Source organism: Vombatus ursinus, unplaced genomic scaffold (genome assembly GCF_900497805.2).
Source record: "Vombatus ursinus unplaced genomic scaffold, bare-nosed wombat genome assembly UNPS02010320.1, whole genome shotgun sequence".
In the NCBI taxonomy this organism is placed as follows: Eukaryota; Metazoa; Chordata; class Mammalia; order Diprotodontia; family Vombatidae; genus Vombatus; species Vombatus ursinus.
This window is the reverse complement of record NW_020950098.1, coordinates 6,151,244-6,223,332: the sequence shown is the minus strand read 5'-3', so window position 1 is coordinate 6,223,332 and position 72,089 is coordinate 6,151,244.

Below are 72,089 nucleotides of genomic sequence, written 5' to 3'. Positions count from 1 at the left end.
CAACTAAGGCAGTCAGGTTAAGTGACTGGTCCAGAGTCACACAGTTGATAAGTGTCTAAGGCTATATTTGAACACAGGTCTTCCCGACTGCAGGTCCAACACTCTATCCTCTTCATCACGTAGTAGCCTCTAAATTATTTGAATATAGAATTCTTTAAATTACCACTACACTAGGGACTCTATAAGGACAGGCTGTTTACCTTTTATGCATTTAAAATGTAAAAGTTCATAAGAAAGATTGGGGTAAACCTGAGCTGAGCATGATATGACTGCAAAAAGTAAAACCATTCAGTAACAGCTAAAAAGAGTAATTATCTTATACAAATGAGGTATGAGAAGAAGAACCAATACGGAGGGATTAGATAAGAGAGGAGGGCTGTTAGTTCTGGAAACCTACTTTCATTGGGAATGGGTTCAAGAAGTAATAATACATGTGCGTGTGTGTGTGTATACACATATGTATGTATGTGTGTGTATATATATATTTCACATATATATGTCTTCTAAATTAGGAAGAAATAAAATGCTAAGGGGATAGGGACAGAGGAGTTAAGGGAGAGATCTTTAGAAGGGAGGGTGAGGGAATAGGTTAAAGGGGAATATAGAAGAGTGTTTAGATTAATGGGAATGGGAAAGTAAGGGAATGATCCTTGGGAGGATAAAGAAAGGAATCTTTAGAGGAGATGGTGAAAGAATAGGTCAAAGGGGTGTATAAAAGGGTATTTATTTATATGGGAATGGGAGGATGAGGGAGAGATTGTTGCGGGGGGGGGGGGGGGGGGGGGGGGGAGGGTAGGTCAAGCAATAGCAGGGCCAGGTCACAGGTCGAAGTGATGAATCTTTTGTGTCTTTTAGCATTTCTTCTGTGTGTACAAAATAAATACCTGTCCTTTACTTGATTCATATTGTACATGGAGTACCTTTCTATTTCCCCACTTTGGGGAGACCCCAGACATAAACCAAAACCTAAGCCTGGAGCCATTTTCCTCAGAGCACTGATGTGTGGATTTAATGAGCTACTGTTAGAGAAAAGGGAGCTTAAGTCCTCTCAAGAGAGACTAGGCTCCCCTAGGAAGTCAGTCCTGGGGGCTAAGAAGGGAAAGTGCTAAATACCCTTCATCTCAGCAACAGTTTCTTATACAGACAAGAAATGCTTAAAGACATAAAAGAATATCGAAGAAATTCCTCCTTACTAGCAGTTAGCTCCTGGAAAAGGCACCTCCAAACCAACACGTGCCAGAATGATGAAAGAGCACTTTGCACATACCCTGTTCTACTCTTGGTTATACTTGGAAAGTGGGAAAATAGTTTGTTTTGGAAAAACCCAGTCTGGAAGGTAGGGTGAGGAAAAATGGGATGGGCAGGTTGAAGTCAAATGGTGGAGGGCTCTGGAAAAAAAAAATTACCACTACATGATTTTTATAAGTTTTTCTAGATTGCATTAGAATAAGACAGTAGGCAAGAATTTAAGCTAGAAGGGCCAGGAAAATGACATATGCAGTATAATTCACTCTGTTCATGTTGAAATGACAATTCTCTCTTCGAAGCTATTATTCAAAGAAAGTGAATTGCATTGGTGCAAAAAAATCTTGAGATAACATCTTCATTACAATTGTTTAAAAGTTGGGTTTTTTTTAATTCTGAAGAGGAAGTGGATATTTTTCTTTTTTTTTTTTAAATTGACACATTTTAACCCAAACTCATATACAAACCATCTCCAAAAGTTACATATGCAGAATTATATTACTTTTTACTTGGTCAACACATGGAGCATGTATTGGTTGACTATGCATGTTTGTATAGAGTCTTCTTTTTCTTTCTTTTTTTTTTAATAGCAGAGAAAATGTGAAAGGAAAAAAATAAATGCTTGTTAATTGAAAAAAAATTAGCTAATTTCTTAAAAAACATTTAAGGGAAAAAATAGAATGATTACAACTGATAGTGCCTGTCATCTTACACTTTTTAATGTACAAAGTTTGTTAAAAGGGAGGAAGAGTATGTGCTTTTGCTTTAATTATTAAATAGCTATGTTGTCCATGATTATTTTATCTCTTTGGTTTTTGTTTTTTTTCTTTTTGCAATTTAAATCTTTCTTCATTCATAATTGTAATGAAGGTGGGGTGATAAATACTTCTTGAGGGCGGAGGCTGCCTTTTGCTCTTATTTGTTATCTCTAACACTTAGGGCAGTGCCTGCCACATAGCAGGTATTTAATAAATGTATATTGACTGACTTACTGACTGCTAAAAGTAAATCAGAGAGGATTAGGCACTAAGCCAGTAGGAGTGGTCCAATCAGCAGATCTTTCTCTGTCTCTATCTCTCTGTCTCTGTCTCTGTCTCTCTCTTTCTCATAAACACACACACACACACACACACACACACACACACAAATCTGTTGATCATGTAGAATGCTTCAAGCTTTGACTTAGAGAGCAAGTAACTAAACAGCGATCCTAAAATAGATGTTAACAGGTTTGGAGCCAAACCAGAGCCTTTTAGTTGGTACTGGCTGAAGAGGACATATTTAGTGAGCTGATCAAGACTTCCCCCAAATATATTTGAAGATTTCAGGTTCTAATACTTTGGAGCAAAAATTCCTAATATTTTCCAGGAGCAGTTGCTGTTTCCAGAATTCACACTCAGTTTTGTCCTTTAAAATCATGATTTGTCAATTAAACTGAAGAAGCATTTGTTAAGTGCCTACTATGCTCAAAGCACTGTCCAGGGTTCTAGGAACAAAAACAAGATGGATCCTGCCAATGGAGGCAGTTCTGGGAAGATGGTAGAATAAGGGAGGAAATTCCTTAGCTCTTCAAAATTCCACAAATAATTTAAAATAATACCTCAAAGTGAATTGTACAGTGGCAGAAATAATTAAAAGTTGAGTAAAGTAGTTGTCCAGCCTAAGACATCTTGGGAGGATATTAGCAAAGACTTGACCTCCCAGGGTAGTGGTCTGGCCTGATTGAAGTGCAGATATCTTGCAATCAACAAACAACAAACCATGGAGGCAGCTGCCAGCAGTCTTAGCTTCAGGAACTTTCACCCCATAGACGGTGTGGGGTCAGAGAGCTGATTAGGGATCTCTGCTGTCACTGGTTGGGCTTCCCAACTGCTCTGATCATATATAGTCCCAGACTGTGGTTGTGGCTGTGGATGAGAAGGGGTGAGCTGAAGCTTGTAATTACTGGAGGGACCACAGGGAGTAAGAGTGTTTGCAGTGACAGCATTGCTGGTAGCCCTGGATATAGCTCAGGGGAGATGAGTACCTGAGATTAGGCCTACAGATAGAGCTCAGAAAACAACAGCATGAAAAACCTGAAGCCTGAGACATTATCCCCCATGGCTTGGGGCTAGAGCCTGACTCTAACATAAAGTTAACAGTCAAGAAATAAGTCATTAAAACAAACAAGCAAACAAAAAACCAGTTCCTGAAATTTAGGAGTTTCCATTCTATCTAGAGGGATACAACATGTATATGAGAAACTAAATCAACTTAATATAAAGTAATTTCTAGAAGAATAGAGTCCTAACAATTATGTGTGGGGATAGGGTGAGTCTTGTTGATTAGGCAAAATGGCAGTCCTATTTAAAAAAAGATACTTACTAATCACCTTACGAAAGAGATCCCAAAATTAAAACTCCCAGGAATATTGTAACCGAATTGAAGAGCTCTTAGGTAAAGCAAAAAATACTGCAAGCAGCCAGAAAGAAACAATTCAAATATCATGGAGCCACAGTAAGGATCACACAAGATTTAGCCACTTCCACATTGAAGAAGCAAAGGGATTGGAATATGATATCCCAGAAGTCAAAGGAGCTGGGATTACAACCAAAAATAACCTACCCAGAAAAACCAAACAAAATTCTTTAGGGGGAAAACAGATACTTAATGAAATACAGGGCTTTCAAACAATCCTGATAAAATGATCAAAGACAAATGGAAAATCAGACATTTAAACACAAGACTCAAGAAAAGCATAAAAAGGTAAAAATGAAAGAAAAATCATAAGGAATAAACATCTATATTCCAATATGAGAAGATAATGTAACTTCTAAAAACTTTATAAATTATTAGGGCAGTTGTTATTTGTCCTTCATTCTCAAAGAGGGCCATGATATAAGGGAAGTGATACCATGACATGCAAGTGAGTTGCCCAGCATCACTTTCCCCTCTGGAGTCATTTGGGTCCAGTGGTGAGATATAGATCAGAACAACCAGAAATGACCCAGGATGCAGTGGGAGACCTTTCCTTTTTAAGCTAAGGTCTTTAATAGGGCTCAGTTTGACTGAGGCAGTGTCAATTCAATGATTAAAGCTAAATAAGAAATGAGGCAGAGAATGGCTTCTTTACATAGTCAAAAAAAAAATCAGTCTGGGAGGAGAAGACCTTCAGGGTTTCCGGCCAAAACGGAAACAATTGCTATTTACACTCACTCTGAGACATCTGAATACGAACAATGATCAGGTGAGACTTGGGCTGGGCCCTATTGTTAGCCAATCAATGGTAGCCAGAGTGATTTGTGTTTAAGGCATGGTCCTTAAGAAAGAAATCTAGGCTGTAAACCCCAAGATATCTTGTGAGGTTTCAGCTATCCAAATTTATATTCCTTTGGGCAGAGTACCCACAGGTAAGGTTATGATATCTTATGTGGACAGAGGGAGAAGAGAGAGGGAGAGGATGGAGAGAGAAGATGGAAGGAAGGAAAGAAGGAAAGAAGGAAGGAAAGAAGGAAGGAGGGAAGGAAGCAAGGAGGGAAGGAAGACAAGAGCTGTGTTGTGCAACTGGAACTGTCCATTTGGGTCCCCAGTGGGACAGCTACTACTATTCACAGATTGTTGTTTGTCCTTCATTCTCAAAGAGGACCATGGCATCAGGAAGGTGTGGCATGACTTGCAAGTGAATTGGATTTAAATGAGGGAGGGCATGCAAAGTCACCAGTCTCACTCTGTCCTCTGGAGCCATCTGGGTTCAGTGGCGAGATATAGATCAGGATGACTGGAGATGACACTGAGTGCAGGGGAGAGCTTGGCCCTTTTTCATTTTAAAAATACTCTTTGGTTGTATTCCCTTACCTACATAGTACACATGGGGAAGGTTCTTTGACACACTTCACAGCACCCCTTCCTGGGCTCATGTACAAAACAATCATTTACTCAACAGCAGTGAGAATTATGTAATGGGGAAAACAAAACAAGATTAAACAAAACACTGGTTTTGTGGTCAGACCCAGGTTCAGACACTGGTATTTACTAATAATATTACCTTTAGCAAATCATTTCTCCTCTCTAGGCCTCAGTTTTATCTGAGGGGTCCAATTATATGATTTCTAATGTCCCTTCTAGACTCTATGATCTATAAAAACTGGAGTAAATGACATGAGCAGTTGTTTCTCAGTTATGCTAATTAAAGTGCTTTAATCTTCATTTTCTCATTTATATGTCACAAAAGCCCTGTGATGTCAGTAATGCAAGTGCTAGTTTAATGCAGTTTATAGAAGAGAAAGTGAACTCAATGACATATAGGTAGGTAAGGAGAGAGAGAGAGAGAAAAAGAGAGAGGGAGATAAGGAGAGAGAGAGAGAGAGGAATGGATAAATGTATAGATAGATAGATTGATGATTGGTAGATAAAAACTTTGATCTCTTCCTGTCTTCCTATCTTGCAATTTTATATACATGAGTGATCCCCACATGGGAACCCCCTTCCGAAGATCTCAAGTAATCTATGACATTGTAGACAGGTCCTAGGGAAACCTGAGATTCATAGAGGTTAGCTGACTGGTCCAGAGTAACAGAGATTCAAGTGTCAAGCAGGTTTGGAATTCAAATCTTCTCAATACATTAATCACCATGCCATGATACTTCTATCTTTTAAATATGTGGTTATAATAAATTTTATTTTCCAAGTCTCCAAGAAGGAAAAAAAATTAGATGTGTAAAACAAGGAAGAAATATACTTTGGGCTACCTTTTTTTCCAAAACCTATGAATTTATTATAACCAAGAAGCAATTGGTATTTGCAATAATGCTATAAACAAAATTAAAATTTTTTAATTTGTTCACTATCTCTCCTTGATGCTGACTTCTTGGGCTCAAACTTTTTTAAAAAGTTGACTGAGTATCAACAGCTTATTTTGTGCCATGTGGACAGATATTCTGTACCTTAAAAGGCTAAGGGGGAGGGGCTTTTTAATGACTAGATCATTGTAAATAAGGTCAAGAAATGGCAAATTGTTTCATTAATCTAGAAGAAAGCATAAAGATGAGTAAAGGTTTTCCAGAAGTTTTGCAAAATCTGATAGAAGAAAATTTGAAAGAAAAGGCAAAGCAATGCAGGAATTTGGTTTGCTTGTAACAGGGGTTTGTCTTTCTTGCCTTCTCAATGGGAGAGAATGGAGAGGAGAGGGAGAGACAATGAATCTTCATTTGAAAAATAAAATAAAACTTAATTAAAAAGGAAAGAAAATGACAAAGATCTTGTGAGACAAATCTTAGGTAGAGATGAATTTGTAAATGAAAAGAAAAATTATTCAAAGAAATTTCCTTCATTCAATGTTTTCCTCTGTCCCTCTTCCGTAGTATTCCTTGTTTTCTAAAAGTTTATCTGTATTCATTTTTATATGTGTCCATAATTTCTCAATTATATTGTACAGAAGGGAGAAATAGAAAGGTGCATGCTAGGTATGAGTGGTCTTCTATACATTACAATCAGGGAACTACTTAAGCAAAGTACAATAAAGGATATCATTCAATAAATTCATGAGCAAAAAATATAGGTTGGTCATATGATGAACACAAGGGATAAGTGATGAACAGCTGCTGTGTTTCATTGGTGTCCTTGTGATTTCCAGAAATAAGAAATGCCTCCAGCAATTTGGGTGGTCCCCTGTGGGAAGACACGGACAAGAGCTGAACAGGATGAACAAGCATGAACAAGTTATGATATGGATCCTAGGAAGGAAGAACTTCATCAATGACAGCACACACCTGTAGGTTCATTGGAGTATATTGTAGTAAGCAGAAGTAAAGATTCCATGTTTCTAAGTCATGACATCATAGAATATTAGAGTTTATGTGAGACATGAAGTACAAAGTGCAAAATGAAAATCAAAAAGGTAAATTAATTAAAATATAAATATACATTCCTATAAAATTATTTATTTAATGTACTGGAGTTTAGGCTCAATTTTTTTTCTCATGGAAATATGATTACCCTCAATAATATTCAATTAACTCTGTATAGTGTGCATCCAAATTTAGATCTCCCCTTCACCCTGCCTCTTACTAGCTGTATGACCTTGAGCAGGTCACAAATTCAAAGGGCCTCAATTTTCTCATCTATAAAATGACAATCATGCAACTTTGCTACTTAAGGAGAATATGGCAGCCAGCTTTGAGAGTACTGATTCCATGACTCTTTGTATACAGTCTTTCACCAACACCATTCATTTAGAAGGCTCATGGGGCTAAATGAACAGAGACCATTTTTGTAAATGTTTTCAAGTTTTAATTTTTCTGGGTATTTTTTCTTGGCTTCTCATGAAGAAATTCACTTTGCCCTGTTGCCTCTAATGGCTTAGAGTGACACAAATTGGTGGATCAGGATGCATGTTCAATTTGGTTAGTGCTGTGTTGTGTCTGGAAGGCTGCTCAGTCCAGGATTTAACTTTCTTGCAAAAGGAGTTTTCCATTAAAGGTAATTGCTTTATATCTCCAAAGGCAAATATGGCACGTAAAATTCTGTTAGTATAATTACTATCTAATTAAATTAAGGTTAATAGTGACTCTTCTGGGGGCATATACATAAAACTCATTAGTGCTGTTAGGAGGGACATGGGCACCAAAAAATGACACACAGTAGAATAATGATACATCCATAAGGATTAATTTCAACAAATCAGAACGTTTAATCTATCTGGATATTTGTGTGTTGATTTCGGAGACATTTGCTAGGAAAGAAGGTTATGAAATGAGGACAGCAGGTTAGAGAGTTCCTCCTACTCATAATGCCACTGTCAGAGAATTAGATTAAGTTAGAAGTAGAATATAGCAAACAGGTTCCCCCACCAGGATGACTGTGAGATTCATCCAGTGTTGTTTATCAAACCAAATGACCAACGGGCCAACTGCAGAGTTTCTATGGATCAGTCACAGTGGGTCTCAAATTTTCCTTCTACTATCTATTTTGGAAATGGCAACAGCAACATTATTGTTCCCAACTTGTCTTTCTAGGTACACAAGTAGACTAGAACAGGCACACATTTGCACACAAGCACAAACCCAGTAACACTGAAGTAGACTCTCCTTGGAAAGTAAATATGTCAGGAGAGGGGCAGGAGGAGACAGCTGAACAAGCAATCTCTCTCCCAATGGATGTGCAATGAATTCAAGACCTTCCTCCCCCAATTTCTACCTGTGTGACAGAGAAGATACCTCATCAGTGAAATGAAGAGGTGAGATCCTTTCATAATAAAATGTACATGCTGTAAAATAAGAGGCCTCATTCATCCCATCAGCTCTAAATCTATGACATGTTTATTTAGATTTGAATAGAGGTCTTCAGTGTCTTAGCACAAAGAATAATAATCATGGTTAACATTTATAATGTGCCTTGATTTTTTTTATCAAGAACTTATCCCACAAATCTGTGCAGTAAACAGTGCAAATATTGTTATTCTAATTTTACAAAAAAAGAAAGTAAGTAAAAGAGGTCCAGGATCATGGATTTTGAGGTGAAAGAGATGTTAGAAGTCATCTCATCTCAACCAACCTCATTTTGTGGAAAACTGAGGCCCACAGTCATGCAAACAGTAAATGGCGGAGTCAGGATTTGAATCCAGGTCCTGTTCCTCCAAATCTGGTACTCTCTCATTGAGTAAGGTGCCTTCCTAAAGTGGAATGACTTGCCCACAGTCACTGTGGAAGAGATACATCATAATAGACTTTCTGCAGGACTCCCAAATTCCATGGTGAGAAGGAGTTCTGTAGCAACAATCTGTGAACAAAGGAATGAAGAGAAGAGATGTGGCTGAAGAGCATCTGTCTCCAGGGGAGCTAGGTGACTCTGTAGAGAGAGTGCTGGGCCTCAAGTCAGAAAGATCTGAGTTCAAATCTAGCTTTAGACACTTCCTAACTGTGTGACTCTGAGCAAGTCAGTTAACCTCTATTTGTCTCAGCTTCTTCAACTGTAAAATGAAGGTAAGAATAGCACCTACCTCCCAGGGTTCAAATGAGAAACTAATTGTTAAAGCTTGTCACAGTGCCCGGAACATAGTAGATGCTATGTAAATGCTATCATCATCATTATCATATTATATAAGCATCTCAGATCCTTCACTCTAGATAAGGAGGCATGTAATATTTATGCTGTTCAACTCATTTGGAATTCTTCCTGAGCTTGTGATCCCCAATATGAAGAGCATCAAGTATTTGTATGACTTTCTTTATTTGAACTTCTTTGTTACCATGGATTGTCACTCATTGGAAAGATGAAGCTGACTTTTATTGAGGTCATTTGGATGACATTTGCAAGGAATGTCTAATAGTCATCTACAGAATATATTCATCTGTTGCTACTCTTCAATTTTAAGAAGATATACTGAAGTGTACAATAAAACTTACTCAGTTGTTATCATTGATGAGAACTTAATATTTTTTAGATTGAACCTAAATAATCATGATTTAAGTTGTGCATTTAAGTCCAATATCACAGTACTAGCAGAAGGTGAATGTCAGAGAACTAGACCCTTTCTTTGTCCAATCTTTCCCTGTATCATCCTGGAAACAGGATATAATGCTAAGAGATGACATTTATTAAGCACTCAGATTAACATGCATTAAACATAAAATGGGTTTATTTAAGGCAGTCATAAATGTAGGAAGAATTTATAATTAAGCTCTTAGTAAAACAACCGGGGAAGACTCTTTCCCTCTTTCTCTCACCCCTAAGCAAGCTCTGTTTTCTTCTCTGAAGAAAGCTTCTAGTCTTCACAAATTTGTAGAACCACTTACTGAAGTCCTTGCCTTGTAAGAGGAGACCCAGGGTTATCGGAAGTACTACTTAAGCTCCTTTCATCAACCTCTAGGGAGTCTGTGTGGCACTAGCCATTCCACAAGGGGTCCTTTTCTTTCAGATATCTAACCAAGCCCTAGCTACTCTGGACAGTGCCCAACCTCCTATTCTCCCTTTGCATGGTTCTTTATCTGCTGCAGAGTTCTGCCAAAGTAGAAGCTCCATTGAACCATCAGGCATTCTATATATTGTAAACATTCACAGAGGAGATGGGGTAGGGGAAGGACTGGCTCAAATCTTGTATGCCTATATGCTGTAATAGTAATAACTCACATTTTTATAGGTTTTATAACTTTGATAACTTTAGGGTTACAAAACCCTTTATACACATATCCAATTTCATCTTTACAACAAATCTCTGAGGTGGGTAAAGCAAGTATTATTATCCTTATTTTAAAGATAAGAAAACTGAGGCTTAGACAGGTAAATTTTTTTCTTGTTGAGTCATTTTTCAGTCTTGTCTAACTCTTTACGAACCCATTTGGGGTTTTCTTAGCAGGGGTACTAGCGTGGTTTACCATTTCTTTCTCCAGCTCATTTTATAGATGAGGAACTGAGGCAAAGAGGGTTAAGTGATTTGCCCAGGATCACACAGCTACTAAGTGTCTGAAGCCAGGTATCAGCTCAGGTCTTCCTGACTCCAGGCCTGATGCTTTATCCACTGTGCCACCTAGCTGCCTCAGAGAAGTAAATTGTGTTGCCCTAAATCATATAACTAGCATAGCTAGGTGGCACAGTGAATAGAATACTAGGCCTAGAGTCAGGAAGACCTAAGTTCAAATCTGCATCAGACACTAGCTGTGTGACCCTGGGTAAGTCTGCTTGCCTCAGTTTCCTCATCTGAACTAGAGAAGGAAATGGCAAAGCACTCCAGTAACTTTGCCAAGAAAACCCCAAATGGGGTCACAAAAGGTCAGATGTGACTGAAACAACTGAACGTGTATGTATGTGTGTGGGTATATATATATATATATATATATGTATATGTGTGTATAAATATATATCTGTGTGCATGTGTGTGGAGAGAGAGAGGGAGGGAGGGAGGAAGGAAAGGGAGTGAGAGAAAGAGAGAGAGATAAAGAGGGAACCAGTGCCAGCTCTGCATGACATGAAATAGCTCTGCATACAGCTTTTCCTTGTCCAAGCCCACATATAGATAAAGATAGCTGTGGGAAGAATAATGAAGTCCATTAAGTTTGTATTTCTGCTTCCATCCTCCCCCTCACATTCCTAAATGATATCCCCTCTCCTGCTCTAGGTGACCAAAGCCTTCTGACACCTTTTCACTAATCAAAATTCCAAGGCAAACCACAGCATGATTCTGTGGAAAGAGTATGGGAGGATAGAATGTGGAATCTGAGTTCAAATCCTGCCTTGGCCACTTATTAGCTGTGTGACCATGGGCAAATCACTTGATCTCTCTGGGTCTCAATTTTTCTCATCCATAAAATGAGGAGATTGTATTAGATAGTTTCTAAGGTCCCCTCTAACACTGAAATTATAGTCCTATGAGGATTTGATATCATCATTTACCTACCAACTAACTCATTCACATCAGTTGGTTTTCATTTTAAAGTCTTATTTCTAATTGTGTAATTAAAGTCTTTATTCCTTCTTAAAATAATGGAGAAAATCAGGGGCTCTTCTCCTAGTCCCTAACATTATATTGTGGGGAGGAAAAAAGGCTAGACTTGAAAATGAATCTGCTTTAGCTGTTATGTGGTGACTGGGGGTGCTGGGTTAGAAAAAAAGGTAATTGGTTTCTCACACCCCTTCTCCAAGCCCCAGAAAAGAATGATCTCCAGCTGGCCACGTTGAAAAAGTTACAGTATTTCTACCTCCATAATATCCTTTGTTTCCAACCTGTTAACAGAATTTTAAGTGTAGCCCAGACTGGACCAGTCTCTAAACTGGGAATGGCCAGAGGCAAAACAGAGTAGGTCAGAGGCAGGTGTGCCAGGAATCAAGTAGTGATTTAATTAATTTCAGAGACAGGAAGGCGGTTTGCAAACCATGAAGTCCTCCTAGGGAGCAAAGCAGTGCTTTACATACACAAAAAATCACAAGTGGGTTGGACCATGACATAATCATTCTTAGCCGTTCCCATGGCAGGCTCATGCAAGGACAATGCAGGTGTTCCTGGGTCCTGTGGGAACAGTTCTTAAATTGATTGTCTCAAGTCTTGGGGGTCGGGATTACTTGGTGGGGGACAGAACCAGAGTTCTGTGATGGGAACAGATTTTACAGTCTTTGATTTGGTTCACTTAACACTCAGGAATGCAGGAATTGTGAGCATGTCAAGGGTTTGATTGATTGTTTTAAGCTACAGTCTGTCTCTGACTCCCAAGTCAGAATTTCCTGGGAGAATGGGAGCTCTAAAATATCCAGATAGTCAGCACAATCACTACATTTTTCATATTGATTAATATGAGAATCATAGATCCCTTTACAAACCTTTCCTCTCCACTCCCTCTGCAATTACTCCAGGTCAGGCCCTTAGCTCTTCTTGCATGGACCATTTAATAGCCTACCAATAGATCCTGCCTCCAGTAGATTGCCTCTTAGATCAATCCTCCAACCTGCTGTTGAAATAATGTTCCAAAGTTCTATCATCATAATCATCTCACCTTCCTACTCCATTTTGGCCATTCTGAGGATTCTTTGGCTTACTTCCTAGTCCTTGGCCACATTATGAATAGCTGAGATTGGCAGCTTTTGAATATGTGAGGTGCTGCTCCAGGTTCTTTATCAATATAAATCTTTAGAATTATGACTTTTAAAGAAGTTTATGTGAACCTTCTTTGGTCCTTGGGAACTTTAGAGAATAAAATGCTCCCTGTATCTATCAAAGAAAATAAAATAGGAAAATTGTATTTCCAGCCCAGTTTGTCATAGCCCTACTGAAATCACAGGCAAGTGTCCCAGTTTGGATACCAAAAAAGCAGAGATAAGTCATGGCAGTGAGTCACACTAGAAAGCATGGAGGAACTCTCCAAAGCCCAATACTGATTAGAAGCCACTGTGCTACTTTCACATAAGTTAGAAGATTTTGTGGTGAGTAAAAAGCACTATTTGATATTCTTTATTAAAGAAAAAGTTCCCGTGGATGATTTCCATCACTTTCAGATACTCATCATTCTAGATATGGTCTCTTTCTAGGGGAGAACAAAAGAATTTTTTTTGTGTTTTTAAAAATTTTTATTCATTTTTAACTTAAATACAAAAAAAAGAATATTGCCACGTACACAACACAGCATAAAATGAAGATTAATATAAAACCATGAATTTCCAATTCACACTGTTTACTGTTTTCAAAAACTATGTAATAAATACTATATATCATTTTTAAAGCTACCCCGCTATTTTGTTTCCCACTAAATTTTCTTTTGCTCTCTGCTGTGCAATTTTTAATTTTTTTCTCCCTACTTCCCCATCCTCCCTAGAGAATACTAATATTAGAAACAAATATATATGAATATAAATGTGTGTGTACGTAAAACCATTCTATGCATACCTCTATTTATCTGGACATAGACAGCCCCTTACTTTGTAAGTTGGTCCACTGTAGTTGATTTGATATTTCTAATATTCAAAATTACTTAGTCATTCAAAATTGTTCTTAGAACAATATTACTGTTACTGTAAACATCATTTTCTTAGTTCTGCTCATTTCTTTATATATATGTACATATATATGTAATTAATTTATTTTTAGTTTTCAACATTCACTTCTGTAAGATTTTGAGTTTTAAATTTTCTCCCTCTCCCTCTCCTCCCCCCTCCCCAAGACAGCATGCAATCTGATATAGGCTCCACTTACACATTCATATTAAGCATATTTTCACATTAGTCATGATGTAAAGAAGAATGAGAAATAATGGGAGGAACCACGAGATAGAAGAAACAAAACATAACACCAAAAGAAAAGGGGAGCAAATAGCATGCTTCCATCTGCATCCAGACTCCATAGTTCTTTCTCTGGATGTGGATAGCATTTTCCATTGTGTGCCTTTTGGAGTTCTTAGATCCTTGCATTGCTAAGAAGAGCTAAGTCTATCAAAGTCAGTCATCACACAATGTGGCTGTTACTGTGTACATTGTTCTCCTTGTTCTGCCCATTTCACTCAGCATCAGTTCATGTAAGTCTTTCCAGGTTTTTCTGAAGTCTACCTGCTCATCATTTCTTAAAGCACAATACTATTCCATTAAATTCATATACCACAACTTGTTCAGCCATTCCCCAATTGATGGGCATCCCCTCAATTTCCAATTCTTTACCACCACAAAAAAAGGCTGCTATAAATATTTTTGTACATGTGGGTCCTTTTTCCTTTTTTATGATCTCTTTGGGATACAACTGGGTCAAAGGATATGCACAATTTTATAGCCCTTTGGGCATAGTTCCAAATTGCTCCCCAGAATGGTTAGATCAGTTTATAACTCAACCAGCAATGCATTAGTGTTCCAATTTCCCCACATCTTCTCCAACATTTATCATTTTCCTGGTTTGTCATGTTAGCCAATCTGTTGGGTATAGATAGCTTTAATTTCTTCCTCTGAAAACTGTCTGTTTTATCCTTGGACCATTTATCAATTGGGGAATGACTTGTATTCTTATAAATTCAACTCAGTTCTCTATACATTTTAGAAATGAGGCCTTTATCAGAGACACTGGCTGTAAAAATTGTTTCCCAATTTTTTGCTTCCCTCCTAATCTTGGTTGCATTGGCTTTGTTTGTGCAAAAAAAAAACTTTTCAATTTAATGTAATCAAAATCATCCATTTTGTGTTTCATAATATTCTCTATCTCTTGTTTGGTCATAAATTCTTCCTTTCTCCACAGATCTAAAAGGTATACTATTCCTTGCTCTTTTAGTTTGCTTATAGTTTCAGTCTTTATATCCAAATCATGTACCCATTTTGTCTTTATCTTGGTATAGAATGTAAAATGTTAGTCTATGGCTAGTTTCTGCCATATTCTTTTCCAGTTTTCCCAGCAGTTTTTATTACATAGTGAGTTCTTATCTCAGAAGCTGAAGTTTTTGGATTTGTCAAACAGTCAATTACTCTAGTCCTTGACTGTTGTGTTTTGTCTACCTAATCTATTTCACTGATCCACCACTCTATTTCTTAGCCAAGTAACTTTGATGATTGCTGCTTTATAACACAATTTAAGAGCTGGTATAGCTAAGCAACCTTCCCTTGCATTTTTTTTCATTAGTTCCCTTGATATTCTGGACCTTTTGTTCTTCCAGATGAATTTTGTTATTGTTTTTTCTAGCTCTATAAACTAATTTTTGGGTAGTTTGATTGGAATGGCACTGGATAAGAAAATTAATTTAGTTAGAATTGTTATTTTTATTGTATTAAGTTGGCCTACTCATGAGCAACTGATATTTTTCCAATTATTTAGATCTGACTTTATTTGTGTGAAAAGTGTTTTATAATTGTGTTCATATAGTTCCTGAGTTTGTTTTGGCAAGTAGACTCCCAAATATCTTATAATGACTACAGTAACTTTAAATGGAATTTCTCTTCCTATCCTTTGCTATTGGGCTTTGCTAGTAACATATAGAAAGGCCAATGATTTATGTGGGTTTATTTTGTACCCTGCAACTTTGATAAATTTTTTTATTATTTCAAGTAATTTTTTTATTTGATTCTTTAAGTATACCATCATACCATCTGCAAAGAGTGATAGTTTTGTTTCTTCTTTGACTTTTCTAATTCCTTCAACTTCTTTTTCTTCTCTAATTGCTAAAGCTAATATTTCTAATACAGTATTGAATAAACAGTGGTGATAATGGACATCCTTGTTTCACCCCTGATCTTATTGGAAATGCTTCTAGCTTATCCCCATGACATATAATGCTTGCTGATGATTTTATATAGATGCTACCTATCATTTTAAGGAAGACTTCATTTATTGCTACTCTCTAGTGTTTTTAATAGGAATGGGTGTAGTATTTTGTCAAATGCTTTTTCTGCATCTATTGAGATAATCATATGATTTCTGTTAGTTTTATTATTGATATGGTCAATTATGCTGATAGTTTTCCTAATATTGAACCAGCCCTGCATTCCTGGTATAAATCCTACCTGGTCATAGTGTATTATCCTTGAGAAAAGTTACGGTAATCTCTTTGCTAATATTTTATTTAAAAATTTTTCATCTATATTCATTAGGAAAATTGGTGTATAATTTTCTTTCTCTGTTTTAGCTCTTCCTGATTTTAGGTATCAGCATAATATTTGTATCATAAAAAGAATTTGGTAGGACTCTTTCTTCATCTATTTTCTCAAATAGTTTACATAGTATTGGAATTAGTTGTTCTTTAAATGTTTGATAGAATTCACTTATAAAACTAAATGGCCCTGGAGATTTTTTCTTAGGGAATTCATTGATGGCTAGTTCAATTTCTTTTTCTGAAATGGGGTTCAGTATTTTATTTCCCCTTCCATTAATCTGGGCAATTTATATTTTTGTAAATATTCACCCATTTCACTAAGATTGTCAAATTATTGGCATATAGTTGGGCAAAATAGCTCCAAATTATTATTTTGATTTCCTCTTTATTGGTGGTGAATTCACCCTTTTCGTTTTTGATGCTGGTAATTTGGATTTCTTCTTTCTTTTTTTAAATCAAATTAACTAAAAGTTTATCTATTTTATTGGGTTTTTTCCTCATAAAGCCAGCTCTTAGTTTTATTTATTAGTTCAATAGTTTTCTTAATTTCAATTTTATTAATCTCTCCTTTGGTTTTCAGAGTTCTAATTGGGCATTTAATTGAGGATTTTTAATTTGTTCTTTTTCTAGCTTTTTTAGTTGAATACCCAATTCATTGATCTCTTCTTTCTCTATTTTATTCATGTAAGCATTTAGAGATATAAAACTTCTCCTAAGATTTACTTTAACTGTATCCCATAAGTTTTAGTATGTTGTCTCATTATTGTCATTCTCTTGGATGAAGTTATTGATTGTTTCTAGGATTTGTTATTTGACCCACTCATTCTTTAAGATTAGATTATTTAGTTTCCAACTAGTTTTTAGTCTATATTTCCATGGCCCTTTATTACATGTAATTTTTATTGTTTCATGCTCTGAAAATGATGCATTTAATATTTGTGCCTTTCTGTATTGGATTGTGAGGTTTTTAATGCCCTAGTACATGGTTAATTTTTGTGCAGGTACCATATACTGCAGAGAAAAAGGCATATTCCTTTCTATCCCCATTCAGTTTTCTCCAGAGGTCAACCATACCTAACTTTTCTAAAATTCTATTCATCTCCTTAACTTCTTTCTTGTTTATTCTGTGGTTGGATTTATCTAGTTCTGAGAGAGGGAGATTGAGGTCCACCACTAGTATAATTTTGTTATCTATTTCTTCCTGTATGTCCCTTAACTTCTCTTCTAAGAATTTGGATGCTATGCCACTTGATTCATATGTTTAGTAATGATATTACTTCATTGTCTATGGTACCTTTTAGCAGGATATAGTTTCCTTCCTTATCTCTTTTAATTAGATCTATTTTTGCTTGTGCTTTGTCCATCAGGATTGCTACCCCTGCTTTTTTTTTTTTACTTCAGCTGAAGCATATTATATTCTGCTCCGCTTTTTACCTTTACTCTGTGTATATCCCTCTGCTTCAAATGTGTTTCTTTTAAACAATATATTGTAGGATTATGGTTCTTAATCCACTCTGCTGCCCACTTCCATTTTTATGAGAGTTCATCCCATTCACATTCACAGTTAGGATTACTATCTGTGTCTTCCTTTCCACCCTATTTCCCCCCAGTTTATGTTTTTCTCTCTCCTTTCTCCCTTTCCCTCCTCACTAGAGTTTTGCTTTTGACCACCACCTTCCTCAGTCTGCCCTCCCTTCTATCAGCCCCCTCCATTTTCTGCCCCTTTACCCTCACTACTTCTTCACTCCCTTCTATTCACCTCTTCCCTTTTATTTTCCCTTTCCCTTCCTAACTGATTGTTTTTCCCTCTTTAAACCAAATTTGATGAGAGTAAGGTTCAAACAATGCTCATCTCCCTCCCTTCTTTCCCTCTACTGTATTAGGATTTTGTGCCTTTTCATGTGATGTAATTTACCCATGTCTGCCTCATCCTTTTCTTTTATCCCAGTACAATGCCTTTTCACCACTTAATTAGATTTTTTTGTCATCACATCAAAGTCAACTTACACCCACGCCCTCTGTCTATGTATATCTCTTTTAAAATGTCATAATAACCATATAGTTCTCAAGAGTTATAAGTGTCATTTTCACTTGTAGGGGTGTAAATAGTTTGCCCTTATTAATAACATGTTGTTGTTTTTTTCTTTCCTGTTTACCTTTTATGCCTCTCTTGAGTCTTGTATTTGAAGATCAAATTTTATGTTGATCTCTGGTCTTTTCATCAGGAAAGTTTGGAAGTCCCCTATTTCATTGAATATTCACCTCCTCCCCTGAAAGATTATGCTCAATTTCTCTGGGTAGTTGATCCTTGGTTGTAATCCAAGCTCTTTTGCCTTATAGAATATCATATTCCATGCCCTCTGATCTTTTAATGCAGAAGCTGCAAGGTCCTGCATAATCCTGACTGTGGTTCCATGATATTTAAATTGCTTCTTTCTGGCTGCTTGCAGTATTTTCTCTTTGATCTGGTAATTTTGGAATTTGGCTACAATATTCCTTGGCATTTTCAATTTGGGATCTCTTTCAGGAGGTGATCAGTGGATTCTTTCAATGACTATTTTACCCTTTGGTTCTAGGACTTCAGGGTAGTTTTCATGGATGATTTCCTCAAAGATGCTGTCAAGGCTCTTTTTTTTTTCATTGTGGTTTTCAGGTAGACTAATAATTCTTAAATTGCCTTTCCTGGATCTATATTCCAGGTCAGTTGTTTTATCAATGAGGTATTTTACATTTTCTTTTATTTTCTTCATTCTTTTGTTTCCATTTGACTGATTCTTGCTGTCTTATGAGTCATGAGCTTCCATTTGCCCAACTGTAATTTTTTTAAGGCAATTGGGGTTAAGGCACTTGCCCAGGGTCACAAAGCTAGTAAGTATCTGAGGCCAGATTTGAACTCAGATCCTCCTGACTTCAGGGCTGGTGCTCTATCCACTGTGCCACCTAGCTGCCCCCCCTTCTAATTTTTAACAAATTGTTTTCTTCTATTAGATTTTGTACCTCCTTTTCCATTTGGCCCATTTTATTTTTTAAGGAGTTCTTCTCTTCAGTAGTTTTTGTGCCTCCGTTTGGCCAATTCTACTTTTTAAGGAGTTGTTTTCTTCAGTGTATTTTTTTCCATTGGGCCAATTGTATTTTTAAGGACTTGTTTTCTACAGTTAGTTTTTGTTCTTCCTTTTCCAAGCTATTGACTCTCTCTTGCATACCTCTCATTACTTTTTCCAACTTTTCTTCTATCTCTCTCATTTGACTTTTAAAATCCTTCTTGACCTCTTCCAAGAAGGCTTTTTGGGCATAAGACCAGTTCATGTTCACCTTTGAATCAGATGTGGATATATTGACAATGTCATCCTCTTCTGAATTTGTGCCTTGATCTTCCCTGTCCCCATAATAAGAATCTATGATCACTGTCTGTTTCTGCTCATGGTGCTTGCCTATTTCCTGACTTTCAAAAAAAATTCAGCTCTCTTCCTGGAGTGCAGGGATCACTGATCCAAGCTCCTTGAGCTGGGAACAGGAACCTGGTCAATGACTTTGTATGCTGGAGCACACAAAGTGTGCTGGCAGTTGGAGGCTGTAAGGTTCTGGCAGCTGATTGATGCTGGACTGATCAGCAATGCTGGAGCTCTTGGGGAGGGGGCAGGGAGTCTCGCCCCTGTGAGATGCCTGCTCACCTCGGCCTTGCACTCATATGTTTTGCTGTTTGAGGATGTCTGTCAGTCTGGAGCTTTGCCTCCTGCAATTGTGCTTCCCAGAGTTATGTTGAGGCACTGGGGGATTTGGCTGCTGGAGAAACCATTGCCTATGGTGGTTTTCTGAGCTGGTGTCTACTGGTTCCCCTGCTTGTATTGAGGCCCTTGGGGGTGGGAGGGGGGTGGGTTCTGGAGTTGGCACTTGCCTGTTCCAGCACCACCCTGGGGCTCAGGATCTCCCCCTACATAGTCATCATTTCTCAACTTCTGCCAAGAAGGAAGGCAGGTGGCTTTTCTCAACTGTTTTCTGGGGGCAAGTTTGGACATACAATGTTCAGTGTTTGTTTTTTTGTCCTTTACATTTACATTATTGTCAATGTGTATATTGTTTTCTGATTGTTTTGTTCTGCATCAATTTACATGGGCCTTCCCATGCTTTTCTGTATTCTTCATATTTATGGGATCATAGAATCATAGGTTTAGAGTTGGAAGAGACCTTAGAAGTCCAACCTCCTCATGTTACAGGTGAAGAAACTAAAGACCAGAAAGATTAAATGACTTTCCAGGGTCATATAACTAGGAAGTTTCTGGGGTGAGATTTTTCATTCTATCTTGTTGCCTCTAAAGATCATAGATTTTGAGCTAGAACATAACTGAGAGGCCACCTAATCCAACTTTCTCATTTCATGGTCAAGAAAACTGAAGCTGAGAGAGGATAAGTAATTGCCCAATCTTGATTGCCCAAGATTATACATGTAGAATGGTCAAGATGGGATTTTTTACTCACGATGTTTAAACTCCAAATCCACCACTCTTTCAACAGTACCACACTGCCTCTCAATTTGCCCATTCTTACAGTCCTATAACATTCCATTACCCTCATGCACCACAATTTATTCAACCATTTCCCAGCTGATGGGCACTTATCCTGGGGAGGGGGTGTTCCTATCACAAAAAGTGCTGTTATGAATATCTTGGTGTACCTGGGACCTTCTTTTCCACCTTTGACTTCCCTGAGGTGCTCCTCATAGTAGAATCTCCAGGTCAAAGGGTACAGACATTTTAGTCACTTTTTAAAACATTATTGTTATTGCTGTTCAGTTGTTCAGTCACACCAGGCCCTCCTATTCTCCATTATTTCTCAGTCTGTCCAAGTTCATGATCATTGTTTCCATGACACTATCTCTCCATTTTATCCTCTGCCATTTCCTTTTCCTTTTGCCTTCAATCCTTCCCAACATCAGGGTCTTTTCCAATAAGTCCTGTCTTCTCATTATGTGGCCAAAGTATGTAACATCATTGCAAGGGAGTAAATATGTATTGTGCCTTTTAAAAATAAAGCAACCTGAATCTGTAATGTATGCAAATTTCTATGACATCTGAGTTCACTCACAACATTGCTGTTTCCATCACTAACAATTTCTGTGAACCTTGTCAAGTTTCTTAGAGACAAAGGAGTCACTTTGTGTGCATATGTGTGTCTTGTAGACATCTACTATGCACAGAAACACTATAAATATGTGATGATAACTTGGAAAAAAATATCACTGACTGCACGATATTTGGCCTGAATGATGATAACCATCAAGAACCAAAGGATAAACTGCAGGACTTGCTATTTCAGGTCAGCTTGATGGGACAAGTGCCTTTTAAAAGTACTCTTTGATAACCACATTTCCATGAGGTTTCACAAAGTGACTGGATGGGCTATACTAAGAAGAAAAATAAGGTTTATGAGAACACATCAGCTCTATTAGAACAAAAATGGGATATAAACTAGACCATGGATTTAGTTACTTCTTCTCCCTCCTTGGGTCGCCATCTTACCTGGCTTTTTTTTCCTCTTTCAACCAGTCCCCTTTCAAGGTCAGAGTCAAATAACTCACTCTGGTTAGTTTGGCCTCTGGCAAAGCCTTAAATCCCTTAGAGTTCAGAGAATGTACAAAAGGGAGTTGCCTGCACTTAGGTAGCTCTGTTCCTTTAATGCTTATCCAATAATTTTTGGGGAGTGCTCCAAAAAGTTGTTATATGTACTATGAAATCTTGTGATTTTAGAAAAATACTTATCCCATTAAAAAAAATTCTTCTTTGTTTTTTGTAAGGTTTTTTAATGTATTATATTTTGTAAACAACTTTTGGGGGATCTATGTAATCATGTTTTTTCATGTTTTTTGTTTTTTATATTAATTATTTTCATAATATTGAATCATTCTTGCATTCCTGATATAAGTCCAACTTGCTCATACCGAAGAGTTTTTTTCAATAAATTGCAACAGTATTTTTGCCAAAGTTTAACTATGAATTTCTTGATATTAAGTAGGATCTAAATCAGAGATTTAAAGTTGGAAAGGACCTTAGAAGGGCATCTAGTTAACACCCTTAATTTACTGAAGGGGAAACAAAGGATAAGAAAAGTTAAGAGATTTTCCCAAAGTTGCACAATGGTTGACCTGGGATTTTATATTAGTCTTTCTTTATTAGTATCTCTTTCTTTACCTTGTCCTTCCTTAGTTTGGGTATTAGAATTATGTTTCCTAAAATGAGTTTGGTAGAGGGTTTTCTTTCTCAATATTATAAGTATTAATTGTTCTTTAAAAGTTTGATAGCTTTCTTTTGTTAATCCATCTGGACCAGAGTTCTTTTTCTCCTTGGTAGTTTCTTTGCAACTAGTTAATTTCCTTTTCTGAAATTATATTAGTTAGGATCTCTATTTGATCTTCTGTTACAATATTTTGTATTTATATAAGTAATTGTCTAGTTTCTTTTTACTTCTCAGTTTTGATATAATGTAATTGTGTATAGTTGATTCTAATAATTGTTTTTATTTCTTTTCTATTGTTATTTCAACTAGTTTATTTTTATTTTGTTAATTCCATATTTCTCCTCTTTTTTAAATCAAATTGGTGAAAGGTTTATCAGTTTTTTTTAATTTTTCCAAAGAACTAACTTTTAGCTTTATCAAGTCTATTATCTTTTTGTTTGTCTATCTTTCTCTTAGTGTTTAATGTTGCCTCTTTTGTGCTTATTTTGTACTTTTTTTTAATTTTGGAGGGGTTTTCTGCTTTTTAAATTGAAAATACAGTTCATTATTCTTCTCTTTTTCAATTTTGTACATGTATGTTCTCAGGGATGATTTTATTCCCCCCAAGGAAGCCCAGAAATGAGTATGTTATCTCATCATCATAGCCTCTCACAAATTTATTGTTTCTAAAATTTGTTGTTTGAACCACTAATTGTTCAGAAAGTCATAATGTCTTAAATTGTTCTATGATTTTTTGCTTATGTTCCCTGTAGTAATTATTATTTTTATTATGTTATGATCTACAAGGGATGCCTTTCATGTGTCTGTTTTTTTGCATTTATTTGCAATTTCTTTGTGCCCTAGTACAGTCTATTTTTTACAAAGTTGTGATGTGATATTAAGAAATATGTGTATCATTTAGAATTCAGAAAATGTCATTGAGTCTTTCACCTCTAAGTTATCCAACAGTTTGTTCAGTTCTATATTTTGTCTTTTGTTTATCTTTCTATTAGAAATGTTTAACTCTGAGGCAAGAACATTAAAGTCTCCAATCACTGCTGTATTACTATTTAGGTATTTTGGCAATTAACTTTTCTTTTATGAATTTAGATGCTATGTTGCTTTGGTGCATATTTAGTATTATTATTGATTCATTGTCCATGTTTTTTTTTTAAGAATAATAAAATTTCCTTGCTTATTTCTATTATTGTGAAATTTTTTACTTGTTTTCTCTGATAGCATGATTGTATCTCTGGATTTTTTTCTATTTACTTAATGTTTACCTTTTCCCATTTCTACCATTTTCTAGGGTGTTTTTTTTTTTTTACCTTTTTCTAAGAAGATTTTATATGCTGTGTTCTTTTCATTAACTTTATTCCCTTTCAGTCTATTCAGAAATGTAGTTCTCTGACTCATGGACTATACCCTTATTTGCTCCATCTTTAATGTCTCTATGATCCTCATAGTTTTAAAACCTCTAAAGTATTGGGTTGGAGCTTCCTCTTTTAACCAATTTCAATGTCTCTGCTTTCATAGATCTTTTTATATCATTTTATCACTTATATCATATATAATTTTTCTTCTGTGCCCTATTCTTAGAATTATCAGTTTGCAAGACTGTCAATGTTGGATAGACTGTCAATGTTTGTAATATAAAGTCCTCTGGGTCCCAAATAGTGTATCCCAGTTCTACTTCCCTGATCTCATCATAATCAATCATTCTCCCACAAGTTATGCCATCTCATTGCTATTTCTATGCCCCCTTACATGCATACACACACATCATTCTACGTCTCAGTTGTCCCCAGAAATTCATACATTTCTTTTTCTGGGCCAAGATACTGCTAATGGAGTCATTATCCTCAGAGAAAATAGCTTATCAATGCACCAACTCCTTTGAGATTAAAGCCATCATGGGATCACCATCTCCTGTGATAGGCATACCTCACTTTCCCTATGGAGTGCTTTTCAATAGTGGAACACACCCTTCCCTCAAGGTGAGATGACAGCAACAACAACAACAACTACTACTACTACTAGCGTTCATATAGAGGTTACCATATGCCAGGAAATGTGCAAGTGCTTTGCAAATATTTCATTTAAGACCCCCCTTTTTAGTCCCCCATACTTCATCTCTCCTTTCTGCTACCTCTCTCATCCTACTTCAAGGTCCTCTTCTTTCTGAGAAAGTGTTGAAATCATCCTTCCTTCACTGGGAGCTTAGCTGTGAATTTGTTAGGAGTGCATCACTCCCAGCTTTCCTCCTCCACTTGTGCACCCTCTGACTCTGCAATTGTATCCCACAAATAAAGTGATTCATTTGTAGGAGGGTCAAGGAAAGATCTATGGTGCCTTACTTCTGGTCCTCCACTTTAATTTCTCCTATTTCTTTAAGTTCTACAACCATTTTGTTCTTTTTCCCCCTTCATGATCCTTTTTTGTTCTATTTTTTTTTTAGTCCAAAGGTCAGTCTTTCTTTAAAAAAAAATAACAAAACAAAACTCCAAACATGGGGTGATTGAGTCAGTTCAATACATTCTATTGGCATAGGCTCAGGTCACCTCCATGCTTCTGTAAGGCATCAGAGGAAGATCTTGTGGAGAAATATGTTCATTAATTATATATTAATCTGAATACCCCTAATACTCTCTATTGAGAAATGGCAAATAATTATTCACCCTCAGACCTAGTCTAATTAATGTGCCAAGGTTGAACATTTATGTGAGCAATAGGTGATTGGTTGAACAGTTCCTACATTTGAAGTTTTATATAGTTATCAAAGAATTTGAAAAGAAATGTTTGTTTTATTTTTTCTATGTAAAAGTCCCAGGAAGTATCAATAAAGCCTTTTGAGGGAGAACTCAATATGCATTCTCTACAAACTCTCAAATTCAAGTAGGCTGTTTCTGAATATATGTAGGATTACTTCCTAGCAAGATTTTAATTGGATCTTTCCCCTCTCTGCCAGAGTTATTTTGTATTATACTCTCTCTTGGGCTATTCTCCAAGTGCATAATGAAGGGATCTGCCTGATTCTTTTAGCAAATTACAAGATATTTTCTCTTTGGGGTCATTAGTCTTTTGTGCAATGGCCAAAGCCATATAACCCTCTGGAGCTAATTAAGGACTTATTCATATGTTATAGTAATGTAGGAAAACTCCTTAACAACTATCATTTCATTACATTTTGTACCTGTTGATTAATTTAAAGTGGAAGTAGAACCACCTCCCTCAAATGTATAAATACAAGAAGCTTTGAGTTGAAGAGGCTTGTGCCTTTAAAAGGAGAATGATTGAATGTAAAAATCAGTTGAGTTTCTAATAACCTCCAAATTTTTATGCAAGTATACATATATTAATGAGATGCAGAAAATATGTCAAAGTGGTGTCAAAGTCAAATAGAAATAGACCCACTAAACCAGTCATAAGCATCCCTGCAGGTGCAGAAAACCACATATGAAAATTATCTATGTTTTATTATATTTTTATTTATTTTGTTAAATATTTCTGAATTACATTTTAATCTGATTCAGTTTCATACCAGAGTGTTGCATGTGGTGGGCTATAATGTGCCCAGCCAGTCACATGTTTGACAGCTCTGATGTGGTAGATTTAGAGCTGAACTCAGCTGGCACTCTCAGACATGCAATTCTAAACTGAACCCAACACACAAATAATGATTGTTCGGCTCCCCCAAAATTTTTGTCTGGTCTCAAGCAGCATTAACACAGTTGCAGATCTAAACTAGACAATCCACTCATACTCCCACCAGCCCCCACCACTCACTTGTCCAAAAAAAAAAAACAAAAAAAAAAGACTAGCGGCTACATACAAATACAGAGACAAAATGAGAAATACTCCCAGAGTCCTATAACCACCACAACTACACAGCTATACCACTCCCAGAATTCCTTTCTGGTTTATTGTTCTTACATCCTCCTCTGATATCGCTCTTTGAACTGTCAGTAATATGTGACCCAATTTGATTTCACTGAGAGTAAAAATGCCCAGCTATTTTCCTCTTTCAGATATTAGTTATAGCCATTATATGGAATCTAACCTTCGCTCTCTTATACTGGGCTTTGTGCTTCCTTTAATGTAAAAGTAATGTGAGTTAGGACTCACATTAATGTAGTAATTAAGTAATGTAAAAGTAAGTGAGCTTTTTCCCCCTAGTATCATATCAAACTATTGATTCATTAAACTCTATTAAAACTCTCCAGATATTTTCCCCCAAAACTTTGTCTGGTTACATCTGTACCTTTGAAGTTAATTTTCTTTTTTTTTTAATTTTTAATTTTTTAATTTTTAACTCGTTTTTAAAACTTTGGGTTACAAATTTTCTCCCTTCCTCCCTCCCCACCCACCCTCATTGAAAAGGCAAGCTTCTTGGTACAGGTTATAGATGTGTAGTCATGCAAAACACTTCCATAGTAGTCGTGTTGTGAAAAACTAAGTATATTTCCCTTCATCTATCCTACCCCTCATTTATTCTATTCTCTCTTTTGACCCTGTCCCTCCTCAGAAGTGTTTGCTTTTGATTATCCCCTCCCCCAATCTGCCCTCCCCTCTATCAACCCCCTGCTCTCTTGTCCCCTTCCCCCCTTATTTTCCTGTAGGGTAAGATAGATTTCCATACCCCACTGTGTATGTTATTCCCTCCTCAAGCCAAATCCTATGAGAATAAAATACACTCATTCCCTCTCACCTTTCCCCATTTCCCCTCTACTGTAAAAGCCTTTTCTTGTCTGTTTCATGTGAGATAATTTACCCCATTCTACTTCTCCTTTTCTCCTTCTCCCAGTATAATCCTCTCTCACCCTTTAATTTTATTTTCCAGATATCACCCCTTCCTCTTCAATTCACCATGTGCCCTCTATCTATCTATACATACATATAATTTTTTCCCTCCTACTACCCTAATACTGACAAAGGACTCATGAGTTACAAATATCTTTCCCTGCAGGAATGTAAACAGTTCAACCTTAATAAATCTCTTATGATTTCTCTTTCTTGTTTATCTCTTCCATGCTTCACTTGAGTCTTGTATTTGAAGGTCAAATTTTCTACTCAGCTTTGGTCTTTTCCACAGGAATGCTGGAAAGTCCCTATTTCATTGAATGACCATTTTTAACCTTGAAGGATTACACTCAGTTTTGCTGGGTAGGTGATTCTAAGTTGTAGTCCTAACTCCTATGCTCTCCGGAATATCATACCCTCTGGACTCTTAATGTAGAAGCTACTAAATCTTGTGTTATCCTGATTGTGTTTCCACAGTACTTGAATTGTTTCCCTCTGGCTGCTTGCAATATCTTCACCTTGACCTGGGAATTCTGGAATTTGGGTACAACATTCCTAGGAGTTTTCCTTTGGGGATCTCTTTCAGGAGGTGATTGGTGGATTCTTTCAATTTCTATTTTGCCCTCTGGTTCCAAAATATCAGGGCAGTTTTCCTTGATAATTTCTTGAAAGATGATGTCTAGGCTCTTTTTTTGATCATAGCTTTCAGATAGTCCAATAATTTTTAAATTCTCTCTTCTGGATCTATTTTCCAGGTCAGTTGTTTTTCCAATGAGATATTTCACATTCTCTTCTATTTTTTCATTCCTTTGGATTAGGGTTACAGTGCCTTGATTTCTCAAATTGTCCCTAGTTTCCAATTTCTCCATTCTTATTTTTAAGGAAGTATTTTCTTCAGTAAGTTTTTGGACTTCCTTTTCCATTTGGCCAATTTTGCATTTTAGGGCATTCTTCTCCTCATTGGCTTTTTGGACCTTTTTTGCCATTTGGATAAGGCTATTTTTTAAAGTGTTATTTTCTTCAGTATTTTTTTGGGTCTCCTTTAACATCACTCTCAGTTTTTCCTCTGCTTCTCTTACTTGCTTTTCAAAATCCTTTTTGAGCTCTTCCAAGGTCTGGGACCAATTCATATTTTTCTTAGAGGCTTTAGACATAGGAGTTTTGGCTTCATTGTCTTCTTCTGGTTATTTGTTTTGATCTTCTTTGTCATCAAAGTAAGATAATATAGTCTGCCTCTTTTTGCGCTGCTTGCTCATGATCTCAGCCAATTACTTGAGTTATAGACTCTTTGTTAAGGTAGGAGTATGTTTTCAGTGTGGAGAATGTACTGTCCCAAGCTTCAGGGTTTTTGTGCAGCTGTTTTCAGAGATACTTCTAGCGACCTGTAAATTTTCAGTTCTTCCAAGGTGCTATGATCAAGGGCGAGGTGTTTACTCCTTTCCTGGCCTGTGCTCTGGTCTATGAGCACTCTTTTCTGTCTTGGAACTGTGAGGAAGTTTTCCTCTCCACAGCCACTACAAGCTCCACCATGAAAGCACTCCTACCCGCCCCAAGACTGCCACCCAGAACTGTGACCCAGATCCAAGCATGGGCAAAGCAAGAGAATCCTGCACCAGCAGAAAGATCCCTACAATCCCCTTCTGATCATCCACTCAATTCCCCCTTAGTCTGTGGCCCGAAGCTCAGGAAGCAGCCGCTGCCCCTGGGGGCTGGGACCCCAGGCTCCTCTGTCACCACTACAGACACAGACTTTTCCCACTGACCTTCCAAGTTGTCTTTGGCATTTGTAAGTTGATAAGTCTGGAAACTGCCACAGCTGCCGGTGATTCAGTCCTCTGAGGCCTGCTCCAGGTTGGCTGCAGCCTGCGCGCCCATGCCAAACTGCGCTCCTCTGCCTGCCCAGTGCGATATACCTTTCTGATCAACCATCCAGGCTGTCTTTGGCTGGAAATTTGTTTCACTCTTTTTTTTTTGTGGGTTCTGCTGCTTTAGAATTTGTTTAGAGCCATTTTTTATAGATATTTGGAGGGGTTTGGGGGAGAGCTCAAGCAAGTCACTGCTTTTACTCCACCATCTTGGCTCCACCCTGAAGTTAATTTTCTAAACTCAGAAGGAGAACTTTCCATTCATTACTTTTAAATTTAACTTTTTAACATTCAGCCCATCATACTAGGCTGTCAAGATCTTTTTAGATCCCAGTTGTTTCATTCAATAAATTAGTATTCCTTCCAGTTTTGTTTCATCCACAAATTTGAGAAGTATGCTAGCTAGGTTTTCATTCAAGTCACTAATAAAAATGTTGAATACAGCAGGGCCAAAAAACAGGGCACTACATTAGAGTCTCTATCTTGGTCTGGCATCAATTGGATCAGCATCAATTTCCCAAACTGGAATTCTCCTTTTCCACACAATGTTACTTAAAAATTTTGTGAGAAAACTATGCTAGCAATATTTTTCTCCTAAAACATCAAGTACTTATTTTCTTTTTGGTCCATTTCTTCTCTTCTAACATGACTAATATGGAAATATGTTTTACATGATTGTACATATATAACCTACTGTTATATGTGTATTATATATGTTATATATGTTATATAATTACTCTTTTAGCAAGAAGGGAAGTGAGAGATGCAGAGAGAAATATTTGGAATTCAAAATTTTGTCAAAATGAATGTTAAAATTGTCTTTACATATAATTGGAAAAATAAAAATAATAAAATAAAATATCAAGTACTAAAATATATATCAAAACAAGATAGATTTTTGAAAGTAAAGTAAAAATTTCATTGATTTCATTCCAAAGTTTTCTTTACCTTCATTATTCCAGGACCCCTCATTATCATTGACCAAAACAGAGAACCTACTATGGGTTCAATAAAAGGCTTCCAGCCAACATATATGAATTGTCAAAATACTTCACATCACAGAGTATAATGTGACTAAATTCCTTTGTGAAACATTGCTTTTAGCTTTTAGCAATATGGCCTGCAAACATTCAGGATGCAGAAATCTACAAGTGGTATCAAGACTCTCATTACTTCATAAAGAAGCAAGAATATATTGCCTAAAAAATATTTTCCCTAATTGGAAAACATCAGTAAAGATGCATACAATGTAATTACCTTCTGCACCTCTGAAAATTCTTGTCTATGATAATGACTAATAAAATTTGGTACTGCACATGATGAATGCCCTAGGTGTTGGCAGTCTACCCATTACTTCTAAAAGGCAACTTATATGGAGAGTAGTGCAGATGTGGATTAAAATCAAGTATCTCAGAGATCAAATCTGCCTTGCTTGGTTGAACCCTAAAATTGTCCTGTCATCCTTAATTTAGATAAGCATGAAGAGGTTTTCAACTGGGCCCTCACAGCAAGAAGACAATCTTTTGGCTCCTCCCTAATTGGATCTCCATCCCATTCCCCCACAGAGGGTATTATACTAAACTTTTATTTCTCTCCTCAAGCTTCTCACAACATCTCTTCTTCTAGCCCTCACAGCGGAGAATTTCACTTGATAACTTACTGGGAAAATAGAGGTCATTCACCAGTCCTCTGACATTCTTTTATGACACTTGACCAACACAGACATAGAAAACAAAAGGATACAGGAGTTTCTTTGCCTACTATCTATTTGATATATGTTTTTTTCTGGATATATTTATATCACACTCCTATGTTCCAGCCTCTACCTCTGACCAAGCAAATGATTTGTGCTGATGTAGCCCAAGTGCCTTATTCTAGTGATTGGTGAGCATTCATCTATGTAGCCCTAGCCCATACTGATCACACTAGCCATCACCATTCCATGTTGCCATGTCCGTGTACCTTCTCTCTCTTCCCCCTATTCCTGTTTTTTACCTCTTGCTTTGGGACACAGAAATCAAATCAACACTACCACCTGGAAAGGACATGATGATCAACTATCCTATGTATAATTCCACTCACAATCCCAATGACTTCCCTGACCAAAACACCTCTCCATTACCACAACTCCCTGAAATATGTGGTCTTTCCCTACCAGAATTAGAATGTATGTTGCTTTGAAGGCAGGGGTTGTCTTGTTTTTCACATTTGTATCCCCCATCCATGGCATGGGACCTGGCCATATTGCATGCAAATAATAAATGCTTTTTCATTCATTCATCTATTTATTGTGTTTCCTCAGAATGGGGAAAGTATTTTTATTCAGAGTAGAATTATGAAGTGTTTTTAATTGTGTTTAAAGAGTTTATCAAGCAGAAAACATTAACCTCTAATTATTTTTCTATGTGAAAGTGATTATTATAAGCAAGTAGATCCCATACACTTCTTTTTCTGAAGTGATGATATATATTTTTCTTTTGAGTTAACTTTTCCCTAAAGTTGTCAAGGTGTATTTAAGTGCTGCAGAAAAAAAATGATTTTATTTTGTATCCTGAAGATGCATTTTGTGCCCTAAAGAGATATACAGTATGATGTTGCAAATGTGCTTCAAAAAGTTGTGTCTGGAAAAGTTTCATTTTTCCCATAAGAATGTAGAATTCCAGTATATGCCTCAGAAAGGTTTTGAATGCTGTAAATGAAAGTACCTTAAACTTTAACTTTGAAAATGGAAGATGTGTGATCAATGTTAAATCAATCAGAGCCTGTGGTAACATTTGAAAATGCAATTTTATATCAAAAAATGAGAAAGGAGAATTTAGAACCTTAGTGTTGCTTTGTTCTTAAGTCTTTAGAATTTAGAATCAAAATACAAAAGAAAAAAGCATCTCTAGCTTTGAAAAGACAAGTTTCAGTTTTGAGAATTTAGTCTAGTAAAGTAATAACTAGGCCAGGGGTCTACAATTTTTAAGACATTATAACAATAACTACTGTTAATATTTTTGCTTGTTCCTTATTACCTAACAGACTATTTCTGTCCTTAAAACAGAGTCAACTCATATTCTTTAGGGCTATTATGTAGCCAAAACATGGGGACTTTTCCCTTGATTGTTTATGTCGCACAGTATTTTGAGTTGTTAAAGTTGTTTAAAATTGAGAGGGGAAGTTGTCGGCTGAAAATTAACCAAGAATCAGGAATGTCTTTTTGCTTAACAAAAATCCTTATCCTTTTAAAACATGATAATTAGAAAATTGACCTCAGAATAATTTATAAGCAATCAGGATTTTATAAATTTAGGAACAATTTGTCTCTATATAGAAAAGCTAACCACTGGTCCTTTGGAGCATAGCAAATAAAAGTGGTATGAAATGGAAATTTGATTTCAAATCATGAAACTGATTTAAATGATTTTTGTTATTACTATTTTAGTCATTTTAGTCACATTCAACTTTCTATGACCCCATTAAAAGTTTTCTTGTCAAGAATACCAGAATGGTTTGCCCTTTCCTTCATTTTACAGAAAAAGAAACTGAGGCAAATAGGGTCAAGTGACTTGTCCAAGGTCACACAGCTATTAAGTGTCTGAGGTCACATTTGAATTCAGGTCATCCTGACTCCAGGCTCAGCATTCTATTTTTCTGTTCCACATAGCTGCCCATTTATGTGATACATAATAAATAGTGTGATTTTTTCTTAGACATATAAACTTTTATCACTCGCTTAACTGTATTGCTATGATGTTTTTTGGAGTCATGTTTCTCTCTCTTTCAACAGTTCTTTCCTTGGACTCCGTTAATAGAAACCATGTTGGCCCTGGCTTTCAGAAGAATTTGGGATGAAATTCCTGGATTATATTTATTGCCTTAATTATTTAGAATTTGAAATATAGAAATCAAACTGAAATGTGAAAAATAAATCAAACTCAACTGGGCTAGAAAAAAATGTCAACTCAATCATATGGTATCTTAGCATCTGATACACAAAACAAACTGTCTTGTGTGATTAAGTACAATCCATGAAATAAAACCAAATTCTCATTGATTTAATAAACTTGCCGAAACCTACAGTGATAAATCATTTCTGCTTTTTCAGTTTTTGCTTCCTGGACAGCTTGCCTTTATCTTTTCATAGGGAACCAGTTCGCATACAATGCTGTTCTTCTTTTAAAATATCAAGTATGAGGTATTGAATATTAGGCTATAGCAATGTAATAACAGTCAAGGGCTCCTCTCTGTGAGTTTGGAAACTGTTCTATTTATCTTCAAAGAATACTGTTTAGTTTAATATTAACTTACATGCTGTAATGATATGTAGAGCATATACCCTTATTGACAAACCTTTTTTTTTTCTCCTTGGTTGATCTGGAAGTATGCACAATGTCACAAAATAGATGAAGGGGGAAAATAATAACTAATAATAGCTACCATTTATATAGTGTTTACTATGTGCCAGGTGCTGTGCTAAGTGTCTTTCAATTACTATTTCATTTGATCCTCACAACCACCCTCTGAGGTAGGCACTATTATTAGCCCCATGTTACTGATGGGAAACATAGGCAAATGGAACTAAAGTGACTTGCCTAGGGTCCCACAGCTCATATCTGAGACCAGATTCAAACTCAAGTCTTCTTGACTACAAGCCTAATGTTTTATTCACTGCACAACCTAGCTGCCACAACAGGAAAACCTAACTTTCTGAAGATGCTAAAAAGGCTTTTAGAGCTTAACTTAGCTCTGTGGACCTTAAGTACAAGCCACAAGTGTCCTGACGCAGAGAGGCTATAAGGTAGAAGAAAGAAACATTCCAGGGTATACCCCTTAAAAACCTGTGACCTCTGCTTCCTTGTGGCTCAGTAAAATGGGTTCTTTCTGTGGCATCTTTCTCCCTCTATGACTTCTTTTTTCTATTATCCACAAGTCCCTTCGTGGATCAAAAGTCAGAGCAGACCCAAAACTTGGGAATCTGGCAGGTCAGACCACTTCCTTAAACATCTCTGCTCCTTGTGGGCATGGCTTTAAAAAAATAAGTAGGTTATACCAATATAACCTACATGCAATAATGGCAAAAGAGAGATCCAGACAAAGTACAATATGAAAATTTGAGGAAAGATAATTTGGAGGGCAGTGGGGAGTAATGAATGGGACAAAGAGGTTAGATTTCATTGGGAATATGGCATCTGAGAGGGCCTTTAAGTATGACAAAGCTCCCAATAGGCAGAGATGTTGAGGGAGTGTATATTAGAAATGGAAGTTGGTCTACATGAATGCAGGTAAGTACATGAGGAGATTAACCAACATCACTCTAGAACCTTCTTTCCCTGAAAAATAGAGTATATGGGGACAAGTATGAAATAAGATTGGAAAATTAGATTTGGAGCCAGATTATAGAATATCTCAAAGGTCAAACTAAGGACTTTATAGTTTATCCAAAGACAATAGAAAACCACTGATGTTTTTTGAACAAAGGAATAACATGATCTAACCAGTACATTAGGAAGATTAATTTGGCAGCTGGGTGAAAGATGGCTTAGAGAAGGGAGAAGTAAGGAGACTAATTGAGAAGCTACAGTAATAACTAAGGTCTAAGGTGATGAATTAAGGTGGTGATAATGTGAATGGAAAAATAAAAATATGCAAAATATTTGTGGAGGGAGAATTATCAGAACATAAAAATTTATGGCCTGTTGATTAGGAGGGGAAACAGAGTTTAAAATGCCCCTAAAGCTTTAAGAATAGTTGACATCATCAAGACAAAGCGAAAAATTAGGAGAAGGAACAGGTTTTGTTGAGAATACAAAAAGTTCCATGCTGAACACATTGAATTCGGCACAATGGTCAGACAATCTATAGGAAATTGAAATGTGGGCAGTTAAAAATGAGTGATTCAAACTCAAGGAATATATTGAACCAGGAGTCATTTATATAAAAGCTGACCATAGAAGCCACAAGAGTAGATAAAATCATCAAGAAAAAAATGGAGAGCAGAGCCTTAGGGGACAACCATATCTGGAGAGCAATAGGAAGAAGGTAAGCCCCAAAAGAAGACTAGGAAAGACTTTAGATCATAGGAGGTGAATCTAATAAAAAAAATGTCATGTATGCCAATGAAGAACTGAAAATGAAGGAGTAGGTCGACAGCTTCAAATTCAGCATGCAAAAAGGTCAAGGAGAATAAAGAAAGAAAAGTTATTGGATTTGGCCGTTGACGGATGATTGGTGATCCTGAGAGGCAGCAGTTATTATTATCATCATGGGATGAGGAGCTTCAGGAGAGTGGTAGGGACAGAAACCAGACTGCCTCCTGGGTTTGGGGAGTAAATGGAGAAAAAATAGGGGCAGTGAATATTAACTACATTTAGCCCACATATATTTAAAAAATAACCTGTGTACATTTAATATCATAATTTGAGAAATATACTCTCCTATTCTCAAGGAGAAAATTTTATGTGTATATTATCGCGCACAATTTTCCAAAGACATACTACAGGCAAAGACAAAAGATCAGGAGTAAAGCCAAGTAAACAAGCATTTATTAAGTCCATACTATGTGCTAAGTGCTGAGGATACAAAAAATTATTAATAACAGTCCCTCTTGTCAGGTAGTTCACCGTCTAATGGAAGAAAAAGCCTGCAAACAACCACATACAAACAAAATATGCTCAAGATAAATTATCCGCTAAATTGAGTAGTATTGGGAAAGCCTTCTTGTAGAAGATGAGACTTTAGCTGACACTTGAAGGAAGCCAAGGAGGCTGAAGCAGATATGAGGAGGGAGAGATTTTAGGCATGAATTCACAAAGTTTTTATTATTATTCTCATTTTCAGAGGAGAAAACTGAGGTTTTGTGAGTCTAAGTGATTAGTCCAAAGTCACTGGTTAGATCTTATTATTCCTTTGTTCAAAAAACATCAGTGGTTTTCTATTGTCTTTGGATAAACTATAAAGTCCTTAGTTTGACCTTTGAGATATTCTATAATCTGGCTCCAAATCTAATTTTCCAATCTTATTTCATACTTGTCCCCATATACTCTATTTTTCAGGGAAAGAAGGTTCTAGAGTGATGTTGGTTAATCTCCTCATGTACTTACCTGCATTCATGTAGACCAACTTCCATTTCTAATATACACTCCCTCCACATCTCTGCCTATTGGGAGCTTTGTCATACTTAAAGGCCCTCTCAGATGCCATATTCCCAATGAAATCTAACCTCTTTGTCCCATTCATTACTTCCCACTGCCCTCCAAATTATCTTTCCTCAAAAGTATTCGAGGTAGGATTTGAACTCATCTCTTCCTGACTCAAGTTCAGCATTTTATCCTGTGCTAAATCATGAGATTATAGATTTAGAGGTAGAAGAGACCTTAGAGGCAGGCTAGTTCAATCCTTTTATTTTACAGGTGAGAAAATTGAAACAAGATAGCATAGGTGATCACAGAGGTCCAAGGTCACAGGGTGATAGCCAAGATTTGAACTCAAACCCTCTGACTCTACATCCTACATCCTCACCGAGTTATCATACTCCTTCCTGAGCCTGAGTCTCTCTAATTGTTCTGCTGGAGAACTTGATCAAGGAATTTTATTAATGCAAGGGCATTTATTCAAATTAGTCTGGGGCTTCATTAATGCTGATGTGGGGAAATGTATGTTTAACAAAATGGGTTATTTGGATTTTAATTTAAAATGGCACATGCGATGCAATTTTCTGTTAGTACCCATGCAAATTTCTAAGTATTAGACTTGGGTAAATGAGTACTACATAAAAGAGGAACTAGAGAGATGGAGAAATTGAAAGGATCCTTACCTTTCACAGAGTTAATTACTAAGATTGGTGTTTGGGATTTCAAATGTGAATGTCTCATAGATTTAATTTTATACTTCTGCAAGTTTGCTTTTTTCTCCCCACCGCTTGGGGGAAGGAGAGAGTTCACCCTGGACAATTATATAATTTCAATTTACTTTTGCTTCAGCAAAGGACTAACATCGTTGGGTTAGTTCAATATCTGCATGACTGAGCAAAGCAAAATAACTCTAATCAATGAAAACTGTCAGGTAGTTTGCTGAAATCTGGGCAAAGTGAGATTCTTCCCACCTAGTTTTCTTTTTTTCATAAGCTAGTGGAGGGGCTTCCAAATAACTCAGGCCTCTCATCTAAGAGTAGAATCTAAAGGTTAGAGAGGAAATTCCAACCTAGTAGCCTTCTCAGCAATCATCTCATCATCATCATCTTACATTTGTATAGTGCTTTATAAGCATTATCTCATTGAGTCCTCACAAAAAACCTCACAAAAATATATGATTATTATTATTATTCCTTTTTGAGAAATGTGGCTAAATTAAGATTGAAGAAGAGAAATAAATTGCCCAAAGTCACACCCACTGGTAAGGAGCAAAACTGGAATATGAGTCCAGGTCTTCAAAATCTAAATCAGGTGCTTTTCTACTGTTGCTTTTTTCAAAGTTATGTTGACTCAGCATTCCATTATTCCCAGCCCTGCTTATCAGTCAGCTTGGAGGGAGGAGGTTCTGGTGGGGAAGGAGACACCAAGTCTGCAGCTTTTTGTATCACCTGCTCTTTGTCATGTACCCCTACCCGCAAATTATCATATTCTTGCTACCTTGGAGAGGAACTGTGATTCAAGGACCCAGCCTCTTTTGCTGAGATAGACCTATCTGGATTGTCTTAATGTTTGGTATGTTTGGCCTTCATTCTTGAAAAGGACCGTGACATCAGGGAGATGATGACATGACTTGCAGTTGACTTTGATTTGAATGAGGGAGGGCTGTGCAAGGTCACCAGCCTCACTTTCTCTTCCAGAGCCTTTTGGGTCCAGTGGCCAGATATTCATCAGGACAACTGGAGATGGCCCAGGATGCAATGGGAGAAAGTGTCTTAAAGTTACGTATAAAAGCTGCCCCTACCTTGAAGCCATTGCTGGTTTCCACATGTTGCTACTTTGATGTACTTATAATAAAATCCTTTTAATTCTCTTTGTCCTGAGCTTTGCCTCATTAATCAGAGTGAAAGCCTGAAGAAGAATTTTCCTTTCAATAGCTTCTCATGATTGTTCAATGAAAGGTCAAAGGGGTAGAGCTTTTGTGTGCCTTAAAGAAGAACATCAAGAAAACTAAGGAGAATAAAACCCTGCACATAATTCTGTGAATATCTTCTCTTGTTCCTTTCATGTAAACTCAGCCTCCAAATAATATCATTCTCACCAACCCACCCTCTTCCTTTTCATCCTAAAAAAAAAAACTTGCATCTCTACTTCTGTCAAATCTCAAAGTCCTCATATAGGAATTAGACTTGTAATTTCATTGATACAGTAAACTCCTGTGTGAGAAAACACTATCTACCAATGAAGATCGGTGTTTTCAGCTTATATCTTAGAGAATGACTTAAAGGGCTAAGAGGGGAAGTGATTTGGTCAGGGTCACATAGCCAGTACATATCAGAAGTAGTGTATGAACACTGGTCTTTCTGACTCTGAGAGCACATTTCTACCCATTATGACGCGCTGCCTCTTCTGCATATTTCCTCTGTATGTTAGATCAAAGCAACTCCACTGTATTCCTTAGAGAACATGATGATTTAACAATTGGGAGTAATTTCTCAAAAGTAAACTATCATTTGTTTGTTTTTCAATTGTTACCAGATAGCCCCCAAGGAAAAGATAAGAATAAGAGGTCAGTCAGTACACAATCAGCCAACAATGTATTTTCAGTGCCCATTGTTTGCAGATCAGCATGCTCAGAGGCAAAGTGCTAAAGCAATCTAGAGTCAGAAGAGACCTGGACTCAAGTCCCAAATGTGTAAGCTATTAGCTGTGTGATCCTGAGCTAGTTTCTTTACATCTCTGAGCCTGAGTTACTCAACTTTTTTTTTATTTAGTCATTTTCAGTCATGTCAGACTCCTCATAAGCTCTTTTGGGGTATTCTTGGCAAAGATACTAGATCGGTTTGCCCTTTCCTTCTCCAGCTCACTTTACAGATAAGGAAACTGAGGCTAACAGGGTTAAGAGACTTGCCCAGGGTCACACAGCTAGTAAGTGTCTGTCAACCTTTAAAAAGAGTTTGTTCTAAGAAGAACAAACAAAATTAGGCTGCATGTGCATGTTTATTTCTTTCAAAGCTGGCAAATCATGCATCTAGAGATATTGCATGGGAGTTCATTGTGAAAATGAACCCAAGGAAGGATAGACAAAGGGGACTTTAACTCTTCAGAGTAATTCCTTCTCACCCCTCCCTCCCTTCCTGACTCAGGATGCCTGTGTTAGGAAAAATTATAGTCTCCAGATGTGTTAACCACAGTATGAGAAAGGAATTTCTCAATAGGATTCAGGGGTGGGGAACCAGAGGTTTCAAGGCCACATATGGCCCTCTAGGTCCTTGGGTGTGGCCTTTTGACTGAATCCAAGTTTTACAGAACAAATCCTTTTATTATGGGGATTTGTTCTGTGAAGTTTGGATTCAGTCAAAGGTCAGCCCTTGAGGACCTAGAGAGCCTATCTATCTGATAGATTGTAAATACTATAAGATAGGAGAAGTGTCAACGTGTCAATTAAAATCACAGTTCCAGGATGTCAGTGTTTCTTCTATCATTAACATGACATTGTATAATATAACATAACACAGCATGTGTCCATAAAATACCAAGACAAGAAAAGTCTTATTATTCGAGATAGATTCTGATTCAAGGCACCTTGTCTTTGGAGTCATAAACAGAAGAATGCTCCGGGTCAGCTTCATCCAGTCTTGCAGTTGCTGACACAGAATGGGGCATTTTGGGTTTACTCAGAGAGCAGAGCAAAGCATGTCTGTTATGCCAGACACCCAAAGCATTATGATAAGTTAAGCACAGAGTGGGCCAAAAATGTCTTTCTCCTGATGGGCCAATCAAAGTTTTAGGCCTTTCTCAGGTATGGGGGGGGGGGGGGGGGGGGCCCACGGGGTTCGAGGAGGTTTGGGGAGGCCTCTGGCTGGTTCACATTTCTAAGGCCAGATTTGAACTCAGGAAGATGAGTCTTCTTGACTTCAAGCCTGGCACTCTGCACCACGTAGTTGCCCTCTTCAACTATAAAATGGGGAATAATAACACCTGTAATACCTACTTCACAAGGTTGTTGGGAGGCCCAAATAAAATTACATTGGTAAGGCATTTTGCAAACTCTTAAAATGCTGCATCTGTGTCAGTTATTTTATTAGTTCTGAGAGGCAGCGTGCAAAATGGACAGAGAGAACTAGCCTCAAAGAGAGGAAGATCTGAATTCAAGCATTTGCCTCTCACTTATATTGGCCACACGACCCTAGGCAAGTCATTCAACTTCTCAATGCTTTAGGAAATTATTTTACTTTTTTCAGTTAAGTGTTTCTATTCTCTTTCTCCCACATCCCCCTTCTCAGAGTATTAGCAATTATTTCTGCCTCAAAACATACAGCTCCCTTCTCTTCAGGAAGAGCCCACAACTTTGGTTTGGTTTGGTTTGGATTTTTAGCTCCCACTATATACATTTTCTTTTCCTTCATTTGCTGCTCTATTAACTTTCTTCCCCTTTCAGTCTCCTGACAAGGACCTAGTCTCCCTTCCTTCATTTCAGACCATCTCCACCCCCATTATAACCTTATTTCTGTGAGGATTTTATAAAATAACATTTCATTGTCTCAAATAACCTGGAGAGTAGAGAAATATTTCTTAAGTTCCTTCAGCTTCTCTCCTAGAAAAGAGATGAAACTACATTTGAAATATAGTTGTGACAGAAATAGAAGCATCTTACACTCAACACAATTCATTCCAGAATTACTCTGGCTCTCCATACTAGTTGGGATTTTTTGCCTAATTTTTAAAAAAATTACTTGTGAGTGGTTACACCTCCTTCTAAGTACTTTGTTTAAAAACATGTCATCATTCTTAGTAACTTGACAAGACACATTGATCTTCCTTTCCTTATTCAGGTAGTATATCATTATTATCCCATTTTTATAGACCTGGCTAAATTAAGGTTGAAGAAAAGAAATGACTTGCCCAAAATCACACTACTGGTAAGGAGCAGAACTAGAATTTGAGTCCAAGTTTTCTAACTTTAAATCAGGAGCTTTTCGGTTATTGCTTTGTTCAAAGTTATGTTGACTCAGCATCTAAGTTAACAACTGCACAAACCTGACCATGCCTTCCCCACAGCCATCTCCTCATTACTTCACCAATTTGCCCCCCATATGCATCTACTCTACCAATATATTCCATTTAACCTTTCTTAATTATGTTGCTTTGCCAAAGTACCTTTTCCTTAAGTCCTTCTCAATCCTCCTCTTCAGGATCTCCTCCTCCTTAATATTCCTTATCTTCTTTAATCCTCCTACTCCAACTTCAAACTTATCTCAGAAACCAGAAATAGAATCTAGACCTAGATATTGGTCTCCGTCATGTTTTCCTTAATTTCTCCCAAATTTCATCTCTCCACACAAGTCCAAACCTTCTAAAATAACCTATACAATTTCCTCTTCTTTATTCAGCTCAAGTCATTTTCTCTTCCCTGTCTCCTCCTAAAGCAGGTGAAGAGATTTACCTTTGCCCCTTTTTGCCAAAAGGAATTCAGCTCCTTGTTTACAGTTCCCAGAAAAACCTTAAAACTTTTAGATTCCTTGTAGACTCACTTTATCTCTCTCAATTTGAAAGCTTATTCAAATGCGCTTTCCTTCCTGGCCCCAAAAAGAACCTGGCTTCTGTTTGTCTCTCTTTATCTCCATTTGAAAGCAAACTTCCACCCCTTTCAGCTCCCTTCATTATCTATTCTCATTGTTTATTACCTTCCAAATGGACCCAACCAACCCCTCTTCCTCTGGCCACTCTTAATCCTAGCTAGGCAGCCACAAGGTCCAGGACCTAGGAGTTTGGTTCACCCCAGTTTACTAGCCACTTCCATCTAAATCTCCTTAGACCCCTCCTCCCTTCACTCCAAACTGCTTGGCCACTCCTAGACCCCTCCCCCAGTCTTTCTGTACTTAAGACTCATCTTTGCCCCATTCTGATGCTGAGCTGTTCTCAGGCCTAGAGGCTGAGACCCTTCATGCCCACCCGTCCTCAAGGGCATCACATGGCCTATCCACCCAAGCCCCGACTCAGACACTGAGCTTTCCTCATGCCCAAGAGTGCCTCACACCACACATCCTTGTGAGCATCACCTGACCACCTTAACCCCCATTTAGATCACTGATTTTTGAGTTCCTTTGGAGTCTGGCCTATATGCATCATTTTTAATAAACTTTTTCTCTGGCTGGAAGAAGATCTGGGTTGAATTCTTTCAGGCAGATCCGTGCTGTGATTTGGGCTTTTTCCTGCCATCTTGGGGTGCCTCTGTGCATCTAGGAGCACCCCAAACCCCCCCCCTCTTCACAGGGGTGAGGAACCTGTGGCCTCAAAGGACCTCTAGGTCCACAAGTGTGGCCTTTTGAATCCAAACTTCACAGAACAAATCCTTTTGTTAAGGGGATTTAGGACCTTAAACCTTATATAACAGCCCCATTGCAATGGAACTGTACTAAGAACTTGCATAAATTCATTAATAAAGAATGAACCATTCCACACTAATACACTATTGGTGGAACTGTATATTGATCCAACTAGACTGGAAAACAATTTAAAATTACAGGTAGGTTTTTTTTTAAATGATGGAAATATTCATACTCTTTTAACTGGAGATTCTGCTAGGCATATATCCTAAGGAGGTTTCTGAAAAAAATAATGACTTAACCAGATCTGTGCAACATGAAAATTATTCTGGCAGCATTGCGAAGGCTAGCTTCAATGGAAATGAAGGAAAGCAGCATGAGAGGAACTATATAGAGGGCTATTATAATTCGCTCGATATTAGGTAATGAGGGGCTGAATAGTATGGTTTCAGGAAGAGTAAAAAGGAGGGTTTGTATGTAAGAAACAGTTCAGAGGTAGAGGCAAAATAACTATCAATTCATTCAATGAAACCAGATATCCTGTCAACAAAATTAGGAGGTTAAGAATAGTGACAAGTTTGAGGGAAAAGACAATCACTGTCATAATGGAAATGACTGGCATTTATAGGGCACTTTAAGTTTCATACAGTATTTTAAATATATCATGGCTTTGTTATTATATCCATTTACAAATAAAGGTGAGACTGAGTCTAAGTAACTTGCCCACATTCCATTTTGAACATACTATATTTCAATTGATGGTAAAATGTTGAAGTTGATATGTCTGATAGGCAGTGAGAAATGTGGGACTGAAACTCAGAAGAAAAGTCAGGGATGAAATAGAGATTTGGGAGTCCAAATCTCTATAATAGAAAAATAAAGATTTGGGAGTCCCAAATTTGGGAGTCCACAGAGAAAATAATTGAATTGGTGGGAATAGAGAAAATCACTAAGGGAGAGTATGTAGCAACAGAAGAGAAAGGGGTGAAAAAGAGAACTTTGGGAAATGGCCACAATTAAAAGGCAAGCAGCAGGAAGAGGATCCAGTGGGAACAGAAGAAACCATCAAAGAGCCAAGGAAAAAACTGGAGAATGTATATTCATTCTTCTGTGGGTGAAACAAGAAATAATCAATCAGTATTTATTAATAATTTATTTATTATTAAGCACCTATTATGTACCAAGCATTGGGTTAGATGCTGGGGATACAAGGATGAAAATGAACCAGCCTGGGGGAACTAGGTGGCACAGTGGATAGAGCACTGGCCCTACAGTCAGGAGGACCTGAGTTCAAATGTGACCTCAGACACTTACTTAGTTGTATGACCCTGGGAAAATCACTTAACCCCAAATGCCTCCAAAAAAACTTTTAAAAAGAAACATTCCCCTCCCCACCAAAAAAGGAGCTTTTAGCCTATCAAAGGAGACAATAAAATAGTTACTAAATATTACTAAATGGTAGTGAAGGAGCTGCATTAGCCCTTATTAACCCTAATATCCTGGTAAGTGGAAAGATTGTTGCTTTATTTCAATACGTACATTGCTTTAACAAATTCTATCTAAATCTTAAGACCCCAAGTGATTAGTCTTTACCTGAGATTCACAACCATAATATTAAGAATAGTGAAACTTTTAAAAAATCAGTATTTTATTTTTAAAATTCAAGAACAAGTTATCAACAACATTCAGAACAAGAGTTAAAGTTTGTGTAAAGACAGGAAAAGATTGACCCATAAAGAAGAGAAGAGGGTGAAAGGAGTATATTACTACTGTAAGAAACAAGAAGACAGAGCTTCTCATCTCTTTCTCCTTCAGAGAGGTACTGCTACTGACTTTTGAGTCTTTGTTCAGGGTACATAATGAAGCACATAAGAAGTTAGAGAATTCTGGAGTCAGGAGGACCTGAGTTCAAGTCTGACCTCTGATGCTTACTAGTTGTGTGACCCTGGGCAAGTCACTTAACCCCAAATGCCTAAATTAAAAAAAAAAAAAAAAGTCAGGGAATCAATATGAAGTTCACAGGGACCCAGTTTTAGAAACATATCTAAGAGCAGCCACAATCAGAACATCCCAACCTAAGTTCAGGGGCTAGCAAATTCCCTTGGGTCAGCAGCTCTGCTCTTTCTTATGGAATTGAAGCATACAAGTTTGATGAGTTCCATGTGACCTATTCCAGCTCTTATGAGACATTCTTGCAGATGAGGTCTGTGCTAAAGAAAGAATTAACTCTGTCTTTACTGCTCTAGCTTCTTATGCTCTGCTGCTCCTTTCTTTGAATATGCATCCAATTTGCAGACTGCCTCCTCAAGGGCCAAGACTTATTCCTCAATTAAAGTGAGCTGATGCATTTAAGGCTGAAGTTCTGATTCATTCTTTGGGTTTAAGTCTTTCAGGTTTCTATTAATGTTTTATGGCAATATTTTTCATTTCCAGATACTTACAACTCTTTGGTTTGTTGACATTTTCCAGAAATTTGAAATCTTCTCTGGTGGCTGTCAGCAGTTAAGTGGTCATTTTGAAGACTAAGTCCTGGTACAGCCCTGTGATGTCTACCAGGGAAGGCTCTATGGCCTTTTCAGTTATCTCTACCTACAGCATCATCTATGCTGGAGAAGGAAGAAAGGAGAAAGGATGGAGAATGGGGAGGAAGTGATGTGGGGGAAGGAGACAAAAGGGGAAGGGAAGAGGGGAGAAGGAAAGAGAAAGGAGAAGAGGAAAGGAGAAAGGAGAGAGGGAAAGGGAAAAGGTGAGTAGAAACAAGAAAAGGAGGAAAGGGTGAAGAATAGAAGAGGGCAGAGTGAGAGGAAGAGGAGAGAAGGAAAGGAGAAGAGAAAGGGAGAGGAGGGGAAGGAAAAGGAGGAAGAAAAGGAAAGGGGGGATGAGGAAGTAGAGGAGAAAAAAGGGTAAGTGATCAAGCAACAGTGGGACTTTGAAAATATTCTTCAATTTGGTGATTTTCAAAATCTGAAAGGTACTCCTAAACCATGGTGCAGGAAGTATGTTTCTTTGATGTTGAGATAAAAAGAATTCTTATGTGATTATTATACTAAAATTAATTTGCTATGACTGACCATTTTTTCTTCCAATTCAAGTTTCTCAAAAGAAAATCTTGAAAGTACTAGAACAGCTGATTTTGATTTTTGCTGGCACAATGAACAGTACACTAGAAACACAATGGGTATCCTCCACTTCTTATAGGAGTATCATCAATGTTATATACATTTTCAGAGCTTGGATGCACGACTAACTAGAATTATCAATAGACCAATGAACTGTATGCAGGAAACTATTTAACAGGCCAGCTGTCAAATTGGTGAAAGGGGTCAGAATAATAATACTACTGAAAGATAACTCCAAACATCACAATCCAACCAATTTAATTTGGTTCAACTGGTGTTTTGTTATGTTTGTTTTTTTTTTTTTACAGAATCCATATGACATTGCAGCAGCCTACTCTTACTCAACTCATGTGACTTTGACTCATCAGTTAAACTCTGTGCTTCATTTTCTTCACCTGCTAAATGAAAATGGCACTTAACTCTTCACCGACTGATGTCTTTGACCTTGCAGAAAGCCAGCAACAGGAGATCTTGAACGGATATTTCCCAATTTCCCCAAGGGAACTGAAAAACTGCTGGGCGAGGCGGGGACACAAGCTCATTTGCACAATCTACTTTATTTAGGTTGTTCATGTTTAGCCGCTTCTAAAAATCCAATTTCCTTCATACTTGTGATTTCTGGGATTTTTTTATCTAAAATTTTCCCTTTGGATTTCCTGTGAGCCTTTTCTTTCTTGTGTATTTTATTCATATCACTGATTTGTCCTCTGTTCTATAGACTGATGTCTGCTGTGCCATTGATTTTGATAATTCTACTGGCTCTTCCCCTGGCACACATTGTTTTCTAGAAGGAAATTGTCTTAAAATTGCCCATGGACTAATGTTCCTTTTTTGCTAGTTGGGGAATACTTAAGAATTGAGAGAGAAAACAAGTTAGGAAGGTGATTTGTAGTAGATAGAGAACTATGCTGGGATTTAGGAAGACTCAAGTCATACCTCAAGTCCATGTCAAGTCATCTCTAAGACCATGGGCAAGTAACTTCACCTCTCAGTGCCCCCAGTTGCTAAGCTGTGTGTTCAGCAGGCTGTTCAATATTCCATGGGCCAGATTAGTTTTCTCCCCTACCCTTGTTTGTTCTTATAGTCATCTGCCTGAATCTTCTCAGAGTTGGAAGCCTAAATCAGGAAGAATAAATAACTGAAAAGCACATACAGTTAGATCAGACCCCAGAAGAGGGAGAGAGATATAACATAGTACATCTGCCCATTTGAATAGTTCTGCTTACTGCAACAGCACAATGCCTGACAGCTGTCTTTACTATAGCTCAACATGGGCTTCTTCAGCTACATACTTTCATCTATCTTTGGTGCCTTAGGATAAAGTTAAGGGTAAAAAATTTACCTGCTGTATAATGAGAGAATTCAGTAGTAATTGTTACACAAGGGACTTCATTCAATTATCATTCAAAAAATAACTAGTAAGTGTCTAATATGGGCCTAGAATTGAATAGGAGGAAGAGCACTTGCCAGGTAGGTCATAATGAGACTTCTTTTTATGTACGGGCTAGATTAGATGGTCCCTGAGGTCCCCTCCATCTCTTCAATTCTATGATTTTGTGAGCCTGTGAAAACAGCAGATTGATTTGCATTTGGGGAACTTCATCACACTTTCAGTGATTGAAAGAAGTCCTGTGACACAAACCCATCTTTTTTGTATAATATATTTTATTTTCTCCAATTTACATATAAAAAAATTTAATATTTGTTTTTAAAACTTTGAGTTTCAAATTCTCTTTCTTCCTCCCTCCCTCCCCACCTTCCTCCTTGAGACAGTAAGCAATTTGATATAGGTTATATATGTGCAATCCCATGTTAATTATATTGTGAAAGAAAACACAGATCAAAAGAAAAAAACCATGAAAAAAATAAAGTGAAAAATAGTATGTTTCAAACTGCATTCAGGCTCTATCAGTTCTTTCTCTGGAAGTGGATAGCATTTTTCATCATGAGTCCTTTGAAATTGTTTTGGATCATTTTATTGAAAAGCATATCTTTTTAGCACTAATATTCTTCAGATAAGGTTATATGTGTTATCTAAACTTGTTTTTATTATTATTTGTGCAGCATCTGGTAATAATGATAATAACAGCTCACATTTGTAGAGTACTTCAAGGTTTGCAAAGTGCTTTACATGCACTTTTTTCTTCTTTTGAGCCTCATAAGGTGAGGTAGGTACTATTATTATTTCCATTTTATAGTTGAAGAAACTGGGACTCCTAGAGTTTTAAGTAACTTGGCCAATAACACATATAGTAAGTATCTAAGACAGAATTTAGACCCAGGTCTTCCTGACTCTAAGTCCAGTACTCTAACCATTGCTCTGGGCAAATCATAGGTGTTTAATAAATGTTTATTGAATTAAAATTTGATAAACAAGTCATCTATGCCATCATCCAAGTAATTAACAAAAATGTTGAGTATAAAAAGACCATGGCCAGATCCCTGTGGAATTCCACTGGAAATATTCTTCCAAGGTGACATGTATCTGTTCCTAATGACTCTTTTGGTTCAGTCATTCAACCATTTCTGAATCCACTAATCTGCAATGTCTTCTAGCCTAAAACGCTCTATCTGATTTCTGAGAAGTTACAGGGATATACGTAAAAAGAGAACATGAAATATTATCACCACAAATAACTCATCATGACCAAATGCCCATCAATTCTTTTACTGAAGAAAGTATTAATGATGTTGATTCATGAGGCTTCTGTGTAATCTCCAAACCTTTGGCCATTCTCATTCCTGGTGATATTTGTTTTCAGGAGTGTGCTGGGAAGTGTTTAAAAAGCAGATTCTTCAACAAAAAAAATGTATGCGCATGCACTTTTAAGTTTAATCAGCATTGTTAACTCTTTCTTAAGTCTAGATAATCAACAAAGTAATAAATCAAGCCCTAATTTGTAGCAATTGTTCAGTTCCGAATTGTAAATACTTGCACTGAATATTTAGCAACCAACTTTCACAAGTCAATTAGAACTGACTCCAGCAAATCCTTTCATGTATTCCAATATATTATAACCAACTTCACATATTCTCTTTTTTTTTTATTTTTTATTTTTTAGGCAATTGGGGTAAGTGACTTCCCCATGGTCACACAGCTAGTAAGTGTCAAGTGTTTAGCCTGAGGCCGGATTTGAACTCAGGTCCTCCTGACTTCAGGGCCGGTGCTCTATCCTCTGCACCACCTAGCTGCCCCACACACTCTCCCTTATAATATAGTCATTGCCAGGTCAGATCAACAAGCATTTATAAAGCACCTATTATTTGTCAGACACAGTGCTAAGTGCTAGAGATACTAGCTAGGGATAGGGATAAAGAAAGACCAGAACAATTCCTGTTTTCAGGGAGCTCACAAATTGAATATCAATGTGTGTTTTGATTTAATTCAGATGGACTTATCAAGTTCTTCATAAATCTTTCTACTTCTTCATTCCTTTTATCAAATATTGCAATTATTTCCATGGTTGTCTTTTTGCAAATATTTGTTATGATCATTACAATATGAGATATACCATGAGGTTTTTCATGTTTTCTTTAAGAGGAAGGTAATGTCTCCACTAATTGCTTTATTTGCCTCTGCAAGGAATACATGTAAGCCAATCTTCCACTCAGCTGCAGCTTTCTTCTGGAAAGATTATTATGATTCTGTTCCTCCAGGAGTACATTTACCTGTTGGTCATTGGATAAGATCCCCACAGAGCACAATCAAGTTAAGGTTTACAGATAGTCTAAAACCTGTTTGATTTTTATCACTCTTTTAACACAACCTTTTCCTCCATATTTCCACCATCACTGGAGAAGGTAAAAAGACTGTACAGGTCTGAGGTCCATCTTCTATTTTCCTGTGTTTCATGGGTTGCCAGAGTCAAAGAATTCATTACTGGATGTTCAGCCTACTAATGCTAAGTCTTTCCATTCACAGCTACTAGTTGTGGACCTCTCCATTCATATCTAATCTGGTCGTCAGAGAGAAGACTAAGTCTATTGCCAAGACAATTCTCAGAGCTTTTCCAGCACCATAGATCCTTCTAGAGTTTACATTCTGCGGGCATAGCCTGAGGTCACCTCCATCATTACCTCTTTAAGGCATCGAGGGAAGACCTTGTGGAGAAATATGTTGATAAGCATAATTAATGTCAGATATTATTGTAAACGTGAAATGATTGATGTACTCCACTCTACTCCCTCTCAAAGTAAGTGATACAATGCCCAATCAGTTAATTCAGTCATAGACCTTAGAGTGTAAAAAGGCCTTTGAACTGCAATGATATTGCAGGGTTAATCCTAGAAAATGTGAGTTTAGAAGGTTGGAGAAAGGTCACAAAGTAAAGTCCTACCACAGTAATTTAAGGACAAAAATACAAAGAGGACAACAAACAGAAAAATGGGGAAAAAAATCTGCAGAGATTTTTATAACGGTTTTACTCTAGTCTCATAATCTCATATAGAAATTGTTCTATAGAGAACCAAGATTAAAAAAACTATCAAGATTAGACAAAGTTTATGTTGAAGATGAGGTACCTAGGTGGTGCAGTGAATAGAGCACCAGGCCTGGAGTCAGGAAGACCTGCCTAAATTCAAATCCAACCTCAGACATTTATTAGCTGTGTGACCCTGAGCAAGTCACTCAACCATCTTTGCCTCAGTTCTTTATCTGTAAAAATGGAGAAGGAAATGGCAAAATGCTCCTGCATCTTTGCCAAGAAAACCCCAAATGGGGTCACAAAGAGTTGGACGTGACTGAAACCATGACGACATATTGAAGATATCTATGCTGGAGACCACAAGGTTGTGAAGGCACTCAAAGGTTGATTCTTAATGTATCTGAAGGCGAAGAAGATAAGAAAGGTGTGACAAAAATCTCAACCCCAATAAAATTTAATAAAAGAATGACAGAAAACATCAACAACAACTATCTGTGTGCCTACTTTCCTGTCTATTTAAAATTTTATGAGCACTTTTATATCTGCATTGAGGGCATCCTTGGTGATGTAACAGGCAGGTTTTTACAAGAAATATTCTGAAATAGATCACATCTTTAATATCATAAAGCTGACTGAAAGACTTAGAAACTACAAAATACCACTGTATCCATTATTTGTGCATTATAAAAAAGCATCTAATTCAGTAAAGCAAGATTCCATATTAAGGTCTCTTACAACAAGGTGTCTCCTTATTGACAAATATCAAAATCATTCAAGATTCCTTGAAAGACAAAACAATAGAGAAATCTTGTTTGCTTTCTGATGGTAAACATCAGATAATGCATAAAATATCATCACTAAAGGTAGTAGAGGGGACTCAGGACAGAGCCTAAATTGAAGGGGAATTCCCTATTGATCACGAGATCCTCCATATCCTCTTATATAAATATTTTTAAATAGCATCAACTGGTTGCATCAAGTCCTGGTCCATTTCATTTTGTCAGTCAACTAGTACTTATTAAAGACCTGGCACTCAACCCTGTTTAGAGTTATTTGTGTCAACTATGTATCAATTACTACGTTAAAAGCTGGGGATACAAGAAAGAAAGAAAGAAAGAAAGAAAGAAACAGAAAGAAAGAAAGAGAAAGAAAGAAAGAAAGGAAGGAAGAAAGAAAGAAAGAAAGAAAGGAAGAAAAAAAGAAAGAAAGAAAGAGAAAGAAAGAAAGAGAAAGAAAGAAAGAAAGAAAGAAAGACAGACAGACAGACAAAAACTGGCCCTGTTCTTAACAAGTTCACAGTCAAAATAAGATGTGTACAGGATAAATTAGAGGTAGTCTCAGAGGAAAGACCTAAAATTAAAGAGGACTGAGAAAGGCTTCTTGCAGAAGGTGGGACTTTGGGGGCACAGTAGATAGAGCACTGGCCCTGAAGTCAGGAGTACCTGAGTTCAAATCCAGCCTCAAACCAAACACTTGACACTTACTAGCTGTGTGACCTTGGGCAAGTCACTTAACCCCAATTGCCTAAAATGGAAAAAAAAGATTCAGAAGGTGGGACTTTAGCAAAGACTTGAGAGAAGCTAGGCAAGCTAGGAGACTTTTCTTACTCCAGTTCTTCTTCCACTCAGCTCTCAAACTGATCTTTCTGAAGCACAAGTCTGACCAAGTCACCTCTTCTCCACTTCCCCCTATCAACAAACTCCAATGGCTCCTTATTGCCTCCAGGATCAAATATGACATCTGATGCTTGGCTTTGAAAGCCCCTGATAATCTTGCTACTTCCTACCTTTCCAATCTTCTTACATCTTACTCCCCTCCATATACACTGTGATCCAGTGATGCTGGCCTCATTGTTGTTCCTTAAACAAGACACTCCATCTCCAAACTCAGGGGATTTTCTCTCCCTGTTGCCCCCCCTGGACAGGAATTTCAGAGATCATGAACATAAATATGGAACATTTGTGGGTAACAGCAAGATCAAAAGTATGACCATCTCTATGTGTAGCTGTGGTGGAGTGGAGGAGTAGGCATGCTCATAAGAAATGAATAAGTTGAAAAAATGTGGAATTGGGGTATTTGAGGGAATACCCATATATATTTTTTGAGTTCCATAATATTAGGTCAGGAGCTGGAGAAGAGAGAAAAACTGTGAGCCAGGTACTGAACTTACTTGAAGGAGAGTGTCCTGAAGGATGTTAGGCAATAGCTACTAGAATCTTGGTTGGGTATTAAATATGGATTGTGAGACACTCAAAAGAGGAAAGATTATTGAGTGGAGTTGGTAGAGGGAGAGCAATATGGAACAAGAAGTAATCGAACTCCTTTACCATGACCAGTAGGTTGGGAGTGGGAAGGTATGAGTGAAAGTACAACTAATGAATTTTTTAATTTTCAACTCCTTCCAACTTCCCCAACTTCTTAATTTTTACAAGAGAAGTGAAATGGATGCATCCAAAGATCATTATAAGTAATCACTTTCTTTTTTTAATAAATAATTTATTTATTCTTAGTTTTCAACATTCACTTCCATATGATTTTGAGTTTTAAATTTTCTCTCTCTCCCTCTTCCCTCCCCTCCTCAAGACGGCATGTAATCTGATACAGGCTGTACTTATACATTCATATTAAGTATATTTTCATGTTAGTCATGATGTAAAGAAGAATTAGAACTAATGAGAGGAACCATGAAATAGAAGAAACAAAACATAACAACAAAAGAAAAGAGGAGCAAATAATATGCTTCCATCTGCATTCAGACTCCATAGCTCTGTCTCTGGATGTGGATAGCATTTTCTATCATGAGTCTTTTGGAGTTGTCTTAGATCCTTGCATTGTTGAGAAGAACTAAGTCTATCAAAGTCAATCATCACACAATGTGGCTGTTACTATACACAATGTTCTCCTGGTTCTGCTCATTTCATTCAGCATCAGTTCTTTCCAGGTTTTTCTGAAGTCTCCCTGCTCATCATTTCTTATAGCACAATAGTATTCCATTACATTCATATACCACAACTTGTTCAGCCATTCTCCAATTGATAAGCATCTCCTCAATTTCCAATTCTTTGCCAAGGAATCACTTTCGAGAATCTCCAATATCAAAGTTTCTTGGGGTTAGGGAAATCATCTCCTTACTTTCAAAGTCACTGATAGATAGAGCTATCTCAGTCTCTCTCTAGATACATAGCCAAAGGCACAGGCATAGGGGCAGAGAGAGAGAGAGAGAAAGAGAGAGAGAAAGAGAAAGAGAGAGAGAGAGAGAGAGAGAGGTAGGAAGGTAGTAGATAGAGAGATAGTAGCAGCTAGGTGGTTTGGTGAATAGCATATTGGGATAAGATTCAAAAAGACCTGAATTTAAATCCAGTCTCAGACACTTATTAGCTATGTGAACTAATCCACCAAGCAGGGACTAATTCTGTATTAGTAGGCTGACATTTTTTTCTAGTCAATAAGTGATAAGGCTTTTTTTTTTCAAATCCAGCAGGGGAAATTCTTTTTTTTCTAAACTGAATTTAAAAACCAGGCTTTTTCCCAGCTAGAGATACCAGTAAGTTGTCTTTTTGTTGTCTACTTATCTTTTTCTTTCTTCAAAGACATACCGTTTTTACCCATTGCAGAATAAAATCATGCCATCATTTTCCTAGAATACAACGTACTAAGAAGTTTATCTGAGATTAAAATGCCTCTAAGAAGAAAGTCTTCTTTATGGAGATAAGTGTGTGGTTACTCTTCCCCACAGATATTGAGTACATTATTAAAAGAGTGTGATTCAGGATTATTTATGGATTATGATGTATTTTATTATTCATACATTTGATTGAATATCTGTATTCTGTCTGTAATGTTACTATTTCTTTTGCTTTATTACTAAGTTAAATGATCACATTAAGATCCAAAAATATCATTATTGTTCATGTTTGGTTTATATAAATGGAAATGCATCAGTGATGACTCAAGAACTAAATTAGAGTATAGTATGATTGTATTTCCCTTCAACAGGGTTACCAAGAGGAACTTGACAAATCTATTAAATAAATTTGTTGTTAACAACATGATGGTAGCCCTTTCTGGAAACTCAGACTTGATAGCGTGAAATCAGGTTAAAGAGAGCAAAAGAGTCCAAACAATGAGTAGGCAGATATCACACTTCCAGATGAGAAGTTTGAAGCCTTGTTTGAGAGGTATATGCCCCAACACACAATTCCTACATCTAGTGTGTATTGTGAAATATCATATATACCGTATGTATTTGCACAAAAATGTCTACTGTCATTTGTTAGAGATATGATCATATTATATACTCAGGCCATACTAGCATTAGATTTCCTAATTGAGGATTTGAAATTGCAGTCAATATTCACATTTGAGTACAAGTCACTTAACCCTATTTGCCTCAGTTTCCTCATCTGTAAAATGAGCCGGAAAAGGAAATGGCAAATCACTCCAGTAATTTTGCCAAGAAAAGCCCAAGATGGGGTCATGAAGAGTTGGACGCCACTGAAACAACTGAACAACAACAATTATGTAAGATCCATTGCAAAAAATTCTGGAAGAGGTAAATGTGATATGTTTCCTGTCCTCAAGGACTCTTTAATGTAGTCGAGATTAGAGTTCAAATCTGGCCTCAGAAATCTGTGTAACCCTGAGTAAGTCACTTAACCACTGTTTGCCTCAATTTCCTCATCTGTAAAACGGAGATAATAATAGCACCTTTCTCCCAGGGTTGTCACCAGAATCAAATGAGATAATAATTGAAAAGTGCTTAGCACTGTGCCTGGCACATAGTAAGTGCTATATAAATGTTAGCTATTATATGAAAAAGGAAATGCTGAAAGTGGACTGTGGCTGTTGTCACCAAGAGACATGAACAATGTGAAAAACCATCCTATTCCCAATTAGTATTGATTTCTTTAGAATAGAACAACTCAATTAAATCTTTATTTTGGTGTTAGATCACATTTTCCTCTCAGTGCTTTGATGTAATTATATTGTTATTTATAATATGTATCAATAGATTCATGTTGATATGTCCCAAAGAAGTGTAACTGTTGATTTTTCAAATGCTGAATCATAATGCCCTGCCTTAATAATATTTCCGTCTTCTGCTACCTGTATGTTTGTGTCATTAAATGGAAAATCTAAGTCAAAAGGAGTGTTGACAATTTCACATTTCTCAGGTTTAACCATGAATGAATTTAGTTAACATGGACAAATAATTATAGTGGCTGCTTTTCCCACTCCAGATGGCTCTCTTTCATAACTTCATGGTCACTCTGAAGAAAGAATTTAGCAGCTTATCAATTTTATATTTATTGCTTTCATCTTTATAAATGTGAAATACATTCACTTTATGTTATATATTTTACAAAAACAATAAGATTCACAAGTCTCTATTTTTATAAAAACCTACTGAGCTTTGACTACTTTATTTGTTTGAGTAAATTCAATTTCAGCCTAAAGTAGTCAATGACGAAAGTGGCATTCATTCATTCAACAGGCATTTATTAAGTAATTGCTAAATTCCAGGCACTGTGAAGTGTTCTAGAGATACAAAGAAAAATGAAACCATTTATTTTCTCAAGAATCTTATATTTTTGCATTATTTGTGATTTTATTTATAGTTTTTAAAGTGCCTAAATTTCCCCCTATATTCCTCTATTCCCTCCCACCCCAGCCATTTTACACTATTTTCTATAATGTATTTCCAGGAGAGTCTTCAGGAAGAAGCTGGGCTTCATTATAATGTCTAATTCCACCAGTCTTACTCTTTGGCCCACACCACTCAAAAATTCAGGTGGTACTTTTGCAAAAATGGTTTTTAGTTCCAAATGAATTTTCTACTATCTCCATATTTCTCTTCATCTCATATTGACTATGACTCTAACAGCTAGGTGCCGTCTTAGGTCAAACATTTCCCAAAATTGGCAGTCATGTTAGGCAGAGAGAACTGCTTACAGATTTACTTTCTTCCACATTAATAATCAATCTTCTTGACTATCTTTTTTTTAATCCTCTGAACTGCTTTCCACATCTTATAAGCAATCAAACTCCTTCATGACCCATCTCTCCCTAAATAGCTCCTGCTTCTTTTTCTTTCCTTCATCAAAATGTTTGAATTCCTTTGCCTTTCTTCTCCTTTGAGTCCCTATCACCATTCCAAACTGGGCAGCTAGGTAGTACTGTGGATAGAGCACCAGGCCTGGAGTCAGGAAGACTGAGCTTCCTGAGTTCAAATCTGGCCTTAGATACTTACTAGCTATGTGACCCTGGGCAAGTCACTTAACCCTGTTTGCCTCAGTTTCTTCATCTATAAAATGATCTGGAGAAGGAAATGGCAAACCAATCCAGTATCTCTGCCAAGAAAACTCCAAATGGGGTCATGAAAAGTCAGACAAGACTGAAAAATGACAGAAGAGCAACAATAAATCACCATGCCATGGTTATACAGACCAAGATAGAGATACGGGATCAAACACTTAGAGCTAGAAGAGATCATGTTGTCTAACTCCCTCATTTTACAGAGAAGGTAATTAAAGAAGAGTAATTTGCCCGAAGTCAAACAGGAAATAAGTAGCAGGACCAGAATTCAAACCCAGATCTACTGACACAAAATTTAGTGCCCTCATCAAATCCATGCTGCCTCTCATCACTTCAGCCATACCAATACAATGTGCAGAAAGACCTTGATATGACACCATGAGCTTGTCACACAAGCATTAGGCTTTTCCTCCAACAATAGCACTAGAAATCAAACCTCATGTGTTATCAAAACAACAACACAGGATTTCATAGATGGCCCTAAAAGCACATAAAATAAGCAGCAGCCCAATGCAATGTGATTTAAGAGGCACTTAACCTTCTAACTAAATATAGCTCCCCAGTACTCAGCCCTGGTGACTACAAATAGTGCCATCACTAGTCACCTTCTGGGGTGCAGGCAATGAAGACCCTTATTAAAACGCAAATATATTGAATTGCAACTCTTTCTTCCCCAGATATAGTTCCTTCAAAGCAGAAATAGGGAGTATCTCAAAGACATTCTCTCAGACTCAAGCTTGAATAGCACCAATTCATTTTCAATTATCCCCCTAAGCTATTATCAAGTAAGGCCAATGTCAGGTTCCTTCCCTCTGTACATGACTGAACACAGACCAGCAGAGTATCCCACCAAAGGGTCTCCATTCTCCTAGGAACACATGGATACTTCCTAGTATGAAATCAAGTGGGATAGAAATTCATATGTTTTATTATTTTACATGTAGACTAATGTAGAACAGACTTCTTGGATTACTATGGGCAGAGATGCTTTCCTTCATGACTCCCATATCAAATGTCCCTAGCTTGGTTTTCTTTACTTCATCATAATGTCTGAATTTCTCTGCCTTCTTTCCTTTGCAGTCCCTATCACCATGCCACAGTAATATAAACCAAGCTATAGAAATAGGATATCACAGACCTTGGGATCTTCAGCCTTGCATTACCTTCTCATGACAACTTTTCAGTTTTTCTGCTGCAGTAACTTGGTCTAACAATATGGCTAAGGCAGGCAGCCCAAAGATTCATCTGATCATCAGCTTCAGCAAATTATCGTCATTGGTTTCTATTGTATCATTTGATTGCCTTCACAGGGAAGGCTAATGAACATGTGCCCTATTATTCTACCATATTCCCCTCAAGCCTATAATGCCTGGGAGATTTGTTTGCCATTTGTATTTCTGATTTCACTTCATGAGGGTCTTTCCATCTACTTATTATTTTCTTAGCCATTGTGCATATTACCTGGAAAAAATGACATAGGTTACTTTAATGATCACTCTTAGTCTGATTTGTTTATAAAATAAGCTAATATAACTAAGAGGGCCCTGAAAGAATAAGACACAGAAAAGGTAAATTTTGATAGGGGTAAAGCAAGCTGAAGATTTGAGTTGTGGAATGCTGCCCATGAGTGCTGGGCCTGAATGAGACTTACTACTGGTTGGTGCTAGGAAGTCAAGAGTTAGCATGAAAGCAATGGGCATAGGAGAGGGAGTTTAAAAGAAAAAGGAAAGGTTCAGAATAGGAAGCGGAAGAGCACTGAAACACATTTTGCCTGGAGCTGATGGACTATAAGGAAAGCTGAGCACAGAATCAACGTTTTTGAATTCTGGTGCAGAAGAAGACTTTTGAAAGTCCCTTGGACAGCAAGGAGACTCTGGTGTTGGGAACAATTGAAGGAAAAAGGAAGAGGGGACAGCAAAGGATGAGATGGATAGAGAGTGTCATGGAAGCCATGAACATGCACTTGGACAGACTTCGAGAGGTAGTGGAAGATAGAAGGGCCTGGTGTCAGTGGGATCACAAAGAGGCAGACACTATTGAACAACTGAATAACAATAAGGCTGCTAAATTGATGGGGGAATATCTTACTATTTCCCTTGTTACCCACCAAAGTAAGAATATAGTAATTCCACAACTACGTCCCCCAATCTCTATCTCATTTAGTTCTCAAACTTTCTCCCTTCTCAACTAAAAACTATCTAAATTTTCTCACCTAAAGACCTGTAATTATCTTAGCATTCCAAAGTCTATGTTTTCAATTTAATAACATACATAATTTCTACATGTGGAGTAGCATGATATGACTCTAACTCCAGCTCTTTGGAGTCATAGCTCCCCTCTATTTAATCCTGCCATTTTCACCAAGCCTAATCAATGTCTTTTTTATTATTATCATAACGAATCTCTGTGAATGCATTCACATTTCAGTATGAGGTGTGGAAAGAGGAGACATTAACTTCTGCATTTCAGGAAAGAGAACTATGATACAATATATCTGCCTCAATTATGTTGGACAATTTAGATTATTATAGACCAGAGAACATAACTCTTCAGTTTAATTATACCACAGTGGGCCTTTAATATTCTGGTTATGAATATAAATGTCCTCAGTTATTAAAATATTCCTTCTTGAAAGTGGTTGCCATCAAAATGAATGCTTGCTTTGTATATGAATAGAAATATGGCTCATATACACCACTATGAAATGCACCAGAAATCTAAATGATTTGGTAACATTTGCTAAGTCATAGAAGGCCCTCACAAATCACTCTCCTGGGCCCTTAATTTTTTTTTAAATTAGGCCAGTCAACTGTTTGAAATCTGCTTTCAGTTTCTTATTGAAGGAAGTTTAAGTAAACCATGTTTCATTAAGATGAAAAATGTTGATGATGGCAGCCCACTGAAGGGCACCTTGCTATATATATGTATATATTATTACTAATTGGCTATAATTCTATTTCACAGTGATCATGCACTTTGTGCACAAGATGCTAAATAAAGTACATGAAGACAACATTATTTGCTTAGCAGCAAAGTCTTATTCTCGACTTTCAAAACTAGGGTTGTCATTTGGTTGTCATTTTTGTTTTGGAAAGCTTCTGAGAAAGCTGGCTATAAACAAATCAGAAATCTGCAGCAGGGATTCCACTCCTGACTCTCCAGATTTTCTCTACCATACCACAGAAACTCTTCACCTTTGGACTTTTCACACTGGAAATACCCTCTACGCTTGTAACCCCTTCCTCTGATTGCTTGGACCTCCATTTTAAGAGAAGTGCTCAGGCCAGCCATGTCTGTACTGTATATATATTCTTTTTTCCCCCTCAGAGATCCAGTAGCTTAAACATCTTCCAGTGGGTGAGGAAACAAACTCTACCAATGCAGGTCACCATTTATTTCCTGATTAAATATTTCCCAATCACATTTTAATCTTGTTTGGGTAGCCCTTGGGAGTGTTGGAGGCCACATGTGGGCTGTGTGTTCAACATCTCTATACCATCTCTTTGGTAGGAAAACTGTGATGTGTGAAAAGTTTGAGAGACATAATTTCTGGGTAATTAGCAATCATTTTATTAATTATGTCCAGTGAATAATTAACAAAATGTGGTCAGTGACTTTCTCTCATAAATCAAAGATGCCCCTGGAGAACATTCAATGTTTAAAAAGCCTTTGCAAAAGGGAGTATACCTAAGGGTAGACATCAACTCTGATTGGTTAACAATCAGTGAGCAGGATAGACATATTAATGAAGAGGTTGGCAAGATACCTTCAGGGAGAGATAGAATGGGGTAAATTATCTCACATAAAACAGACAAGAAAAAGGTTTTACAGTGGAGGGGAAGAAGGGAGAGATGAGATGGAATAGGTGAATCTTACTCTCATCAGATTTGGCTTAAGGATGGAATAATATGCACACTCAATTGGGTATGGAAATCTATCTTACCCTACAGGAAAATAGGGGGAAAGGGGATAAGAGAGGGGAATGATAGAAGGGAGGGCAGATTGGGGGAGGGAATAATCAGAAGCAAATACTTTTGAGGAGGGACAGAGTCAAAGGAGAGAATAGAAAAAACAGGGGATGGGATAGGATGGAGGGAAATATCATTAGTCTTTCACAACATGAATACTATGGAGGTGTTTTGCATGACTATACATGTATAACCTGTATTGAATTGCTTGCCTTCTCAATGAGGGTGGGTAGGGAGGGAAGAAGGGCGGGAGAGAATTTGGAACTCAAAGTTTTAAAAATGAATGTTAAAAATTGTTTTTACATGCAACTGGGAAATAAGATATACAGACAAAGGGGTGTAGAAATCTATCCTGCCCTACAGGAAAACAGAAAGGGAAGGGGAAAAAAGAAGGGGGATGGTGATAGAAAGGAGAGCAGATTGGGGAAAGGTGTATTCAGAATGCATGCCGTCTTGGGGTGGGGGGAGGGGAGAGATGAGGAGAAAATATGGAACTCAAAATCTTGTGGATGTGAATGTTGAAAACTAAAAATAAATTCACTAATTAATAAAAAAAAAAAAGAAAAAGAAAGGGCATTCAGCAAAGATAGAATATTGGTTCAGCCCTTTTGTTTCCAGGAATATTGAGGATGGTGGATTGCTTGAGCTCATAAGTTCTGAGCTGCAGTGAGCTAAGCCAATAAGGTACCCAAACTAAGTCTGGCACAAATATGTTGAGTCTTTAAGATTGAGGGGCCACCAGGCTGCCTATAAAGGTGCAACTGGCCCAGGTCAGAAGTGGAGCAGACCAAAGCTCCTATGTTGATCAGCTGTGAGTTCAGGTACTTGAATAATCACTGAATTTCCAGCTTAGGCAAGGTAGGGAGACCCAGTCTTAATAAAATAAAATAAAACAATGAAATGAAATCGTAAATAATAGACCAGGAAACATATCCTTACTCCCTTTTTTTTTTCTTCGTTAGAAAATAGTTGCTCTGATGAAGTGCTCTGATATGCTTACATAATATATGCAGACGTCTTTCATATCAGAGGGCCTGATGCATGCCTTTGTTATTCTGGGCTAAAGAAATCTGAAACCATTAGTTATGCTGGATATGAGCAGGGCAACCCATTGCCAAATCTAGGGAAAAAAAAGAACTTCCCAAGAAGTAGAGCCTTAAAAGTTCAAGAACGAATGAACTGTCTGTTTCCCACGTACCTCAAATCCCCAAGCTAGCCTTTCCCATCTTTGTTGGCATATATCTTAAAGATCATGGGAATGAGTTCAGGATTATTGTAAGAAGTCATCTCCTGCAAACTAGAAAGGCTACTGTGGTTTTGTGAATGTCCACAATAATTTTTACTAGTAAATTAAAGATTTGTCTATAGGTTCCCCCATGACTAAGTAAAAACATAAAAGACCTTGGATTTAGTGTAAAAAAATCTTTTGACTTTTGAAGTTGTCAATGAAGAGGTTTACTTAACATAGCACGGAAAAAATATTTAAGAAGGATACAGTCTTGAATTCAGTTGGGTGCACTGATCTTGACATGAAGATATAGAAGTTAAAAGCATGTGTTGTGTTCAAGGAATAAGGTGACCTCCTGTGCTGTGCTCTTATATTTAGGCAACTAGGAAACTATGTAGATACTTTCAGCCTTACTGGACCAGTTAAGTCTCAAGGATGGTTTCATTACCTTTTAAGGAAAAATCAGTCAAACCTATATGGAGTAGATGTTACTTTCATAACACAAGAGTTTCTCAACCCCAGACTTTCCTAGAAAGCATGATCCTGGAATCAATCAAGCCTTCTAATGAGGAAGAATTTCCAAAGTAGAACCAGTTTCGGGGTTTACCTCAATTGCAAATCCAAATTTTAAGAATTCAGGAATTTGGATTTCTATTAAAAGAAGGGAAAATTCCACAACAGTAATCTCTTAGTTAGATTACATAGGTAACCATAGGTTATGAGGGACAAAGGACTACAATTATAATATGAGGAAGAAAGAGACATACACTACTATTTCCCATATTGTGAATTATTCAAAGGTTGTTGGTCTAATGGGAATGGGGCTGTTTCTCAAGTAATGATGCATTCATTTCTCTTCTGAAGCAATCAATTCCAAGCCTATAGAATAATACTATAAGTCTGGATGTGGGATGAAAGTGGAACTCAATAGAAAGTTGAGATATTGTCTGTTTAGCAGCCCAAATTCCATTCCTGATCCAAGGAGAATTCAAACCACAGGCTTATGCTCTGAGTCTAGAGGACTACATGTTTTCCTAAGGACAGAAAAACTCTTCAGAATACTATAGGATTTCCCTACTAATAAAGTTAGTTTCTTTTCTAATTGGCACCCAAACCACAGGATATAGCTATGAATCTTAAGGATTTCAAGACACTGGGGAAATCTGTAGAGACCTAGACCTCAGAATATACTGAAATTTCCCATAGGATACCCTGGTTGTCCAAAAGAGACAAAGAGAGTGATACTTAGGAGGTAGTCTCCAAGATCAGAACTAGTCCATGCAAACGTGCAACTTGGAGGTGATATGTCATAAATTACCAAAAAAAAAAAAAAATCCATAAATGATCACCTAGGCAATCTCAAAAATTGCAGAAAATTTCCAGTCTTTAAATTTTTCTTCTATCTTTCAAACTCCTGCCCTTACAATTTTGATCCTGAATATAACAGTTATCAACAGTAACCTGATTAGTACATGAATCTAATCTCTATTTTTGATTTTGGTCAAGACCTGTGATTTTCCTGGTATAGGGAACTCTCAATGAGGAAATTCATTCTATCAATGCAGATCAGCAAATGTTTTTGCAGCTGATCATCTTAGAAAGGTGCCTGGAGTACTGGAAGTTGAAGTCAATTCAAGTCAACATACATTTATTAAGCGCCTACTACTGGTACTGTGCTAAGCTTGAGGATACAAAGAAAGATGAAAAGCAATTCCTGCTCTCAAGGAACTCACAATCTAATGTGGGAGGGGATAATATCCAAAAAATCTATATCCAGACAAGATAAAGACAAGATAAATTGGAAATAATTTCAGAGAGAAGGCACTAACATTAAGGAGGACAGGAAAGGTTTCTTGCAAAATATAGCCAGAATGTGTCAAATGTAGGAATTGAAATCATCTACCTGATTCAGAGGTCACCTCTTTACTCACTATGCAACACTTTATATCCCTGCTAATGGTGGCCAGTCAACATCTTTAGTGCCTCAAACTTCAGCCACAGAAACTTCTAGCGTATAGAGACATTTCACAGAGTACAATAACACTCTTAGCCAAACTGGACCCTGTACTAATGCAAGTTTAGAACTGCAGGTCTATAGTTCTGATGAGAACCATAATCAGCGCATACCATCAACTAGTTCAAATATAAGGGCAAATAGGTCAGCAGATCATGAGAGACCTATATGCTATTCAACAAGGGATTAAAAACTAACATGATGTTGCAAGTGTGTATTAAAAGCATACCTTGTTCTGGTCCTCCTGACCAGCACCTCCACTTCTAGTCAGTATAGTAAGTTTGTAAGTAGCCAATATAAAGGGAAAATAGCAGGAAGGAAGATTTCAAAGGGGAATGTGGAAGTCATGTACAAACCATCCCAAAGATCAAAGGAGCATAAATTACAAATTGTATCATATATTAACCAAATTTTACATTCTGGTAACATGTTCTAAAAGAGGGGAAGCCAACTAGGCACTGCTGTCAAGGTTTCTGGTCCTATGATATGTGAATTCCATTCAAAATCCAGACCTCCACAGTTCCAGACCAGTAGAGCATCAAAAAGATGCTGATAACTTTGAAATGTAACTTTGAAGTTTTTCTGATAACTTTGAGATGATTTGGATATGTTAATAAACTAAACTCAAGGTGGTACAGATAGGAGTTGGTCTTTTTCCCTTAAAAACCCTATAAAAATAAGATCTCAAACTCCTCCTCTTGAAGCACTCTTCCCTCTACATGGGGTCCATGCTGCCCAGTGCTCCCAATGCTAATGCATAGTTATTGTGAGTGATATTCTCTGCCTCTCTTCCTCCCCATCTGTTTTCCCAATTCTGCCTACTGTTACTTCACCATCCTATTCCCTGTCCCCATCTTGTGGTCTGCCTCTATATTCCCACTTTTCATCATTTGTTTCTGTATTTCCTGTGCTGTTTGCCCTTAACAACCGTTGTGGTTACTAAAGTGTGATTGCTATCCCGTTTCCTGTTGCCAATTGTGCTGTTTCCCAGAGAGTAACTAAAGAGCTGAATGTGACTGCCTCTATTTCATAATTTCGCAAATTATCAAATCAAAGTGAAACTGAAGTGATTATAATATAGCCAAAGATAATATTCATAAATTTCATAATTTCATAAATTATCAATTCAAAGTAAAACTGAAGTGATTACAATATAGCCAAAGATAATAATAATGTTTACTCATGTATTTGTGTGCCTTCTTTGTTATCACATTTATTGATACACGTGTTAATTGATGTTATCTTATACTGTGATCTTATGATTTTGTTGTTATGACTATTTGATACTGCGTCATGTAAGTACTGTAGCTACTTTTGCCTATTCATTATGTGTTATATTCTTTGAGTATTCAATAATGCTTAAACATGCTTTGTTTATAATCCTACTGATGGTTTGTATTTTTTGCTATTATGCATTTTTCTTGTGTTTTATGCATATTGCTATATGAACATTTAACATATCCTACATTTAGTTTAGACAAGTAGTCACTTAATGAAAAGGTACCAAGTGAAGCTCTGCACTATGCTTCTTGTATGTACTGTGATATATATGTAGGTGTAACTTCAAAATTGCTTCATTTTTATACCCTAATACCCTAACTAGATAAGAACATCTCTTTATCAATCAATCAAAAGACCTTAGATTAAGTGTGAAAAGTCTTTGAAAGTCATTGGATGAAGTGAAATAATGCCAGACAAGAAAGAGGTCAATTCTAATTGGCTAGGGAATTTTATTACACCTTCTGGGTCCCATGAATAAGACTATAGCTAGAATGAGGAGGAATTCCAGAAATTGAGTTTGTTGCTTTCCAGCACACTTTTAAGGAGCAAAGATAGGCCTAAATTACATTGGACAAGGGAAATATCAAGAAAGAGTCATTAGCTCTACCTGCAAATCAGAACAGAAGACCCAGACTGGGATAAGAAAAGGTCATCTCTTACCCCACCAGTGCCTATCTGACCATAAACACTATAATATAACCTGCTGTTTCATTACCCAAACATTTTCAGTAAAATGAGTTTTGCCCCAACCATAAAAAGGTCAAGGGTAAAGGAGAAATAGAAATAAGTGTAAAAGTTAGGAAGAGAATCCAATTTCTGCTTAAGGGTTAGTTTTTCTAACTGTGGGCTCAGAGAAATTGTGAGTAAACTCACAACTGTTTGTTTAAAATCAACTCTCTAAAGTCAAAAAGGAGGGGATCAGGTAGACCTTAGGACCCATTATTTTTCTCCCAGGCTTAAAATGAGCTAATTATTTTTAAAGTGTGTTACATATATTTGCCATAAATGCCCTCCTTGAGAATGATTACCTTAGCATTGGGATAATCACTGTTCTTTTAAGTTCTGAATATTTACTTTGTTGCTTGAGTTGTCTATCTACAGTCATTGGGTCTACCATGACTGATTTTGGTAGGGACTGGAAAATGTTAGAACTCCAGGAAAGAATGAAAGACTTTTATGAGACTCTTCACTAAAGGGTTTGGGAATGAAAGAAGGAAGCAGTATTGCCTTTGATCAGGGAAGTCCCTTTGTCAGCGCTCTCTACACTCTGAAGGATTTCCAGATACAAATTTCCCAAAGTGCTGCTGTTTTACTCTGAACTTGAAGGGAGACTGATAGGTAGGTGGAAAAAAATATCAAACAAGGAAGAGATGGAGAAGCAAGGAGGGAAGAGGAGAGATTGTAACTTGGCCAATGAGTGGAGAGTGGCCGAGGTTTGGGGCCAGTACAAGGTATTAACGAGAGCCTTAAATGCTCTGGTACATGCATATGTATCATTATGTGTAAAGCTTAGCAATGTCAGGACTCACCTTTTCCGGGGCTGACTAGTGTCTGAGATGCAAAGAATGCAAGAACAAGGACTATGGTAAGTCTGCTTCGCAATATCTTTCCCTTGTGTTTTCCCAGGATGGAAATTCTCATACCTTAGTTGTCCCAATTATTTCCTTTCTTTACATATTTCTTAACTGAGAACTGGATGGAAGGGAAACTTAACCCATTACTTTACTCTCTTTCCCCATAACTCCCCCCCCCCCCCCCGCTTTTGGCAGCAAACCATTACTACTTTGAAAACTGTGGTTTCTGTAAACTGTAAGTCTTAAGTATTTTTTCCCCAATATGTATGTGTCCGTATAAAAAAAAAGAAAAAAAACATCTGGATAGCCATTCCATTCTGCAAAAACTCTGCTTACTTGAGTGTTAGCAGTGAGACTGGGAACTGTGAGAAGACAAAACCCCAGGAGGGAAGCAGATTTCTAGAATTGGGGTTTGTCCTTAGACAATTCAAGTTATCACTGCCAGACAGAGATTTTTCTGACTCACCATTCAAGGTTCTAAGCATTAAGAGAGATGATAGTTTATTTGAGAGAGCAAGCGACCAGTCACTGAGACCCAGAATCTCTAGCACATGTGAGTCTACTGAAAGGAAAGGAGTGTATAAGTCCCAGAGCAATAATCACCTTTTCCCATTGCTCTGGAAACTTGCACGAGGCTAGAAAAGATTTATACGAGCACTGCTCTGTAGTTCCAGCTCCGTGGATGGCTGACAATCTTTGCTAGCTCTTCTCACTAATGCCACCTGGTGGATAAATACAGAGTGTTGAGATGAAAATCTTAAAAGGCAGTTCAGCGATAGATAATGCTTAGATCAGAAAAGGTGTCACAAGCTGAATATTGAAAGAAAAGGGCTCTGAGAAATAGTGCTGAGGTGGGAGTATATTTCTGCCATGGGGTCAGCTTGTGCAAATGCATAGAAACAGGAGATAGAACTTCATGTTCAGGAAATAGTTCATAGTCCAGTTTGACAGGAACAGAGAATTCATGAAAGAAAATGATATTAAATAAAACTTGGAGAGTAGGTAGGAGCTAGACCAGTGGAAAACCTTAAATGCTAGACTGAGAAGTTCATTTCATCCTAGAGACATTAGAGGGCCAGAGGAGTCTCCTAGGGTCATTAGTAACAAATAGTAAAACGTATTAGAAATCTGTATGGGTTTGTGTGTCAACATGAGAAATCAGAAACAATTAATCAATAAAAAGTTCAAAGTGGGAAATGGGTGTCACTTCCCATCTGTCAGCAAATATGATTAACTCCATTTAACTAGGCATTATCAAACAGGATCTGAAAAGTGTTACAAATTTTTTAAAATGTTCTGGAAATTAAAGATTCTTAACTTGGTGTCCAGAAACATTTTGTTTTAACATATTCATAACTGTACTTTGATACAATGAGTTCCAAAAATCTCAGTACAGCTTTTAGTTTTAATACTTTTAAACTGTACTAAGACTTTTGGGACAACCTTATACCATTGGTTTCCTTTGTAATCCTACTTATTTCATTCATTTAAAAATGTTATTCTGAAAAGAGGTCTATAGGTTTCAACAGACTGGTAAAAAGATTACAAGACCCTGTTCTGGACAGAAGTAGCTCATCTTTACTATGTGGTTCTAGTCTTGGCTCTGATACTAGCAGAATATAAGCAACTGAATGAGTCATTTAAACTTTTTGTTTCACTTTACTCATCTGTCAGTGGGGATAATAAATAATACCTGTACAATTTATCTTACAGGGTTGTTGGGGGAAGGTACTTTGTAAGCCAAAAAGCACTTTATAAATATTAATAGTATTATTATCCTTTAGTAGCTGTGTCAGTTTCATAGTTTTCCAGCAAAATAACTTTGAGTCAACCGGGCAATGTTGGCCACTTTTATCAGAAACAGAACTATACTGGCCCTGGCCTCTGTATTATAGACTATCAGTAATGGCAACCAAAGAGAGATCTCTTCACATATGAGGTTCTGAAAAAAATGATCTATTTTAAAATACACAAAATCAGGCAGTCTGATACTTCAATGAATCTATGATCTCCACTGGTACAGATCCCAATCAGTCCATGCCTTGTAATCCATATAGTTTGTGCCCATGGTCTTTTCACAAATCCTCTGCAGAGGACCTATCAAATACACTAAAGGCATCTTTTTGATCTTAATATTTAGTGGGTACCAGATGCAACTAGCCTTCTTGCTCCCTTTACATGACGATTTTAACTCTTTTGCTAGTCATTTCTTATCAGAAAAAAAATAAGGATGTGCCACCAAACCTCTCTGTGGGTTAGGATTTGCTGTAAGTATATGTGAAAAGGCCAGAATGTGGTCAGGAAAGTAAAGGAGATTGACCTCAGACCTTGGGTTTGTAATGTCTCTTTCTTTTCTCTATGTACTCTTGTGCCTGGGAGAATGGAACAGACTTAGGGCTCGAAAATTCAAAATCTCTGAAACTCAATTCTCTTTGGTAGCAAATTTGCTAGGCAAATAATCATTACCTCACTTATAGTCTATTCTTCAGAGATGAGAAGTTGGGGGGTATATGGAATGCCATATACCATAAAGTAGGGTATAGTGTGTGTGACTCAAATCCCTTGACCAGGAAGAGGAGTCAAAACAAAAAAAAAAAAAGACTAAGGCTAAAGTCATTAGATGACTTGGAGGGCCCTGTTCTTGCTTCCAAAACAGAGATTTTTAACCTTTTTGTCTCAGGAATCCATTTGGTAGCATAAGCATGCCTATGAATCCTCTCTCATAATAATGTTTTTAAATACATAAAAGATAATACATAGAATTATAAAGAAAACCAATCATATTGAAATACAAAATGTCTTTATCAAAATAACATCAAAAAATCAAAACATGTCTTTAAAAAACAACCAGTTTCACAGATTCCAGATTAAGAACCTCTATTCTAAAGGAGCTGACAAGTTCCTGCTGGGGAGATGAGAGACCTGAGAACTCAAGAATCTGAGAGAACATGACAGAAGAATACCAAAAGGAGGCTTTTTGTTGGTTTTAACACAAGGACTTCTGTCTTTTCTTAAATAACTGGAAAAAGCCTATAGGCTTTAAGTATTTTAAATCATGGTAGCATCCACTCCCATTCTTCCATGAACAAGAGATAGCCAAGAATTTCAGCTGAGCCAGAAACTGGAGGCAGCTGAGATTACAGCTGAGCTGTGTATAGTAGAGTAGAATGGAGCAATGTCACAGAGATAAAACAAATCTGGCTGAGCAGTGTTCAGCAGAGACCATGACACCAGTCCAGGAGAGATTACAAGACCCACAGGGAGCAGACCTAGTACACGCAATATAGTGACATCACTAGAAAACATCTGTGGACCTGCAGCATCAGAGGCTTGAACTGTTCCTCCACACATGCTTTAGCCATATATGTTTCTTGTGTTTACACCCTTCCATGTGTGCACCCTGGCCACACAAGTTCCCTGCTTGTGCACTCCTCCTACAAATATGTCCAGTCATCCCCGTGAGGTGGGAATTGGTGGGAAACCAACCCCAGGTTTATGGAAGAAATGTTTTATTGCTACTCTTCTTACTTCTGACATTTAACTAAATGCCTTGTCTTTGAATAAGCTGTGTCCTCTGGCTAACATCATCTGGAGCTCATGAACTATGGCTTTAGGAGATGTGCTTTGAAACAGTATGAATAACCATTCCATAGAGGATCCACTCTGCAAGTTGATGGTAGGATGAGGTATCTGCAAGCACTATACAGAGATTGTGATGCCACATGTTTTGCAGCTTTTAAGAATCACCAAGAGTAAATTGATGTTAAAAAAGATGTGTTTTGGCTACTAAGAACAGGATGGGTCATTGAAAAACTCTTTCCAGTTCCCATATATGATTCATCTATCTCTCCTCCTCCACCACCTGCCATTGTTTATCTCTAGTACCTAAGATATAAATCTGTTGATAGATTAAATTAGCAATCTGCCTATCCAGCTGCACATCATACAAGCATTCTTCATTTTCTACTTGGAAGTTACTTAGACTGAATTTCTTCCTAGAGAATCAAAGTGTTGTAGAATAGCAAAATGTCAAGCAATTAAATGCTGGGTATCAATAGTTCTTCCATAAACACTAACCAACCATCTGACTCCACCACAGTAATCCCACTGTAATGCCTGATGGTGGTATGGAAGGTATCCTGGGTTCTTGAAGGCTTTCCCAATTAGCTCAAACTCTAGCAAGTCCTACCAAGATGAAAAGGGATTGAGCACCAGACCAGTGAAGGGATTATTGTCTGAAGATCAGTTTAAGACTCTGAGTTCAAAGAAGCTTGTGATTAGAATGATAACTCCTAGGGAACATGCATATATGTGAACGTATATACAGATATATAGCTATAGACATAAATGTATCTCTGTGTGTGTGTGTGTGTGCGTGTGTGTGTGCCACAACTAGAGACTCATGGAAACATTGTATTCTGCCTCAGTGAAAAAGTACTCACACTGGTAAAATCATTGGTGATATAGAAAATCTTTGGAAGGATCTTTGGAAAAATCAAAATAAAGAAAAAATAGAGAAGGAATTCATGGTGAGATTTTCATAAAGTCATAATAGCAAGGAAACAGAGTTGTTTTATTTGTTCATTACTTAAAGAATACCACACAATCACAGTTGTGATGATCATACAAAGGGTGGCTCTGTTCACCCTTCAATGTTTTCCTTTCTACCAAGAAAACCCCAAAAACCTAACCCCAAAGCAGTGGGGTAAGCTCTGAATGATCCAATCACCTCAATTAGAGGTTAAATGGAACATCAACTTCTCATAGTCTGCTCCCCATGGTATCTTAGCCACCATTAAGGACTTCTTGACAGGAAATTAACTTCCAACTGTCTTCATTACACAATACATAATCAATTTATTGTTCAATTTGCCATCAGGTGCTCCAGTCATGCAGTCCTCCATTCTGACCAATGAATTCATTATCCCTTGACTTAGGCAGTTGCTTACTGGGCCCAAGGAACAAGACTTCTTCACAGCCCCACTTGTTCTACATGTACACAAACACACCTGGTTGTTTCTTTGGAGACCTAAACAAGCATATTTAAGGTATAATTATCTCATTATGTGGTAGAAATCACGACAATTTTCTATCAGATAATTTTTGATTTATTCTTCAAGGACCTTCAGAAAAGAACCTGATCTGTATTACACGCAAAATTTTATTCTTCATCTATTAGCAAAATATTGTGTTCCTCTGAATGGCTTTTTCCAGTCAAAGTGCTCTTATCATCATAATTTTAGAGGAAAGTTCTTCCAGAAATATCAGCAATGTTGACAGAAATGCTAATGCTATTTAAAAAATATAAACTCTAAACTCAGCTCTTGCAAATGGAATAAATAGCACATGTGAGATTCCATGTTGCATCTATCCATGAACAATATCACCTCAGTGAGGCTCTTCTGGATTTGGGAGATAAAAGACAGAAGGAGTACATGATTAAGAGAGAAGATTGAAAATTGATTTCTCTGTAGCTTTATGAACCATCTCTGATATTCCTTCACTCCTACCTCTGAGGAAGAAATGCCTAAACTAATTCCTCTACTTGCACCATTGATACCAATCCTGACTTCCTCCAAGTTCCT